This window comes from Megalopta genalis, unplaced genomic scaffold (genome assembly GCF_051020955.1).
Source record: "Megalopta genalis isolate 19385.01 unplaced genomic scaffold, iyMegGena1_principal scaffold0757, whole genome shotgun sequence".
Taxonomy (NCBI): domain Eukaryota; kingdom Metazoa; phylum Arthropoda; class Insecta; order Hymenoptera; family Halictidae; genus Megalopta; species Megalopta genalis.
This window is the reverse complement of record NW_027476826.1, coordinates 61,073-133,161: the sequence shown is the minus strand read 5'-3', so window position 1 is coordinate 133,161 and position 72,089 is coordinate 61,073. Positions and strand designations below refer to the sequence as shown.

The 72,089-nt window shown below is 39.9% G+C and overlaps 2 protein-coding genes across 2 annotated transcripts; both read left to right on the top strand.

The window, feature by feature from the left end:
* Nucleotides 1-15,803: 15,803 nt before the first annotated feature.
* Nucleotides 15,804-22,984, top strand: LOC143263569 (uncharacterized). The gene is made up of 3 exons (XM_076528438.1): nucleotides 15,804-15,951; nucleotides 16,878-17,164; nucleotides 18,224-22,984. Exons 1-3 carry the CDS (start codon nucleotides 15,804-15,806, stop codon nucleotides 22,775-22,777), a joined length of 4,989 nt encoding a protein of 1,662 aa, XP_076384553.1. The 3' UTR covers nucleotides 22,778-22,984.
* A 9,335-nt stretch (nucleotides 22,985-32,319) lies between these two features.
* LOC143263568 (uncharacterized) lies at nucleotides 32,320-39,500 on the top strand. Its single transcript, XM_076528437.1, has 3 exons — nucleotides 32,320-32,467; nucleotides 33,394-33,680; nucleotides 34,740-39,500. The coding sequence occupies exons 1-3, from the start codon at nucleotides 32,320-32,322 to the stop codon at nucleotides 39,291-39,293; spliced, it is 4,989 nt and encodes a 1,662-aa protein (XP_076384552.1). The 3' UTR covers nucleotides 39,294-39,500.
* The last annotated feature ends 32,589 nt before the right edge of the window (nucleotides 39,501-72,089 follow it).

The window sequence follows — 72,089 nt, the reverse complement described above, 5'->3', positions numbered from 1 at the left end:
TTTTGCTTCAAATTCATGCGAAATGAACAATTTAGCTTCAGAATCATGCGAAATGAACGAATTAACTTCAAATTCATGCGAATTACACGATTTTAGCTTTAAATCCGCTAGAAACAAACGATTTAACTTCAAATTCATGCGAAACACACGATTTCGACTCAAATTCGTGCGAAATAGCGATTTTCAAACAAACGATTTAGCTTCAAATTCATGGGAAATGAAGAATTTAGCTTCAGATACTTGCGAAATACACGGATTAGATTTAAATTCACGCGAAAGAAACGATTTAACTTCATTATCATGCGAAACACACGATTTGGATTCAAATTCTTGCAAAATAGCGATTTTAAAACAAGCGATTCTGCTTCAAATTCATGCGAAATGAACAATTTAGCTTCAGATTCATGCGAAATGAACGAATTAACTTCAAATTCATGCGAATTACACGATTTAGCTTTAAATCCACTAGAAACAAACGATTTAACTTCAAATTCATGCGAAACACACGATTTCGACTCAAATTCGTGCGAAATAGCGATTTCAAACAAACGATTTAGCTTCAAATTCATGGGAAATGAAGAATTTAGCTTCAGATACTTGCGAAATACACGGATTAGCTTTAAATTCACTCGAAACGCACGACTTTAACTTCAATATCATGCGAAAACACACGATTTGGAGTCAAATTCTTGCAAAATAGCGATTTTAAACAAACGATTTTGCTTCAAATTCATGCGAAATGAAAAATTTAGGTTCAGATTCATGCGAAATGAACGAATTAACTTCAAATTCATGCGAATTACACGATTTAGCTTTAAATCCCACTAGAAACAAACGATTTAACTTCAAATTCATGCGAAACACACGATTTCGAACTCAAATTCGTGCGAAATAGCGATTTCAAACAAACGATTTAGCTTCAAATTCATGGGAAATGAAGAATTTAGCTTCAGATACTTGCGAAATACACGGATTTAGCTTTAAATTCACGCGAAAGAAAACGATTTAACTTCATTATCATGCGAAACAGACGATTTGGATTCAAATTCTTGCAAAATAGCGCGATTTTAAACAAACGATTTGCTTCAAATTCATGCGAAATGAACAATTTAGCTTCAGAATCATGCGAAATGAACGAATTAACTTCAAATTCATGCGAATTACACGATTTAGCTTTAAATCCGCTAGAAACAAACGATTTAACTTCAAATTCTTGCGAAACACACGATTTCGACTCAAATTCGTGCGAAATAGCGATTTCAAACAAACGATTTAGCTTCAAATTCATGGGAAATGAAGAATTTATCTTCAGATACTTGCGAAATACACGGATTAGCTTTAAATTCACGCGAAACGCACGATTTAACTTCAATATTCATGCGAAACACACGATTTGGGAGTCAAATTCTTGCAAAATAGCGATTTTAAACAAACGATTTTGCTTCAAATTCATGCGAAATGAAAAATTTAGCTTCAGATTCATGCGAAATGAACGAATTAACTTCAAATTCATGCGAATTACACGATTTAGCTTTAAATCCACTAGAAACAAACGATTTAACTTCAAATTCATGCGAAACACACGATTTCGACTCAAATTCGTGCGAAATAGCGATTTCAAACAAACGATTTAGCTTCAAATTCATGGGAAATGAAGAATTTAGCTTCAGATACTTGCGAAATACACGGATTAGCTTTAAATTCACGCGAAACGCACGATTTAACTTCAATATCATGCGAAACACACGATTTGGATTCAAATTCTTGCAAAATAGCGATTTTAAAACAAACGATTTTGCTTCAAATTCATGCGAAATGAACAATTTAGCTTCAGATTCATGCGAAAAGAACGAATTAACTTCAAATTCATGCGAATTACACGATTTAGCTTTAAATCCACTAGAAACAAACGATTTAACTTCAAATTCACGCGAAACACACGATTTTCGACTCAAATTCGTGCGAAATAGCGATTTCAAACAAACGATTTAGCTTCAAATTCATGGGAAATGAAGAATTTAGCTTCAGATACTTGCGAAATACACGGATTAGCTTTAAATTCACGCGAAACGCACGATTTAACTTCAATATCATGCGAAACACACGATTTGGATTCAAATTCTTGCAAAATAGCGATTTTAAACAAACGATTTTGCTTCAAATTCATGCGAAATGAACAATTTAGCTTCAGATACATGCGAAATGAACGAATTAACTTCAAATTCATGCGAATTACACGATTTAGCTTTAAATCCGCTAGAAACAAACGATTTAACTTCAAATTCATGCGAAACTACACGATTTCGACTCAAATTCGTGCGAAATAGCGATTCTCAAACAAACGATTTAGCTTCAAATTCATGGGAAATGAAGAATTTAGCTTCAGATACTTGCGAAATACACGGATTAGCTTTAAATTCACGCGAAAGAAACGATTTAACTTCAATATCATGCGAAACACACCATTTGGATTCAAATTCTTGCAAAATAGCGATTTTAAACAAACGATTTTGCTTCAAATTCATGCGAAATGAACAATTTAGCTTCAGATTCATGCGAAATGAACGAATTAACTTCAAATTCATGCGAATTACACGATCTAGCTTTAAATCAGCTAGAAACAAACGATTTAACTTCAAATTCATGCGAAACACACGATTTCGACTCAAAATTCGTGCGAAATAGGCGATTTCAAACAAACGATTTAGCTTCAAATTCATGGGAAATGAAGAATTTAGCTTCAGATACTTGCGAATTACACGATTTAGCTTTAAATCCACTAGAAACAAACGATTTAACTTCAAATTCATGCGAAACACACGATTTCGACTCAAATTCGTGCGAAATAGCGATTTCAAACAAACAATATGGCTTCAAATTCATGCGAAATGAACAATTTAGCTTCAAATTCTTGCGAAATGAACGAATTAACTTCAAATTCATGCGAATTACACCGATTTAGCTTTAAAATCCACTAGAAACAAACGATTTAACTTCAAATTCATGCGAAACACACGATTTCGACTCAAATTCGTGCGAAATAGCGATTTTAAACAAACGATTTTGCTTCAAATCCATGCGAAATGAACAATTTAGCTTCAAGTTCATGCGAAATACACGAATTAGCTTTAAATTCACGCGAAACGCACGATTTAACTTCAATATCATGCGAAAACACACGACTTGGGTTCAAATTCTTGCAAAATAGCGATTTTAAACAAACGATTTTTGCTTCAAATTCATGCGAAATGAACAATTTAGCTTCAGATTCATGCGAAATGAACGAATTAACTTCAAATTCATGCGAATTACACGATTTAGCTTTAAATCCGCTAGAAACAAACGATTTAACTTCAAATTCATGCGAAACACACGATTTCGACTCCCAAATTCGTGCGAAATAGCGATTTCAAACAAACGATTTAGCTTCAAATTCATGGGAAATGAAGAATTTAGCTTCAGATACTTGCGAAATACACGGATTAGCTTTAAATTCACGCGAAAGAAACGATTTAAACTTCATTATCATGCGAAACAGACGATTTGGATTCAAATTCTTGCAAAATAGCGATTTTAAACAAACGATTTTGCTTCAAATTCATGCGAAATGAACAATTTAGCTTCAGAATCATGCGAAATGAACGAATTAACTTCAAATTCATGCGAATTACACGATTTAGCTTTAAATCCGCTAGAAACAAAACGATTTAACTTCAAATTCATGCGAAACACACGATTTCGACTCAAATTCGTGCGAAATAGCGATTTCAAACAAACGATTTAGCTTCAAATTCATGGGAAATGAAGAATTTAGCTTCAGATACTTGCGAAATACACGGATTAGATTTAAATTCACGCGAAAGAAACGATTTAACTTCATTATCATGCGAAACACACGATTTGGATTCAAATTCTTGCAAAATAGCGATTTTAAACAAGCGATTCTGCTTCAAATTCATGCGAAATGAACAATTTAGCTTCAGATTCATGCGAAAATGAACGAATTAACTTCAAATTCATGCGAATTACACGATTTAGCTTTAAATCCACTAGAAACAAACGATTTAACTTCAAATTCATGCGAAACACACGATTTCGACTCAAATTCGTGCGAAATAGCGATTTCAAACAAACGATTTAGCTTCAAATTCATGGGAAATGAAGAATTTAGCTTCAGATACTTGCGAAATACACGGATTAGCTTTAAATTCACGCGAAACGCACGATTTAACTTCAATATCATGCGAAAACACACGATTTGGATTCAAATTCTTGCAAAATAGCGATTTTAAAACAAACGATTTTGCTTCAAATTCATGCGAAATGAACAATTTAGCTTCAGATTCATGCGAAATGAACGAATTAACTTCAAATTCATGCGAATTACACGATTTAGCTTTAAATCCACTAGAAACAAACGATTTAACTTCAAATTCATGCGAAACACACGATTTCGACTCAAATTCGTGCGAAATAGCGATTTCAAACAAACAATATGGCTTCAAATTCATGCGAAATGAACAATTTAGCTTCAAATTCTTGCGAAATGAACGAATTAACTTCAAATTCATGCGAATTACACGATTTAGCTTTAAATCCACTAGAAACAAACGATTTAACTTCAAAATTCATGCGAAACACACGATTTCGACTCAAATTCGTGCGAAATAGCGATTTTAAACAAACGATTTTGCTTCAAAATCCATGCGAAATGAACAATTTAGCTTCAAGTTCATGCGAAATGAACGAAATTAACTTCAAATTCATGCGAATTACACGATTTAGCTTTACATCCACGCAAAACAAACGATTTAACTTCAATATAACGCGAAACACACGATCTGAATTCAAATTCGTGCGAAATAGCGATTTTAAACAAACGATTTAGCTTCAAATTCATGGGAAATGAAGAATTTAGCTTCAGATACTTGCGAAATACACGGATTAGCTTTAAATTCCCGCGAGAAGAAACGATTTAATTTCACTATCATGCGAAACACACGATTTGGATTCAAATTCTTGCAAAATAGCGATTTTAAACAAACGATTTTGCTTCAAATTCATGCGAAATGAACAATTTAGCTTCAGATTCATGCGAAATGAACGAATTAACTTCAAATTCATGCGAATTACACGATTTAGCTTTAAATCCACTAGAAACAAACGATTTAACTTCAATATAACGCGAAACACACGATCTGAATTCAAATTCGTGCGAAATAGCGATTTTAAACAAACGATTTAGCTTCAAATTCATGGGAAATGAAGAATTTAGCTTCAGATACTTGCGAAATACACGGATTAGCTTTAAATTCACGCGAAAGAAACGATTTAACTTCATTATCATGCGAAACAGACGATTTGGATTCAAATTCTTGCAAAATAGCGATTTTAAACAAACGATTTTGCTTCAAATTCATGCGAAATGAACAATTTAGCTTCAGATTCATGCGAAATGAACGAATTAACTTCAAATTCATGCGAATTACACGATTTAGCTTTAAATCCGCTAGAAACAAACGATTTAACTTCAAATTCATGCGAAACACACGATTTCGACTCAAATTCGTGCGAAATAGCGATTTCAAACAAACGATTTAGCTTCAAATTCATGGGAAATGAAGAATTTAGCTTCAGATACTTGCGAAATACACGGATTAGCTTTAAATTCACGCGAAAGAAAACGATTTTAACTTCATTATCATGCGAAACAGACGATTTGGATTCAAATTCTTGCAAAATAGCGATTTTAAACAAACGATTTTGCTTCAAATTCATGCGAAATGAACAATTTAGCTTCAGAATCATGCGAAATGAACGAATTAACTTCAAATTCATGCGAATTACACGATTTAGCTTTAAATCCGCTAGAAACAAACGATTTAACTTCAAATTCATGCGAAAACACACGATTTCGACTCAAATTCGTGCGAAATAGCGATTTCAAACAAACGATTTAGCTTCAAATTCATGGGAAATGAAGAATTTAGCTTCAGATACTTGCGAAATACACGGATTAGATTTAAATTCACGCGAAAGAAACGATTTAACTTCATTATCATGCGAAACACACGATTTGGATTCAAATTCTTGCAAAATAGCGATTTTAAACAAGCGATTCTGCTTCAAATTCATGCGAAATGAACAATTTAGCTTCAGATTCATGCGAAATGAACGAATTAACTTCAAATTCATGCGAATTACACGATTTAGCTTTAAATCCACTAGAAACAAACGATTTAACTTCAAATTCATGCGAAACACACGATTTCGACTCAAATTCGTGCGAAATAGCGATTTCAAACAAACGATTTAGCTTCAAATTCATGGGAAATGAAGAATTTAGCTTCAGATACTTGCGAAATACACGGATTAGCTTTAAATTCACGCGAAACGCACGATTTAACTTCAATATCATGCGAAACACACGATTTGGATTCAAATTCTTGCAAAATAGCGATTTTAAACAAACGATTTTGCTTCAAATTCATGCGAAATGAACAATTTAGCTTCAGATTCATGCGAAATGAACGAATTAACTTCAAATTCATGCGAATTACACGATTTAGCTTTAAATCCACTAGAAACAAACGATTTAACTTCAAATTCACGCGAAACACACGATTTCGACTCAAATTCGTGCGAAATAGCGATTTCAAACGAACGATTTAGCTTCAAATTCATGGGAAATGAAGAATTTAGCTTCAAATTCTTGCGAAATGAACGAATTAACTTCAAATTCATGCGAATTACACGATTTAGCTTTAAATCCACTAGAAACAAACGATTTAACTTCAAATTCATGCGAAACACACGATTTCGACTCAAATTCGTGCGAAATAGCGATTTTAAACAAACGATTTTGCTTCAAATCCATGCGAAATGAACAATTTAGCTTCAAGTTCATGCGAAATGAACGAATTAACTTCAAATTCATGCGAATTACACGATTTAGCTTTACATCCACGCAAAACAAACGATTTAACTTCAATATAACGCGAAACACACGATCTGAATTCAAATTCGTGCGAAATAGCGATTTTAAACAAACGATTTAGCTTCAAATTCATGGGAAATGAAGAATTTAGCTTCAGATACTTGCGAAATACACGGATTAGCTTTAAATTCCCGCGAAAGAAACGATTTAATTTCACTATCATGCGAAACACACGATTTGGATTCAAATTCTTGCAAAATAGCGATTTTAAACAAACGATTTTGCTTCAAATTCATGCGAAATGAACAATTTAGCTTCAGATTCATGCGAAATGAACGAATTAACTTCAAATTCATGCGAATTACACGATTTAGCTTTAAATCCACTAGAAACAAACGATTTAACTTCAAATTCATGCGAAACGCACGATTTCGACTCAAATTCGTGCGAAATAGCGATTTCAAACAAACGATTTAGCTTCAAATTCATGGGAAATGAAGAATTTAGCTTCAGATACTTGCGAAATACACGGATTAGCTTTAAATTCACGCGAAAGAAACGATTTAACTTCATTATCATGCGAAACAGACGATTTGGATTCAAATTCTTGCAAAATAGCGATTTTAAACAAACGATTTTGCTTCAAATTCATGCGAAATGAACAATTTAGCTTCAGAATCATGCGAAATGAACGAATTAACTTCAAATTCATGCGAATTACACGATTTAGCTTTAAATCCGCTAGAAACAAACGATTTAACTTCAAATTCTTGCGAAACACACGATTTCGACTCAAATTCGTGCGAAATAGCGATTTCAAACAAACGATTTAGCTTCAAATTCATGGGAAATGAAGAATTTATCTTCAGATACTTGCGAAATACACGGATTAGCTTTAAATTCACGCGAAACGCACGATTTAACTTCAATATCATGCGAAACACACGATTTGGAGTCAAATTCTTGCAAAATAGCGATTTTAAACAAACGATTTTGCTTCAAATTCATGCGAAATGAAAAATTTAGCTTCAGATTCATGCGAAATGAACGAATTAACTTCAAATTCATGCGAATTACACGATTTAGCTTTAAATCCACTAGAAACAAACGATTTAACTTCAAATTCATGCGAAACACACGATTTCGACTCAAATTCGTGCGAAATAGCGATTTCAAACAAACGATTTAGCTTCAAATTCATGGGAAATGAAGAATTTAGCTTCAGATACTTGCGAAATACACGGATTAGCTTTAAATTCACGCGAAACGCACGATTTAACTTCAATATCATGCGAAACACACGATTTGGATTCAAATTCTTGCAAAATAGCGATTTTAAACAAACGATTTTGCTTCAAATTCATGCGAAATGAACAATTTAGCTTCAGATTCATGCGAAAAGAACGAATTAACTTCAAATTCATGCGAATTACACGATTTAGCTTTAAATCCACTAGAAACAAACGATTTAACTTCAAATTCACGCGAAACACACGATTTCGACTCAAATTCGTGCGAAATAGCGATTTCAAACGAACGATTTAGCTTCAAATTCATGGGAAATGAAGAATTTAGCTTCAGATACTTGCGAAATACACGGATTAGCTTTAAATTCACGCGAAACGCACGATTTAACTTCAATATCATGCGAAACACACGATTTGGATTCAAATTCTTGCAAAATAGCGATTTTAAACAAACGATTTTGCTTCAAATTCATGCGAAATGAACAATTTAGCTTCAGATACATGCGAAATGAACGAATTAACTTCAAATTCATGCGAATTACACGATTTAGCTTTAAATCCGCTAGAAACAAACGATTTAACTTCAAATTCATGCGAAACACACGATTTCGACTCAAATTCGTGCGAAATAGCGATTTCAAACAAACGATTTAGCTTCAAATTCATGGGAAATGAAGAATTTAGCTTCAGATACTTGCGAAATACACGGATTAGCTTTAAATTCACGCGAAAGAAACGATTTAACTTCAATATCATGCGAAACACACCATTTGGATTCAAATTCTTGCAAAATAGCGATTTTAAACAAACGATTTTGCTTCAAATTCATGCGAAATGAACAATTTAGCTTCAGATTCATGCGAAATGAACGAATTAACTTCAAATTCATGCGAATTACACGATCTAGCTTTAAATCAGTTAGAAACAAACGATTTAACTTCAAATTCATGCGAAACACACGATTTCGACTCAAATTCGTGCGAAATAGCGATTTCAAACAAACGATTTAGCTTCAAATTCATGGGAAATGAAGAATTTAGCTTCAGATACTTGCGAAATACACGGATTAGATTTAAATTCACGCGAAAGAAACGATTTAACTTCATTATCATGCGAAACACACGATTTGGATTCAAATTCTTGCAAAATAGCGATTTTAAACAAGCGATTCTGCTTCAAATTCATGCGAAATGAACAATTTAGCTTCAGATTCATGCGAAATGAACGAATTAACTTCAAATTCATGCGAATTACACGATTTAGCTTTAAATCCACTAGAAACAAACGATTTAACTTCAAATTCATGCGAAACACACGATTTCGACTCAAATTCGTGCGAAATAGCGATTTCAAACAAACAATATGGCTTCAAATTCATGCGAAATGAACAATTTAGCTTCAAATTCTTGCGAAATGAACGAATTAACTTCAAATTCATGCGAATTACACGATTTAGCTTTAAATCCACTAGAAACAAACGATTTAACTTCAAATTCATGCGAAACACACGATTTCGACTCAAATTCGTGCGAAATAGCGATTTTAAACAAACGATTTTGCTTCAAATCCATGCGAAATGAACAATTTAGCTTCAAGTTCATGCGAAATGAACGAATTAACTTCAAATTCATGCGAATTACACGATTTAGCTTTACATCCACGCAAAACAAACGATTTAACTTCAATATAACGCGAAACACACGATCTGAATTCAAATTCGTGCGAAATAGGGATTTTAAACAAACGATTTAGCTTCAAATTCATGGGAAATGAAGAATTTAGCTTCAGATACTTGCGAAATACACGGATTAGCTTTAAATTCCCGCGAAAGAAACGATTTAATTTCACTATCATGCGAAACACACGATTTGGATTCAAATTCTTGCAAAATAGCGATTTTAAACAAACGATTTTGCTTCAAATTCATGCGAAATGAACAATTTAGCTTCAGATTCATGCGAAATGAACGAATTAACTTCAAATTCATGCGAATTACACGATTTAGCTTTAAATCCACTAGAAACAAACGATTTAACTTCAAATTCATGCGAAACGCACGATTTCGACTCAAATTCGTGCGAAATAGCGATTTCAAACAAACGATTTAGCTTCAAATTCATGGGAAATGAAGAATTTAGCTTCAGATACTTGCGAAATACACGGATTAGCTTTAAATTCACGCGAAAGAAACGATTTAACTTCATTATCATGCGAAACAGACGATTTGGATTCAAATTCTTGCAAAATAGCGATTTTAAACAAACGATTTTGCTTCAAATTCATGCGAAATGAACAATTTAGCTTCAGAATCATGCGAAATGAACGAATTAACTTCAAATTCATGCGAATTACACGATTTAGCTTTAAATCCGCTAGAAACAAACGATTTAACTTCAAATTCTTGCGAAACACACGATTTCGACTCAAATTCGTGCGAAATAGCGATTTCAAACAAACGATTTAGCTTCAAATTCATGGGAAATGAAGAATTTATCTTCAGATACTTGCGAAATACACGGATTAGCTTTAAATTCACGCGAAACGCACGATTTAACTTCAATATCATGCGAAACACACGATTTGGAGTCAAATTCTTGCAAAATAGCGATTTTAAACAAACGATTTTGCTTCAAATTCATGCGAAATGAAAAATTTAGCTTCAGATTCATGCGAAATGAACGAATTAACTTCAAATTCATGCGAATTACACGATTTAGCTTTAAATCCACTAGAAACAAACGATTTAACTTCAAATTCACGCGAAACACACGATTTCGACTCAAATTCGTGCGAAATAGCGATTTCAAACGAACGATTTAGCTTCAAATTCATGGGAAATGAAGAATTTAGCTTCAGATACTTGCGAAATACACGGATTAGCTTTAAATTCACGCGAAACGCACGATTTAACTTCAATATCATGCGAAACACACGATTTGGATTCAAATTCTTGCAAAATAGCGATTTTAAACAAACGATTTTGCTTCAAATTCATGCGAAATGAACAATTTAGCTTCAGATACATGCGAAATGAACGAATTAACTTCAAATTCATGCGAATTACACGATTTAGCTTTAAATCCGCTAGAAACAAACGATTTAACTTCAAATTCATGCGAAACACACGATTTCGACTCAAATTCGTGCGAAATAGCGATTTCAAACAAACGATTTAGCTTCAAATTCATGGGAAATGAAGAATTTAGCTTCAGATACTTGCGAAATACACGGATTAGCTTTAAATTCACGCGAAAGAAACGATTTAACTTCAATATCATGCGAAACACACCATTTGGATTCAAATTCTTGCAAAATAGCGATTTTAAACAAACGATTTTGCTTCAAATTCATGCGAAATGAACAATTTAGCTTCAGATTCATGCGAAATGAACGAATTAACTTCAAATTCATGCGAATTACACGATCTAGCTTTAAATCAGCTAGAAACAAACAATTTAACTTCAAATTCATGCGAAACACACGATTTCGACTCAAATTCGTGCGAAATAGCGATTTCAAACAAACGATTTAGCTTCAAATTCATGGGAAATGAAGAATTTAGCTTCAGATACTTGCGAAATACACGGATTAGATTTAAATTCACGCGAAAGAAACGATTTAACTTCATTATCATGCGAAACACACGATTTGGATTCAAATTCTTGCAAAATAGCGATTTTAAACAAGCGATTCTGCTTCAAATTCATGCGAAATGAACAATTTAGCTTCAGATTCATGCGAAATGAACGAATTAACTTCAAATTCATGCGAATTACACGATTTAGCTTTAAATCCACTAGAAACAAACGATTTAACTTCAAATTCATGCGAAACACACGATTTCGACTCAAATTCGTGCGAAATAGCGATTTCAAACAAACAATATGGCTTCAAATTCATGCGAAATGAACAATTTAGCTTCAAATTCTTGCGAAATGAACGAATTAACTTCAAATTCATGCGAATTACACGATTTAGCTTTAAATCCACTAGAAACAAACGATTTAACTTCAAATTCATGCGAAACACACGATTTCGACTCAAATTCGTGCGAAATAGCGATTTTAAACAAACGATTTTGCTTCAAATCCATGCGAAATGAACAATTTAGCTTCAAGTTCATGCGAAATGAACGAATTAACTTCAAATTCATGCGAATTACACGATTTAGCTTTACATCCACGCAAAACAAACGATTTAACTTCAATATAACGCGAAACACACGATCTGAATTCAAATTCGTGCGAAATAGGGATTTTAAACAAACGATTTAGCTTCAAATTCATGGGAAATGAAGAATTTAGCTTCAGATACTTGCGAAATACACGGATTAGCTTTAAATTCCCGCGAAAGAAACGATTTAATTTCACTATCATGCGAAACACACGATTTGGATTCAAATTCTTGCAAAATAGCGATTTTAAACAAACGATTTTGCTTCAAATTCATGCGAAATGAACAATTTAGCTTCAGATTCATGCGAAATGAACGAATTAACTTCAAATTCATGCGAATTACACGATTTAGCTTTAAATCCACTAGAAACAAACGATTTAACTTCAAATTCATGCGAAACACACGATTTCGACTCAAATTCGTGCGAAATAGCGATTTCAAACAAACGATTTAGCTTCAAATTCATGGGAAATGAAGAATTTAGCTTCAGATACTTGCGAAATACACGGATTAGCTTTAAATTCACGCGAAACGCACGATTTAACTTCAATATCATGCGAAACACACGATTTGGAGTCAAATTCTTGCAAAATAGCGATTTTAAACAAACGATTTTGCTTCAAATTCATGCGAAATGAAAAATTTAGGTTCAGATTCATGCGAAATGAACGAATTAACTTCAAATTCATGCGAATTACACGATTTAGCTTTAAATCCACTAGAAACAAACGATTTAACTTCAAATTCATGCGAAACACACGATTTCGACTCAAATTCGTGCGAAATAGCGATTTCAAACAAACGATTTAGCTTCAAATTCATGGGAAATGAAGAATTTAGCTTCAGATACTTGCGAAATACACGGATTAGCTTTAAATTCACGCGAAAGAAACGATTTAACTTCATTATCATGCGAAACAGACGATTTGGATTCAAATTCTTGCAAAATAGCGATTTTAAACAAACGATTTTGCTTCAAATTCATGCGAAATGAACAATTTAGCTTCAGAATCATGCGAAATGAACGAATTAACTTCAAATTCATGCGAATTACACGATTTAGCTTTAAATCCGCTAGAAACAAACGATTTAACTTCAAATTCTTGCGAAACACACGATTTCGACTCAAATTCGTGCGAAATAGCGATTTCAAACAAACGATTTAGCTTCAAATTCATGGGAAATGAAGAATTTATCTTCAGATACTTGCGAAATACACGGATTAGCTTTAAATTCACGCGAAACGCACGATTTAACTTCAATATCATGCGAAACACACGATTTGGAGTCAAATTCTTGCAAAATAGCGATTTTAAACAAACGATTTTGCTTCAAATTCATGCGAAATGAAAAATTTAGGTTCAGATTCATGCGAAATGAACGAATTAACTTCAAATTCATGCGAATTACACGATTTAGCTTTAAATCCACTAGAAACAAACGATTTAACTTCAAAATCATGCGAAACACACGATTTCGACTCAAATTCGTGCGAAATAGCGATTTCATGTTACGTCGGTCGACTCCCGACGTATTGCGTAGGCTAAGTTACTACATAAGTATTGCGTAGGCTAAGTTACTACATAATCACGTAGAATAAGGAAACCCTATATCTATAACACATTCATACACTTAATTAATCTATACACACTTAAACACACTATATATGTTACCGACAGCCGCTTTGTCGCCGATATGTTACCGACAGCCACTCTGTCGCCGATATGTTACCGACAGTCGCCCTGTCACCGATATGTTACCGACAGTCGCCCTGTCACCGATATGTTACCGACAGTCGCCCTGTCACCGATATGTTACCGACAGCCGCCCTGTCACCGATATGTTACCGACAGCCGCTTTGTCGCCGATATGTTACCGACAGCCACTCTGTCGCCGATATGTTACCGACAGTCGCCCTGTCACCGATATGTTACCGACAGCCGCTCTGTCGCCGATACGTTACCGACAGCCGCAACGTTACCAACGTTATCCACACACTTCATCACACCACTAACATGTTCACCAAACCACCGCGTGCGCTGCGGAGCACACTGCGCCCCACTCCAGCGCACCCCCACTTCTCGCAGCATCCACAGTCGCCGAAGGAGCCTCAGAGCGCTCCTCGACTTCTCACTCGCGTTCCAGCACTTGACTTTACCAGACGTCCTTTGCTAACTCGGCTCGTCTCTCTCCTTACAAATTCATTGTTACTATTTCGCCGAGTTCCGTTTTAATTCTAGTTCCATTAAGTCAAGCGAGTCACCTTCTAGATCTATATAAGTAATATTAAACCCGCGTTAGTTTAATTAGTTATTGTGTTCAAGAAGTTTAAAGAATATATACATATATTTTAATTAACAGTATTCTCGAGTCAAAGCTTTATTAAACCTAAAGTCAGTGAATAAAAGCAACGAGCAGCCGCTTCCTGACGATCAAAGCAACGGAGCAGCAAATTCCTGACGACCGTAGCAGCAGAACAGCCAGTTCCTGCCAATCCGCCCGAATCGAGCAGCCCAGTTCCTGCCGATCATCGCCGTGCAGTCGCAGCAGCAGCCACTGTATCGAACATTGTACCAACCAAGCCAATTCTCTCCGAACGGTGAGTCCTTTCACATGTTGCACGCCTATTCAAATTGTACGCGAGTTCCCGATCAGACGCGGACGCAGGCAACGCGTGGATCAAAACTTGACAAAAGAGTCTAGTCCTTTTCGCGGGTCGACACTTCGTGTTCTTTTCTCGCGTGGGACGTGACAAATTTGGTGGCAGCGGTGGGATACTTGTGTCAAACTCGCGTTTAAAATTTGATAATATGGCCGCGTGCAAGAAAGACGCCGTTCCAACAGTGACTATCGATTCGGAAACCGCGATGTTACAAAAATCCGTTCACGAAATGGAACGTAAACTACGCGCGGAGCGCCGGACTCTAGAAGCCGAACGCGAAGAAGTGAGCCGCCGCCGTTTCGAAGTAGATAGACTCCAAGAGCAAGTATTAACGGAAAAAGAAAGGTTAGAAAATGAATCCGTAAAGCCCCAAGATACGCAAATTCTCCGCGAAGAATTAGCCGCGTTGCGCGATCAAATCGAACGTTCCAGATTAAACGAAATCCCGCACGAGGACGAGTCGGCAATTCCTAGGTTCCCGCTGAACAACGACCGCGACTACGAAAGTCCGTCGTTGTCAATAAAAACCGCGCTTGAATCCATTCCGTACTTCGACGGGACGAATATTCCGATTTTACAATTTACTCGCGCGTGCGTTAGAGCGCGAGATATGATTCCTGCGCGACAGGAAAGATCGTTCGTGCAATTAATTATTACGCGACTCCGTGGTCGTGCGTTAACCACCGTCGAGGATGAATATTACAACTCCGTGCACGATCTCTGCGACGAGCTAAAGGATACATTCGGCTCGCGTAAATCAATCGATCATTACCGTGGACAGATGGCCAACATATTCATGGGCAGTTCGGAACATATTATTGATTACATCAGTAGAATCAAAGATTTAAAAGCCGCGATTCTTGACGCAGCCGAAGACGTCGCAGATATTCCGGGAATTAACGAATTAACGAAGAGTAGTTTTATTGAGGGTTTGATCCCGGCGATCCGGCCGGAGGTGAAATCCTACAGACAAGAATCGCTAAAAACAATTTTCTCCGAAGCAAAAACCGCTTACAAACGCTTGGAACTCGACAAGGCACGGTACGGACGCCAAGACGTTAAAGTTCGATTCGCTGATTCAATGCAAGTTACATTTCCCACGCGCGAACCTTCCCAGCCACGCGCGGCTCTTACGGAGCGACCACGGTATGCCCCGGGTCAGATAACATCGAGGGGAGATAACGACGCGTATCGCCGAGAAGTCGCGCCAGCGAGTCGCCGCGACGATAATTATTTCCGGGCCGACCGACGCAATCAGGGCCCCCGATATCTGCCGGATCAGGTTACATCAAGGGGAGATAACAACTTCCTGGCCGACCGATACGGCCGAGACTCCCGATATCTCCCGGATCAGGTTACACCGAGGGGAGATAGCGCGCCTCGTCGCCGAGAAATTCCTTTCTCTAACCGTCGCAGCGATAACGGCTTCCTGCCGTCGCGTCACCCGTCCGATCGCGTCATGAATAACGACACGTGTCGACAAATTTCGTCATCTCAACAGACTTTCAATACTACCGGTAGAAATAATGACAAGCACTGCAACTATTGCAAGAACGTAGGCCATGACATACACGAGTGTAGGAAGAGAGAATACAATAATAATATACGCAACCAGGGAAACGGGGCACCCCTCCCGTCCAACCCCAGCCGACGGGAGGCATCACCCTCACCGAAAGTCCGCGCGATCGCGTCGATGGAAGACGAGCACGACTCGGCGTCCACCGAATAAATCTCAATGAAAATACCGAGGTCCCGTATATCGCGACCCTCGCGCCGGAGCTCCGCACGAAATCCGTATTCATGATCGACACCGGCGCTGAATTAAACATAATCAAATTAATCGCGTTGAACGCAGACGCGAGTATCGATACCGCGGAAAGACTAAAAATCACCGGCATCACCGACGGACATGTAGAAACCATCGGGTCTACGCCTATTACTATATTCGGGACTGCCGCCAAGTTTCACGTCGTCCCAGACACATTCTCGATTCCAACCGAAGGAATCATCGGCTCAGCCTTCTTAAGAGAAGGACTAGATATTTGCTACTCGAAAAATTGCATCGCCTGGAACGGTGTTGAATACCCGTTCATCAACCCTGCTCAATGCCTGATCGGAGCTCGCACAGCCACGTGCATTCGCGTAAGGACTACCGGCTCAGACCAGGGATATATTCCCCGTACGGAAATCGCGCCGGGCGTGATAATTCACGATTGCGCAGTCTCTGCGACCGACGGATACACGATCGTACCATGCGTTAACACTAACGAAAGCGACATTTCTCTGGCCACACCTTCTATTAAGATAGAAGAAGTCGAAGAATTCTCACAAACGAATCCCCTTAAGAGTTCTAACCTCGACCACGAACTAAAGTCCAATGAACAACGTCAACCTCTACGCCGCGTAAACGCGTGTTCTCTCGAATCCGTTTCGGAAAAACGGAGGAAAATTTTAGAAGAAATCTCGACCGAACATTTAAACATGGAAGAAAGAGAGCATGTACTTGAGTTAATTGCAGAGTATCCAGATCTCTTTCACGTGTCGGGAGAATTTTTGGGCTGTACCACAGCCGTAACACATTCCATTCCCACTTCAGACGATATCCCCGTCCATGTAAAGCAATACCGGTACCCGCCCGTCCACAAAGATGAAATAAACAAACAAATGAAGGAACTATTAGAGAATAAAATCGTATCTCCTTCAAAATCACCCTACAATTCACCACTTTGGATAGTACCCAAAAAGGCCGCCGCGGACGGTAGCAAACGCTGGCGCATGGTAATTGATTTCCGTGCCTTGAACGAAAAATCAACCCCGGACGCGTATCCACTCCCGAGCATTCTCGAAATTCTTGACCAGCTCGGGAGTGCAAAGTACTTTAGCGTGTTCGACTTAGCTAGCGGATTCCATCAAATCGCCATGAACCCAGTCGACGCAGCAAAAACCGCGTTCTCGACGCCTTACGGACATTACCAATTCGATCGAATGCCGTTCGGGCTCCGCAATGCACCGGCCACCTTCCAACGGTTAATGGACTCGATCCTCTCCGGTCTGCAGGGCTCCGAGCTCTTCGTCTATCTTGACGACATCGTGATATATTCTAGGAGCCTCTCCGAACACCGGGCGAAATTCCGAAAATTAGCGGAACGATTACGAGCCGCGAACCTGAAATTACAACCCGCAAAATGCGGATTTTGACATAAAGAGGTGGCCTACCTTGGCCACGTGATAACCAAGGATGGCGTAAAACCATCTCCGGACAAAACGCGGGCGGTAGCCGAATTTCCACGCCCCAAAAACGCGAAAAACGTCCGCGAATTCCTCGGTCTCGCGGGCTACTACCGACGGTTCATTGACAAGTTCTCAAAAATTTCTAAACCGTTAACCTCATTGTTAAAAAGGGATTCTAGATTCGAATGGGGCGCGTCTCAAGATCTCGCATTCACGACCCTAAAGGAAATTTTGACAACCGAACCCCTTTTACAATACCCGGATTTTGACCGGGAATTCAATGTAACAACGGATGCTTCCGGATTCGCGATTGGGGGCGTTTTGAGCCAGGGCGAGCCCGGCAAAGACAAACCGATCGCCTACGCATCGCGACTGCTCCAAGGAGCAGAACTAAATTATTCAACAATCGAAAAGGAGTGTTTGGCCATCGTTTACTGTGTCCAACATTTCCGTCCTTACATCTACGGTCGGCGTTTCAAATTAATTACAGACCACCGTCCTCTCGTCTGGGTCAACTCAGTAAAAGACCCTACCTCCAGACTCCTGCGGTGGCGACTAAAGCTCGCGGAGTACGAGTACCAAATCATTTACAAGACGGGAAAATCGAATTCAAATGCAGACGCGCTCTCACGCAATCCCGTCCCGATCCACCCCCTCTCTTCCGATTCCTCTGATTCCACTTTATTCGATGCCGTACGTCGAACACCCCTGACTGACGTAACAGTCACCAATCAAATCAAAAATCACAGCACGCAACCATCGACCTCGTCCCTCCCCCCTTCAATCGCATCACCACTCTCGCCCAACCAACGCACATCCTTCTCCGACGAAGACGCACGGTTACCTCTAGAAACCACCCATCCTCCAGAAACTACCTCGTCCGACGAAGAAGAGATCATTGACAATCCAAACACCCCCTTTTCGTCGCGACGCCGGACACTTATACATACTAGAGATCGACTGACGATGCGAAACGACAATTTAGTCGGCTTCGTTACGCTCGACGGACAGCCACTCGACATAGGAACCGCAGACCTAAAAGTAGCAGACAAATTACCCACAATAAACGACGGAACGATAGGACGCGGACGAATTTCATATCTAGGTCAGAAACGACTAATCCTACTTCCTCTGAAGCCGACACTCAACCACGCGACAACCAGCGACGACCTAATCGAATGTCTACGCTCACTATACGACATAACGACAGAACTTCAACTCGACACGATTAGCGTTTCAAAGACAGATCTTGACCACGTTCAGTGGAGCGCGGTACAAAGGACCCTTCTAGAACTATTCGGACAATCCCAAACTCAGATCTTCGTTTGTTTGAACGAAATAATAATCCCGGACAACGCTTCGCGACGAGAGTTAATAATAGAAAACCACAGGTCAGCTTTTGCCGGACACAAGGGAGTCACCAAGACGTACCGCCGAATTAGAGAAAAGTATTTTTGGCCCACCTTAAAACGCGAAGTAGAAGAATATGTAAAAAATTGTCTAGAATGTCAGACCAAGAAACTAACACGCGTAAAGACGAGACAGCCAATGACACTGACAGACACACCTGGACAGGCCTTCGACAAGGTATCCCTCGACATCGTCGGTCCCCTTCCTACCACACCCTCCGGTCATACATATATCCTTACCGGACAGGATCTTTTAACAAAGTATTCCGTCGCCGTCCCACTAAAGAACGCCACAGCAATCGATACAGCCAACGCTCTGATTGAACACCTTATTTGCCGTTTCGGGGCCCCTAAGGCCATCCTCACCGACCAAGGTGCCAATTTTATGAGCAAACTAATGAAAGCAGTTGCAAAAAAATTCAAAATATCGCAATTTCGCACGACCGCGTTCCGACCACAGAGCAACGGTTCCTTGGAGAGGTCGCACCACGTGCTAACCGAATATCTGAAACAATTTATTAACAGAAATAATTGGGACGAATGGCTCGCCTGCGCCATGCTCAGCTACAATACGAGCGTCCACGAGGGCACGTTATTCACACCCCACGAGCTAGTCTTCGGTAATCTAGCCAGGCTCCCCTCGGCCGATTCGCGTTTCACGACTTCCGATGAGTCGTATTCAGACTATCTACAGAACCTCCAAGAAAAACTATCGGGCACGATTAATCAGGCGCGCCAGAATCTCGACGGAGCGAAGGCGCGTTCCAAGAAATATTACGACCGCAAGATAAACGCGCAGACATTCGTCACCGGGGATCGAGTTTACATTCTCAAGGAGCCCCGGAAAGGAAAATTCGACTCCGAATACCACGGTCCATACGAGGTGGTCGGGGTGTTATCGGAGACCAATGTTCAACTCAAAATAAAGGGCAAGATAAAAACCGTCCATATAAATAAATTAAAACATGCACCACCGTCAGCTCGTATTGCATTCACATCCGCAATCCCCTCCAACCGACCCCCACCGCGAAAGAGGTTTATATCCGTGGCCGAGGCTAGAAGTCAGTCAAGTTCGGACAACCACAGAGAAATGTACGCTACGCAAGCTTTCGCGTTAGTCACGGTTATACGTGTCGCGTCCGCCATTATCGGCTACGATTGCGGGGGCAGCTCGGCCAATGTAACCACATTCTCCACCGTTGACCCACCAACCTGTGCTATGGAGAGCGTCAACCCGTCCAACGAGGAGGCACATATCCAGCTTCTGCAGCTGGCGGACTTCGACGCGGCGCCCGTCGTTCAGTGCCGGATCGAGATTGATCGAACGGTGTTTTACTGCGGTATGAGTTCTCACGTATCAATAGTTCAGAACGGTCGCCAACAGTATTTGCAATATATATCCCGCGACGCGTGCGAGGCTCTTCTCACCACCGGAATTATGTCGATTCCACCCACAATACAAATTTCCGGCCTTCAGCCAAACTCCACCTCAACTCGCAGCCTGACTCTCGCTGGCACCGTAGGCCCTGATGGTTCGTGCCAAGGCTCCACATATAGCGACCCTTTCGGCACCTGGTCTCAAGTGGTAGTGCAAGCCATAGCTAAAATCACGCTGAAAACCTTTAGTGCACCTGTCAAAATCAACACTCAGGAAATCCTCCTTCCATCTGGCCAAAGGTGTCCTCTAAACAAGGAATTCTGTTTAGACACAGAGGACGGCCACACGTACTGGCGAAGCCTCCCTTCGGATCAGTGCGGAGTAAACCAGTACGACGTCCTTTATGAAGGAAAAGCCACCCGAACCTTTAACCAAGGTTCCTCCCCCGTCATGTACACCGTTGCTACACAAGACATAGCGTTCGCGCTTACTAGCACGGCCAAGACAAATATTTGCGGATACACACTTATCCGTACTGAACATCCGAAATTATTCATTTTAGATACAAATAAGGAAGGAAAATTTAAATCGAAATCTCCCACTCCCACCAACAACTTAGACATCTTCACCTACGTCAACGCGAAATTCGTGTACGTAGAAAAACACCTAAAATCACAAATAGTATCGCTCTATCAGGACATTGTAACGCAACGCTGTAGGCTCGACCAACAGGTCCTTCGAAATGCACTGACGCTCGCGCGAGTCGCGCCAGCCGAAGTGGCTTACGCGATTACGCAAGAAGCCGGCTATATCGCCACCCAGGCCGGAGAAGCCATTCACATCGTGAAGTGCATTCCAGTTTCTGTCAGCCTCCGCAAGACGGAGGATTGCTTTAACGATCTCCCCGTAACATACAATAACCAATCCTACTTCCTATCTCCACGCACGCACGTTTTAATCAAAACTAGTACCCAAAGAGACTGTAGCGAACTCATCCCTGCACTCTTCAAGCTGCAAGGGTCCTGGTACCAAATTAACCCACGACCCACAGAAATCCGCAACATTCCACCACTGAAACCCATTACGCAAGTCACATGGAAGTATGTGAGCCCTTCAAACCTCGCGAACGAGGGAATATATTCCCAGGAGGATCTAAATCAGTTAAAAGAACATATCATGTTCCCAATAGAAAGATCCTCAATCATTGATTCCTTGGCTCAAGGAGCCTCAGGCCGCTCATTTATTCGCGACACAGTCCAAATCAGTAATCTCTTAGACGAGCAAACGCTCGAGAAAATCGCACTTTCAACCAGTAAACGCTTGTGGAGCGGTTTCTTGCAATTTGGTTCAATATCCGCGGGCATCCTCGGAGTATACATCCTGTTTCGTACAATCAAACTCACAATCAATATGGTACTGAACGGCGTCGAGCTGTACGCCGCGTTCGGTTGGAGTTTCCGACTGGTAGCCGCGGCTTGGAATTCAGCCACACGCCTCTGCCTCCACCTCCAGAAGGACGTCAACACCGGCAGGGACAGCCAGGAGTGCATCGAGCAGGGAACACCACTGAAGCAACAAGAAAAGCCCAAGCCCTCCCAAATTACCTCCACCCGAGAGCCAGCCCCGGCCGATATTGGCAGAAATTACGAACATTCAGACGACGATTACGACACCGTTTTAAATACGCGAATAACACCGTCGGTCCCCAATCGCGGACATACCTCGAGATTCTTATAATTGTACCCACATTTAAGTAAAAATAATTTTCCCTACAGGAAAATTATTTTTCCCCGCGGAAGGGAGGTGTTACGTCGGTCGACTCCCGACGTATTGCGTAGGCTAAGTTACTACATAATCACGTAGAATAAGGAAACCCTATATCTATAACACATTCATACACTTAATTAATCTATACACACTTAAACACACTATATATGTTACCGACAGCCGCTTTGTCGCCGATATGTTACCGACAGCCACTCTGTCGCCGATATGTTACCGACAGTCGCCCTGTCACCGATATGTTACCGACAGTCGCCCTGTCACCGATATGTTACCGACAGTCGCCCTGTCACCGATATGTTACCGACAGTCGCCCTGTCACCGATATGTTACCGACAGCCGCTTTGTCGCCGATATGTTACCGACAGACACTCTGTCGCCGATATGTTACCGACAGTCGCCCTGTCACCGATATGTTACCGACAGCCGCTCTGTCGCCGATACGTTACCGACAGCCGCAACGTTACCAACGTTATCCACACACTTCATCACACCACTAACATGTTCACCAAACCACCGCGTGCGCTGCGGAGCACACTGCGCCCACTCCAGCGCACCCCCACTTCTCGCAGCATCCACAGTCGCCGAAGGAGCCTCAGAGCGCTCCTCGACTTCTCACTCGCGTTCCAGCACTTGACTTTACCAGACGTCCTTTGCTAACTCGGCTCGTCTCTCTCCTTACAAATTCATTGTTACTATTTCGCCGAGTTCCGTTTTAATTCTAGTTCCATTAAGTCAAGCGAGTCACCTTCTAGATCTATATAAGTAATATTAAACCCGCGTTAGTTTAATTAGTTATTGTGTTCAAGAAGTTTAAAGAATATATACATATATTTTAATTAACAGTATTCTCGAGTCAAAGCTTTATTAAACCTAAAGTCAGTGAATAAAAGCAACGAGCAGCCGCTTCCTGACGATCAAAGCAACGGAGCAGCAAATTCCTGACGACCGTAGCAGCAGAACAGCCAGTTCCTGCCAATCCGCCCGAATCGAGCAGCCCAGTTCCTGCCGATCATCGCCGTGCAGTCGCAGCAGCAGCCACTGTATCGAACATTGTACCAACCAAGCCAATTCTCTCCGAACGGTGAGTCCTTTCACATGTTGCACGCCTATTCAAATTGTACGCGAGTTCCCGATCAGACGCGGACGCAGGCAACGCGTGGATCAAAACTTGACAAAAGAGTCTAGTCCTTTTCGCGGGTCGACACTTCGTGTTCTTTTCTCGCGTGGGACGTGACACTAAATCGTTTGTTTAAAATCGCTATTTCGCAAGAATTTGAAGCGAAATCGTGTATATCGCATGATATTGAAGCTAAATCGTATGTTCCGCGTTGATTTAAAGCTAATTCGTGTATTTCGCATGAATCTGAAGCTAAATTGTTCATTTCGCATGAATTTGAAGCAAAATCGTTTGTTTAAAATCGCTATTTCGCAAGAATTTGAAGCGAAATCGTGTATATCGCATGATATTTCTGCTAAATCGTATGTTTCGCGTTGATTTAGAGCTAATTCATGTATTTCGCATTAATCTGAAGCTAAATTGTTCATTTCGCATGAATTTGAAGCTAAATCTTTGTTTAAAATCTCTATTTCGCACGAATTTGAAGCGAAATCGTGTGTTTCGCATGATATTGACGATAATTCGTATGTTTCGCATTGATTTAAAGCTAATTCGTGTATTTCGCATGAATCTGAAGCAAAATTGTTCATTTCGCATGAATTTGAAGCTAAATCGTTTGTTTAAAATCGCTATTTCGGAAGAATTTGAAGCGAAATCGTGTATATCGCATGATATTTCTGCTAAATCGTATGTTTCGCGTTGATTTAGAGCTAATTCGTGTATTTCGCATGAATCTGAAGCTAAATTGTTCATTTCGCATGAATTTGAAGCTAAATCTTTGTTTAAAATCTCTATTTCGCACGAATTTGAAGCGAAATCGTGTGTTTCGCATGATATTGACGATAATTCGTATGTTTCGCATTGATTTAAAGCTAATTCGTGTATTTCTCATGAATCTGAAGCAAAATTGTTCATTTCGCATGAATTTGAAGCTAAATCGTTTGTTTAAAATTGCTATTTCGCAAGAATTTGAAGCGAAATCATGTTTATCGCATGATATTTCTGCTAAATCGTATGTTTCGCGTTGATTTAGAGCTAATTCGTGTATTTCGCATTAATCTGAAGCTAAATTGTTCATATCACATGAATTTGAAGCTAAATCGTTTGTTTAAAATCGCTATTTCTCACGAATTTGAAGCGAATTCGTGTATATCGCTTGATATTGAAGTTAAATCGTTTGTTTCGCGTTCATTTAAAGCTAATTCGTGTATTTCGCAAGAATCTGAAGCTAAATTGTTCATTTCGCATGAATTGGAAGCTAAATCGTTTGTTAAAAATCGCTATTTCGCAAGAATTTGAAGCGAAATCGTGTATATCGCATGATATTGAAGCTAAATCGTATGTTTCGCGTTGATTTAAAGCTAATTCGTGTATTTTGCATGAATCTGAAGCTAAATTGTTCATTTCGCATGAATTTGAAGCTAAATCGTTTGTTTAAAATCTCTATTTCGCACGAATTTGAATCGAAATCGTGTGTTTCGCATGATATTGAAGTTACATCGTATGTTTCGCGTTGATTTAAAGCTAATTCGTGTATTTCGCATGAATCTGAAGGTAAATAGTTCATATCACATGAATTTGAAGCTAAATCGTTTGTTTAAAATCGCTATATCGCAAGAATTTGAAGCGAAATCATGTATATCGCATGATATTTCTGCTAAATCGTATGTTTCGCGTTGATTTAGAGCTAATTCGTGTATTTCGCATTAATCTGAAGCTAAATTGTTCATATCACATGAATTTGAAGCTAAATCGTTTGTTTAAAATCGCTATTTCGCACGAATTTGAAGCGAAATCGTGTATATCGCATGATATTTCTGCTAAATCGTATGTTTCGCGTTGATTTAAAGCTATTTCGTGTATTTCGCATGAATCTGAAGCTAAATTGTTCATTTCGCATGAATTTGAAGCTAAATCGTTTGTTTAAAATCGCTATATCGCAAGAATTTGAAGCGAAATCGTGTATATCGTATGATATTTCTGCTAAATCGTATGTTTCGCGTTGATTTAAAGCTAATTCGTGTATTTCGCATTAATATGAAGCTAAATTGTTCATTTCGCATGAATTTGAAGCTAAATCTTTGTTTAAAATCTCTATTTCGCACGAATTTGAAGCGAAATAGTGTGCTTCGCATGATATTGACGATAAATCGTATGTTTCGCATTGATTTAAAGCTAATTCGTGTATTTCGCATGAATCTGAAGCAAAATTGTTCATTTCGCATGAATTTGAAGCTAAATCGTTTGTTTAAAATCGCTATTTCGCAAGAATTTGAAGCGAAATCGTGTATATCGCATGATATTTCTGCTAAATCGTATGTTTCGCGTTGATTTAAAGCTAATTCGTGTATTTCGCATTAATCTGAAGCTAAATTGTTCATATCACATGAATTTGAAGCTAAATCGTTTGTTTAAAATCGCTATTTCGCAAGAATTTGAAGCGAAATCGTGTATATCGCATGATATTTCTGCTAAATCGTATGTTTCGCGTTGATTTAAAGCTAATTCATGTATTTCGCATTAATCTGAAGCTAAATTGTTCATTTCGCATGAATTTGAAGCTAAATCTTTGTTTAAAATCTCTATTTCGCATGAATTTGAAGCGAAATCGTGTGTTTCGCATGATATTGACGATAAATCGTATGTTTCGCATTGATTTAAAGCTAATTCGTGTATTTCGCATGAATCTGAAGCAAAATTGTTCATATCACATGAATTTGAAGCTAAATCGTTTGTTTAAAATCGCTATTTCGCACGAATTTGAAGCGAAATCGTGTATATCGCATGATATTTCTGCTAAATCGTATGTTTCGCGTTGATTTAAAGCTATTTCGTGTATTTCGCATGAATCTGAAGCTAAATTGTTCATTTCGCATGAATTTGAAGCTAAATCGTTTGTTTAAAATCGCTATTTCGCAAGAATTTGAAGCGAAATCGTGTATATCGCATGATATTTCTGCTAAATCGTATGTTTCGCGTTGATATAAAGCTAATTCGTGTATTTCGCATTAATCTGAAGGTAAATTGTTCATTTCGCATGAATTTGAAGCTAAATCGTTTGTTTAAAATCGCTATTTCTCACGAATTTGAAGCGAATTCGTGTATATCGCTTGATATTGAAGTTAAATCGTTTGTTTCGCGTTCATTTAAAGCTTATTCGTGTATTTCGCATTAATCTGAATCTAAATTGTTCATTTGGCATGAATTTGAAGCTAAATCTTTGTTTAAAATCTCTATTTCGCACGAATTTGAAACTAAATCGTGTGTTTCGCATGATATTGACGATAAATCGTATGTTTCGCGTTGATTTAAAGCTAATTCGTGTATTTTGCATGAATCTGAAGCTAAATTGTTCATTTCGCATGAATTTGAAGCTAAATCGTTTGTTTAAAATCTCTATTTCGCACGAATTTGAATCGAAATCGTGTGTTTCGCATGATATTGAAGTTACGTCGTATGTTTCGCGGTGATTTAAAGCTAATTCGTGTATTTCGAATGAATCTGAAGGTAAATAGTTCATATCACATGAATTTGAAGCTAAATCGTTTGTTTAAAATCGCTATTTCGCAAGAATTTGAAGCGAAATCGTGTATATCGCATGATATTTCTGCTAAATCGTATGTTTCGCGTTGATTTAGAGCTAATTCGTGTATTTCGCATTAATCAGAAGCTAAATTGTTCATTTCGCATGAATTTGAAGCTAAATCTTTGTTTAAAATCTCTATTTCGCACGAATTTGAAGCGAAATCGTGTGTTTCGCATGATATTTCTGCTAAATCGTATGTTTCGCGTTGATTTAAAGCTAATTCGTGTATTTCGCATGAATCTGAAGGTAAATAGTTCATATCACATGAATTTGAAGCTAAATCGTTTGTTTAAAATCGCTATTTCGCAAGTATTTGAAGCGAAATCGTGTATATCGCATGATATTTCTGCTAAATCGTATGTTTCGCGTTGATTTAAAGCTAATTCGTGTGTTTCGCATTAATCTGAAGCTAAATTGTTCATATCACATGAATTTGAAGCTAAATCGTTTGTTGAAAATCGCTATTTCGCACGAATTTCAATCGAAATCGTGTGTTTCGCATGATATTGAAGCTAAATCGTATGTTTCGCGTTGATTTAAAGCTAATTCGTGTATTTCGCATTAATCTGAAGCTAAATTGTTCATTTCGCATGAATTTGAAGCTAAATCTTTGTTTAAAATCTCTATTTCGCACGAATTTGAAGCGAAATCGTGTGTTTCGCATGATATTGACGATAAATCGTATGTTTCGCATTGATTTAAAGCTAATTCGTGTATTTCGCATTAATCTGAATCTAAATTGTTCATTTGGCATGAATTTGAAGCTAAATCTTTGTTTAAAATCTCTATTTCGCACGAATTTGAAGCGAAATCGTGTGTTTCGCATGATATTGACGATAAATCGTATGTTTCGCGTTGATTTAAAGCTAATTCGTGTATTTCGCATGAATCTGAAGCTAAATTGTTCATTTCGCATGAATTTGAAGCTAAATCGTTTGTTTAAAATCGCTATTTCTCACGAATTTGAAGCGAATTCGTGTATATCGCTTGATATTGAAGTTAAATCGTTTGTTTCGCGTTCATTTAAAGCTAATTCGTGTATTTCGCATGAATCTGAAGCTAAATTGTTCATTTCGCATGAATTGGAAGCTAAATCGTTTGTTTAAAATCGCTATTTCGCAAGAATTTGAAGCGAAATCGTGTATATCGCATGATATTGAAGCTAAATCGTATGTTCCGCGTTGATTTAAAGCTAATTCGTGTATTTCGCATGAATCTGAAGCTAAATTGTTCATTTCGCATGAATTTGAAGCAAAATCGTTTGTTTAAAATCGCTATTTCGCAAGAATTTGAAGCGAAATCGTGTATATCGCATGATATTTCTGCTAAATCGTATGTTTCGCGTTGATTTAGAGCTAATTCATGTATTTCGCATTAATCTGAAGCTAAATTGTTCATTTCGCATGAATTTGAAGCTAAATCTTTGTTTAAAATCTCTATTTCGCACGAATTTGAAGCGAAATCGTGTGTTTCGCATGATATTGACGATAAATCGTATGTTTCGAATTGATTTAAAGCTAATTCGTGTATTTCGCATGAATCTGAAGCAAAATTGTTCATTTCGCATGAATTTGAAGCTAAATCGTTTGTTTAAAATCGCTATTTCTCACGAATTTGAAGCGAATTCGTGTATATCACTTGATATTGAAGTTAAATCGTTTGTTTCGCGTTCATTTAAAGCTAATTCGTGTATTTCGCATGAATCTGAAGCTAAATTGTTCATTTCGCATGAATTTGAAGCTAAATCGTTTGTTTAAAATCGCTATTTCGCAAGAATTTGAAGCGAAATCGTGTATATCGCATGATATTTCTGCTAAATCGTATGTTTCGCGTTGATTTAGAGCTAATTCGTGTATTTCGCATGAATCTGAAGCTAAATTGTTCATTTCGCATGAATTTGAAGCTAAATCTTTGTTTAAAATCTCTATTTCGCACGAATTTGAAGCGAAATCGTGTGTTTCGCATGATATTGACGATAATTCGTATGTTTCGCATTGATTTAAAGCTAATTCGTGTATTTCGCATGAATCTGAAGCAAAATTGTTCATTTCGCATGAATTTGAAGCTAAATCGTTTGTTTAAAATTGCTATTTCGCAAGAATTTGAAGCGAAATCATGTTTATCGCATGATATTTCTGCTAAATCGTATGTTTCGCGTTGATTTAGAGCTAATTCGTGTATTTCGCATTAATCTGAAGCTAAATTGTTCATATCACATGAATTTGAAGCTAAATCGTTTGTTTAAAATCGCTATTTCTCACGAATTTGAAGCGAATTCGTGTATATCGCTTGATATTGAAGTTAAATCGTTTGTTTCGCGTTCATTTAAAGCTAATTCGTGTATTTCGCAAGAATCTGAAGCTAAATTGTTCATTTCGCATGAATTGGAAGCTAAATCGTTTGTTAAAAATCGCTATTTCGCAAGAATTTGAAGCGAAATCGTGTATATCGCATGATATTGAAGCTAAATCGTATGTTTCGCGTTGATTTATAGCTAATTCGTGTATTTCGCATTGATCTGAAGCTAAATTGTTCATATCACATGAATTTGAAGCTAAATCGTTTGTTGAAAATCGCTATTTCGCACGAATTTCAATCGAAATCGTGTGTTTCGCATGATATTGAAGCTAAATCGTATGTTTCGCGTTGATTTAAAGCTAATTCGTGTATTTCGCATTAATCTGAAGCTAAATTGTTCATTTCGCATGAATTTGAAGCTAAATCGTTTGTTTAAAATCGCTATTTCTCACGAATTTGAAGCGAATTCGTGTATATCGCTTGATATTGAAGTTAAATCGTTTGTTTCGCGTTCATTTAAAGCTAATTCGTGTATTTCGCATGAATCTGAAGCTAAATTGTTCATTTCGCATGAATTGGAAGCTAATGTTACGTCGGTCGACTCCCGACGTATTGCGTAGGCTAAGTTACTACATAATCACGTAGAATAAGGAAACCCTATATCTATAACACATTCATACACTTAATTAATCTATACACACTTAAACACACTATATATGTTACCGACAGCCGCTTTGTCGCCGATATGTTACCGACAGCCACTCTGTCGCCGATATGTTACCGACAGTCGCCCTGTCACCGATATGTTACCGACAGTCGCCCTGTCACCGATATGTTACCGACAGTCGCCCTGTCACCGATATGTTACCGACAGTCGCCCTGTCACCGATATGTTACCGACAGCCGCTTTGTCGCCGATATGTTACCGACAGCCACTCTGTCGCCGATATGTTACCGACAGTCGCCCTGTCACCGATATGTTACCGACAGCCGCTCTGTCGCCGATACGTTACCGACAGCCGCAACGTTACCAACGTTATCCACACACTTCATCACACCACTAACATGTTCACCAAACCACCGCGTGCGCTGCGGAGCACACTGCGCCCCACTCCAGCGCACCCCCACTTCTCGCAGCATCCACAGTCGCCGAAGGAGCCTCAGAGCGCTCCTCGACTTCTCACTCGCGTTCCAGCACTTGACTTTACCAGACGTCCTTTGCTAACTCGGCTCGTCTCTCTCCTTACAAATTCATTGTTACTATTTCGCCGAGTTCCGTTTTAATTCTAGTTCCATTAAGTCAAGCGAGTCACCTTCTAGATCTATATAAGTAATATTAAACCCGCGTTAGTTTAATTAGTTATTGTGTTCAAGAAGTTTAAAGAATATATACATATATTTTAATTAACAGTATTCTCGAGTCAAAGCTTTATTAAACCTAAAGTCAGTGAATAAAAGCAACGAGCAGCCGCTTCCTGACGATCAAAGCAACGGAGCAGCAAATTCCTGACGACCGTAGCAGCAGAACAGCCAGTTCCTGCCAATCCGCCCGAATCGAGCAGCCCAGTTCCTGCCGATCATCGCCGTGCAGTCGCAGCAGCAGCCACTGTATCGAACATTGTACCAACCAAGCCAATTCTCTCCGAACGGTGAGTCCTTTCACATGTTGCACGCCTATTCAAATTGTACGCGAGTTCCCGATCAGACGCGGACGCAGGCAACGCGTGGATCAAAACTTGACAAAAGAGTCTAGTCCTTTTCGCGGGTCGACACTTCGTGTTCTTTTCTCGCGTGGGACGTGACAAATTTGGTGGCAGCGGTGGGATACTTGTGTCAAACTCGCGTTTAAAATTTGATAATATGGCCGCGTGCAAGAAAGACGCCGTTCCAACAGTGACTATCGATTCGGAAACCGCGATGTTACAAAAATCCGTTCACGAAATGGAACGTAAACTACGCGCGGAGCGCCGGACTCTAGAAGCCGAACGCGAAGAAGTGAGCCGCCGCCGTTTCGAAGTAGATAGACTCCAAGAGCAAGTATTAACGGAAAAAGAAAGGTTAGAAAATGAATCCGTAAAGCCCCAAGATACGCAAATTCTCCGCGAAGAATTAGCCGCGTTGCGCGATCAAATCGAACGTTCCAGATTAAACGAAATCCCGCACGAGGACGAGTCGGCAATTCCTAGGTTCCCGCTGAACAACGACCGCGACTACGAAAGTCCGTCGTTGTCAATAAAAACCGCGCTTGAATCCATTCCGTACTTCGACGGGACGAATATTCCGATTTTACAATTTACTCGCGCGTGCGTTAGAGCGCGAGATATGATTCCTGCGCGACAGGAAAGATCGTTCGTGCAATTAATTATTACGCGACTCCGTGGTCGTGCGTTAACCACCGTCGAGGATGAATATTACAACTCCGTGCACGATCTCTGCGACGAGCTAAAGGATACATTCGGCTCGCGTAAATCAATCGATCATTACCGTGGACAGATGGCCATCATATTCATGGGCAGTTCGGAACATATTATTGATTACATCAGTAGAATCAAAGATTTAAAAGCCGCGATTCTTGACGCAGCCGAAGACGTCGCAGATATTCCGGGAATTAACGAATTAACGAAGAGTAGTTTTATTGAGGGTTTGATCCCGGCGATCCGGCCGGAGGTGAAATCCTACAGACAAGAATCGCTAAAAACAATTTTCTCCGAAGCAAAAACCGCTTACAAACGCTTGGAACTCGACAAGGCACGGTACGGACGCCAAGACGTTAAAGTTCGATTCGCTGATTCAATGCAAGTTACATTTCCCACGCGCGAACCTTCCCAGCCACGCGCGGCTCTTACGGAGCGACCACGGTATGCCCCGGGTCAGATAACATCGAGGGGAGATAACGACGCGTATCGCCGAGAAGTCGCGCCAGCGAGTCGCCGCGACGATAATTATTTCCGGGCCGACCGACGCAATCAGGGCCCCCGATATCTGCCGGATCAGGTTACATCAAGGGGAGATAACAACTTCCTGGCCGACCGATACGGCCGAGACTCCCGATATCTCCCGGATCAGGTTACACCGAGGGGAGATAGCGCGCCTCGTCGCCGAGAAATTCCTTTCTCTAACCGTCGCAGCGATAACGGCTTCCTGCCGTCGCGTCACCCGTCCGATCGCGTCATGAATAACGACACGTGTCGACAAATTTCGTCATCTCAACAGACTTTCAATACTACCGGTAGAAATAATGACAAGCACTGCAACTATTGCAAGAACGTAGGCCATGACATACACGAGTGTAGGAAGAGAGAATACAATAATAATATACGCAACCAGGGAAACGGGGCACCCCTCCCGTCCAACCCCAGCCGACGGGAGGCATCACCCTCACCGAAAGTCCGCGCGATCGCGTCGATGGAAGACGAGCACGACTCGGCGTCCACCGAATAAATCTCAATGAAAATACCGAGGTCCCGTATATCGCGACCCTCGCGCCGGAGCTCCGCACGAAATCCGTATTCATGATCGACACCGGCGCTGAATTAAACATAATCAAATTAATCGCGTTGAACGCAGACGCGAGTATCGATACCGCGGAAAGACTAAAAATCACCGGCATCACCGACGGACATGTAGAAACCATCGGGTCTACGCCTATTACTATATTCGGGACTGCCGCCAAGTTTCACGTCGTCCCAGACACATTCTCGATTCCAACCGAAGGAATCATCGGCTCAGCCTTCTTAAGAGAAGGACTAGATATTTGCTACTCGAAAAATTGCATCGCCTGGAACGGTGTTGAATACCCGTTCATCAACCCTGCTCAATGCCTGATCGGAGCTCGCACAGCCACGTGCATTCGCGTAAGGACTACCGGCTCAGACCAGGGATATATTCCCCGTACGGAAATCGCGCCGGGCGTGATAATTCACGATTGCGCAGTCTCTGCGACCGACGGATACACGATCGTACCATGCGTTAACACTAACGAAAGCGACATTTCTCTGGCCACACCTTCTATTAAGATAGAAGAAGTCGAAGAATTCTCACAAACGAATCCCCTTAAGAGTTCTAACCTCGACCACGAACTAAAGTCCAATGAACAACGTCAACCTCTACGCCGCGTAAACGCGTGTTCTCTCGAATCCGTTTCGGAAAAACGGAGGAAAATTTTAGAAGAAATCTCGACCGAACATTTAAACATGGAAGAAAGAGAGCATGTACTTGAGTTAATTGCAGAGTATCCAGATCTCTTTCACGTGTCGGGAGAATTTTTGGGCTGTACCACAGCCGTAACACATTCCATTCCCACTTCAGACGATATCCCCGTCCATGTAAAGCAATACCGGTACCCGCCCGTCCACAAAGATGAAATAAACAAACAAATGAAGGAACTATTAGAGAATAAAATCGTATCTCCTTCAAAATCACCCTACAATTCACCACTTTGGATAGTACCCAAAAAGGCCGCCGCGGACGGTAGCAAACGCTGGCGCATGGTAATTGATTTCCGTGCCTTGAACGAAAAATCAACCCCGGACGCGTATCCACTCCCGAGCATTCTCGAAATTCTTGACCAGCTCGGGAGTGCAAAGTACTTTAGCGTGTTCGACTTAGCTAGCGGATTCCATCAAATCGCCATGAACCCAGTCGACGCAGCAAAAACCGCGTTCTCGACGCCTTACGGACATTACCAATTCGATCGAATGCCGTTCGGGCTCCGCAATGCACCGGCCACCTTCCAACGGTTAATGGACTCGATCCTCTCCGGTCTGCAGGGCTCCGAGCTCTTCGTCTATCTTGACGACATCGTGATATATTCTAGGAGCCTCTCCGAACACCGGGCGAAATTCCGAAAATTAGCGGAACGATTACGAGCCGCGAACCTGAAATTACAACCCGCAAAATGCGGATTTTGACATAAAGAGGTGGCCTACCTTGGCCACGTGATAACCAAGGATGGCGTAAAACCATCTCCGGACAAAACGCGGGCGGTAGCCGAATTTCCACGCCCCAAAAACGCGAAAAACGTCCGCGAATTCCTCGGTCTCGCGGGCTACTACCGACGGTTCATTGACAAGTTCTCAAAAATTTCTAAACCGTTAACCTCATTGTTAAAAAGGGATTCTAGATTCGAATGGGGCGCGTCTCAAGATCTCGCATTCACGACCCTAAAGGAAATTTTGACAACCGAACCCCTTTTACAATACCCGGATTTTGACCGGGAATTCAATGTAACAACGGATGCTTCCGGATTCGCGATTGGGGGCGTTTTGAGCCAGGGCGAGCCCGGCAAAGACAAACCGATCGCCTACGCATCGCGACTGCTCCAAGGAGCAGAACTAAATTATTCAACAATCGAAAAGGAGTGTTTGGCCATCGTTTACTGTGTCCAACATTTCCGTCCTTACATCTACGGTCGGCGTTTCAAATTAATTACAGACCACCGTCCTCTCGTCTGGGTCAACTCAGTAAAAGACCCTACCTCCAGACTCCTGCGGTGGCGACTAAAGCTCGCGGAGTACGAGTACCAAATCATTTACAAGACGGGAAAATCGAATTCAAATGCAGACGCGCTCTCACGCAATCCCGTCCCGATCCACCCCCTCTCTTCCGATTCCTCTGATTCCACTTTATTCGATGCCGTACGTCGAACACCCCTGACTGACGTAACAGTCACCAATCAAATCAAAAATCACAGCACGCAACCATCGACCTCGTCCCTCCCCCCTTCAATCGCATCACCACTCTCGCCCAACCAACGCACATCCTTCTCCGACGAAGACGCACGGTTACCTCTAGAAACCACCCATCCTCCAGAAACTACCTCGTCCGACGAAGAAGAGATCATTGACAATCCAAACACCCCCTTTTCGTCGCGACGCCGGACACTTATACATACTAGAGATCGACTGACGATGCGAAACGACAATTTAGTCGGCTTCGTTACGCTCGACGGACAGCCACTCGACATAGGAACCGCAGACCTAAAAGTAGCAGACAAATTACCCACAATAAACGACGGAACGATAGGACGCGGACGAATTTCATATCTAGGTCAGAAACGACTAATCCTACTTCCTCTGAAGCCGACACTCAACCACGCGACAACCAGCGACGACCTAATCGAATGTCTACGCTCACTATACGACATAACGACAGAACTTCAACTCGACACGATTAGCGTTTCAAAGACAGATCTTGACCACGTTCAGTGGAGCGCGGTACAAAGGACCCTTCTAGAACTATTCGGACAATCCCAAACTCAGATCTTCGTTTGTTTGAACGAAATAATAATCCCGGACAACGCTTCGCGACGAGAGTTAATAATAGAAAACCACAGGTCAGCTTTTGCCGGACACAAGGGAGTCACCAAGACGTACCGCCGAATTAGAGAAAAGTATTTTTGGCCCACCTTAAAACGCGAAGTAGAAGAATATGTAAAAAATTGTCTAGAATGTCAGACCAAGAAACTAACACGCGTAAAGACGAGACAGCCAATGACACTGACAGACACACCTGGACAGGCCTTCGACAAGGTATCCCTCGACATCGTCGGTCCCCTTCCTACCACACCCTCCGGTCATACATATATCCTTACCGGACAGGATCTTTTAACAAAGTATTCCGTCGCCGTCCCACTAAAGAACGCCACAGCAATCGATACAGCCAACGCTCTGATTGAACACCTTATTTGCCGTTTCGGGGCCCCTAAGGCCATCCTCACCGACCAAGGTGCCAATTTTATGAGCAAACTAATGAAAGCAGTTGCAAAAAAATTCAAAATATCGCAATTTCGCACGACCGCGTTCCGACCACAGAGCAACGGTTCCTTGGAGAGGTCGCACCACGTGCTAACCGAATATCTGAAACAATTTATTAACAGAAATAATTGGGACGAATGGCTCGCCTGCGCCATGCTCAGCTACAATACGAGCGTCCACGAGGGCACGTTATTCACACCCCACGAGCTAGTCTTCGGTAATCTAGCCAGGCTCCCCTCGGCCGATTCGCGTTTCACGACTTCCGATGAGTCGTATTCAGACTATCTACAGAACCTCCAAGAAAAACTATCGGGCACGATTAATCAGGCGCGCCAGAATCTCGACGGAGCGAAGGCGCGTTCCAAGAAATATTACGACCGCAAGATAAACGCGCAGACATTCGTCACCGGGGATCGAGTTTACATTCTCAAGGAGCCCCGGAAAGGAAAATTCGACTCCGAATACCACGGTCCATACGAGGTGGTCGGGGTGTTATCGGAGACCAATGTTCAACTCAAAATAAAGGGCAAGATAAAAACCGTCCATATAAATAAATTAAAACATGCACCACCGTCAGCTCGTATTGCATTCACATCCGCAATCCCCTCCAACCGACCCCCACCGCGAAAGAGGTTTATATCCGTGGCCGAGGCTAGAAGTCAGTCAAGTTCGGACAACCACAGAGAAATGTACGCTACGCAAGCTTTCGCGTTAGTCACGGTTATACGTGTCGCGTCCGCCATTATCGGCTACGATTGCGGGGGCAGCTCGGCCAATGTAACCACATTCTCCACCGTTGACCCACCAACCTGTGCTATGGAGAGCGTCAACCCGTCCAACGAGGAGGCACATATCCAGCTTCTGCAGCTGGCGGACTTCGACGCGGCGCCCGTCGTTCAGTGCCGGATCGAGATTGATCGAACGGTGTTTTACTGCGGTATGAGTTCTCACGTATCAATAGTTCAGAACGGTCGCCAACAGTATTTGCAATATATATCCCGCGACGCGTGCGAGGCTCTTCTCACCACCGGAATTATGTCGATTCCACCCACAATACAAATTTCCGGCCTTCAGCCAAACTCCACCTCAACTCGCAGCCTGACTCTCGCTGGCACCGTAGGCCCTGATGGTTCGTGCCAAGGCTCCACATATAGCGACCCTTTCGGCACCTGGTCTCAAGTGGTAGTGCAAGCCATAGCTAAAATCACGCTGAAAACCTTTAGTGCACCTGTCAAAATCAACACTCAGGAAATCCTCCTTCCATCTGGCCAAAGGTGTCCTCTAAACAAGGAATTCTGTTTAGACACAGAGGACGGCCACACGTACTGGCGAAGCCTCCCTTCGGATCAGTGCGGAGTAAACCAGTACGACGTCCTTTATGAAGGAAAAGCCACCCGAACCTTTAACCAAGGTTCCTCCCCCGTCATGTACACCGTTGCTACACAAGACATAGCGTTCGCGCTTACTAGCACGGCCAAGACAAATATTTGCGGATACACACTTATCCGTACTGAACATCCGAAATTATTCATTTTAGATACAAATAAGGAAGGAAAATTTAAATCGAAATCTCCCACTCCCACCAACAACTTAGACATCTTCACCTACGTCAACGCGAAATTCGTGTACGTAGAAAAACACCTAAAATCACAAATAGTATCGCTCTATCAGGACATTGTAACGCAACGCTGTAGGCTCGACCAACAGGTCCTTCGAAATGCACTGACGCTCGCGCGAGTCGCGCCAGCCGAAGTGGCTTACGCGATTACGCAAGAAGCCGGCTATATCGCCACCCAGGCCGGAGAAGCCATTCACATCGTGAAGTGCATTCCAGTTTCTGTCAGCCTCCGCAAGACGGAGGATTGCTTTAACGATCTCCCCGTAACATACAATAACCAATCCTACTTCCTATCTCCACGCACGCACGTTTTAATCAAAACTAGTACCCAAAGAGACTGTAGCGAACTCATCCCTGCACTCTTCAAGCTGCAAGGGTCCTGGTACCAAATTAACCCACGACCCACAGAAATCCGCAACATTCCACCACTGAAACCCATTACGCAAGTCACATGGAAGTATGTGAGCCCTTCAAACCTCGCGAACGAGGGAATATATTCCCAGGAGGATCTAAATCAGTTAAAAGAACATATCATGTTCCCAATAGAAAGATCCTCAATCATTGATTCCTTGGCTCAAGGAGCCTCAGGCCGCTCATTTATTCGCGACACAGTCCAAATCAGTAATCTCTTAGACGAGCAAACGCTCGAGAAAATCGCACTTTCAACCAGTAAACGCTTGTGGAGCGGTTTCTTGCAATTTGGTTCAATATCCGCGGGCATCCTCGGAGTATACATCCTGTTTCGTACAATCAAACTCACAATCAATATGGTACTGAACGGCGTCGAGCTGTACGCCGCGTTCGGTTGGAGTTTCCGACTGGTAGCCGCGGCTTGGAATTCAGCCACACGCCTCTGCCTCCACCTCCAGAAGGACGTCAACACCGGCAGGGACAGCCAGGAGTGCATCGAGCAGGGAACACCACTGAAGCAACAAGAAAAGCCCAAGCCCTCCCAAATTACCTCCACCCGAGAGCCAGCCCCGGCCGATATTGGCAGAAATTACGAACATTCAGACGACGATTACGACACCGTTTTAAATACGCGAATAACACCGTCGGTCCCCAATCGCGGACATACCTCGAGATTCTTATAATTGTACCCACATTTAAGTAAAAATAATTTTCCCTACAGGAAAATTATTTTTCCCCGCGGAAGGGAGGTGTTACGTCGGTCGACTCCCGACGTATTGCGTAGGCTAAGTTACTACATAATCACGTAGAATAAGGAAACCCTATATCTATAACACATTCATACACTTAATTAATCTATACACACTTAAACACACTATATATGTTACCGACAGCCGCTTTGTCGCCGATATGTTACCGACAGCCACTCTGTCGCCGATATGTTACCGACAGTCGCCCTGTCACCGATATGTTACCGACAGTCGCCCTGTCACCGATATGTTACCGACAGTCGCCCTGTCACCGATATGTTACCGACAGTCGCCCTGTCACCGATATGTTACCGACAGCCGCTTTGTCGCCGATATGTTACCGACAGACACTCTGTCGCCGATATGTTACCGACAGTCGCCCTGTCACCGATATGTTACCGACAGCCGCTCTGTCGCCGATACGTTACCGACAGCCGCAACGTTACCAACGTTATCCACACACTTCATCACACCACTAACATGTTCACCAAACCACCGCGTGCGCTGCGGAGCACACTGCGCCCCACTCCAGCGCACCCCCACTTCTCGCAGCATCCACAGTCGCCGAAGGAGCCTCAGAGCGCTCCTCGACTTCTCACTCGCGTTCCAGCACTTGACTTTACCAGACGTCCTTTGCTAACTCGGCTCGTCTCTCTCCTTACAAATTCATTGTTACTATTTCGCCGAGTTCCGTTTTAATTCTAGTTCCATTAAGTCAAGCGAGTCACCTTCTAGATCTATATAAGTAATATTAAACCCGCGTTAGTTTAATTAGTTATTGTGTTCAAGAAGTTTAAAGAATATATACATATATTTTAATTAACAGTATTCTCGAGTCAAAGCTTTATTAAACCTAAAGTCAGTGAATAAAAGCAACGAGCAGCCGCTTCCTGACGATCAAAGCAACGGAGCAGCAAATTCCTGACGACCGTAGCAGCAGAACAGCCAGTTCCTGCCAATCCGCCCGAATCGAGCAGCCCAGTTCCTGCCGATCATCGCCGTGCAGTCGCAGCAGCAGCCACTGTATCGAACATTGTACCAACCAAGCCAATTCTCTCCGAACGGTGAGTCCTTTCACATGTTGCACGCCTATTCAAATTGTACGCGAGTTCCCGATCAGACGCGGACGCAGGCAACGCGTGGATCAAAACTTGACAAAAGAGTCTAGTCCTTTTCGCGGGTCGACACTTCGTGTTCTTTTCTCGCGTGGGACGTGACACTAAATCGTTTGTTTAAAATCGCTATTTCGCAAGAATTTGAAGCGAAATCGTGTATATCGCATGATATTGAAGCTAAATCGTATGTTCCGCGTTGATTTAAAGCTAATTCGTGTATTTCGCATGAATCTGAAGCTAAATTGTTCATTTCGCATGAATTTGAAGCAAAATCGTTTGTTTAAAATCGCTATTTCGCAAGAATTTGAAGCGAAATCGTGTATATCGCATGATATTTCTGCTAAATCGTATGTTTCGCGTTGATTTAGAGCTAATTCATGTATTTCGCATTAATCTGAAGCTAAATTGTTCATTTCGCATGAATTTGAAGCTAAATCTTTGTTTAAAATCTCTATTTCGCACGAATTTGAAGCGAAATCGTGTGTTTCGCATGATATTGACGATAATTCGTATGTTTCGCATTGATTTAAAGCTAATTCGTGTATTTCGCATGAATCTGAAGCAAAATTGTTCATTTCGCATGAATTTGAAGCTAAATCGTTTGTTTAAAATCGCTATTTCGCAAGAATTTGAAGCGAAATCGTGTATATCGCATGATATTTCTGCTAAATCGTATGTTTCGCGTTGATTTAGAGCTAATTCGTGTATTTCGCATGAATCTGAAGCTAAATTGTTCATTTCGCATGAATTTGAAGCTAAATCTTTGTTTAAAATCTCTATTTCGCACGAATTTGAAGCGAAATCGTGTGTTTCGCATGATATTGACGATAATTCGTATGTTTCGCATTGATTTAAAGCTAATTCGTGTATTTCGCATGAATCTGAAGCAAAATTGTTCATTTCGCATGAATTTGAAGCTAAATCGTTTGTTTAAAATTGCTATTTCGCAAGAATTTGAAGCGAAATCATGTTTATCGCATGATATTTCTGCTAAATCGTATGTTTCGCGTTGATTTAGAGCTAATTCGTGTATTTCGCATTAATCTGAAGCTAAATTGTTCATATCACATGAATTTGAAGCTAAATCGTTTGTTTAAAATCGCTATTTCTCACGAATTTGAAGCGAATTCGTGTATATCGCTTGATATTGAAGTCAAATCGTTTGTTTCGCGTTCATTTAAAGCTAATTCGTGTATTTCGCAAGAATCTGAAGCTAAATTGTTCATTTCGCATGAATTGGAAGCTAAATCGTTTGTTAAAAATCGCTATTTCGCAAGAATTTGAAGCGAAATCGTGTATATCGCATGATATTGAAGCTAAATCGTATGTTTCGCGTTGATTTAAAGCTAATTCGTGTATTTTGCATGAATCTGAAGCTAAATTGTTCATTTCGCATGAATTTGAAGCTAAATCGTTTGTTTAAAATCTCTATTTCGCACGAATTTGAATCGAAATCGTGTGTTTCGCATGATATTGAAGTTACATCGTATGTTTCGCGTTGATTTAAAGCTAATTCGTGTATTTCGCATGAATCTGAAGGTAAATAGTTCATATCACATGAATTTGAAGCTAAATCGTTTGTTTAAAATCGCTATATCGCAAGAATTTGAAGCGAAATCATGTATATCGCATGATATTTCTGCTAAATCGTATGTTTCGCGTTGATTTAGAGCTAATTCGTGTATTTCGCATTAATCTGAAGCTAAATTGTTCATATCACATGAATTTGAAGCTAAATCGTTTGTTTAAAATCGCTATTTCGCACGAATTTGAAGCGAAGTCGTGTATATCGCATGATATTTCTGCTAAATCGTATGTTTCGCGTTGATTTAAAGCTATTTCGTGTATTTCGCATGAATCTGAAGCTAAATTGTTCATTTCGCATGAATTTGAAGCTAAATCGTTTGTTTAAAATCGCTATATCGCAAGAATTTGAAGCGAAATCGTGTATATCGTATGATATTTCTGCTAAATCGTATGTTTCGCGTTGATTTAAAGCTAATTCGTGTATTTCGCATTAATATGAAGCTAAATTGTTCATTTCGCATGAATTTGAAGCTAAATCTTTGTTTAAAATCTCTATTTCGCACGAATTTGAAGCGAAATAGTGTGCTTCGCATGATATTGACGATAAATCGTATGTTTCGCATTGATTTAAAGCTAATTCGTGTATTTCGCATGAATCTGAAGCAAAATTGTTCATTTCGCATGAATTTGAAGCTAAATCGTTTGTTTAAAATCGCTATTTCGCAAGAATTTGAAGCGAAATCGTGTATATCGCATGATATTTCTGCTAAATCGTATGTTTCGCGTTGATTTAAAGCTAATTCGTGTATTTCGCATTAATCTGAAGCTAAATTGTTCATATCACATGAATTTGAAGCTAAATCGTTTGTTTAAAATCGCTATTTCGCAAGAATTTGAAGCGAAATCGTGTATATCGCATGATATTTCTGCTAAATCGTATGTTTCGCGTTGATTTAAAGCTAATTCATGTATTTCGCATTAATCTGAAGCTAAATTGTTCATTTCGCATGAATTTGAAGCTAAATCTTTGTTTAAAATCTCTATTTCGCATGAATTTGAAGCGAAATCGTGTGTTTCGCATGATATTGACGATAAATCGTATGTTTCGCATTGATTTAAAGCTAATTCGTGTATTTCGCATGAATCTGAAGCAAAATTGTTCATTTCGCATGAATTTGAAGCTAAATCGTTTGTTTAAAATCGCTATTTCGCACGAATTTGAAGCGAAATCGTGTATATCGCATGATATTGAAGCTAAATCGTATGTTTCGCGTTAATTTAAAGCTAATTCGTGTATATCGCATGAATCTGAAGCTAAATTGTTCATTTCGCATGAATTTGAAGCTAAATCGTTTGTTTAAAATCGCTATTTCTCACGAATTTGAATCGAATTCGTGTATATCGCTTGATATTGAAGTTAAATCGTTTGTTTCGCGTTCATTTAAAGCTAATTCGTGTATTTCGCATGAATCTGAAGCAAAATTGTTCATTTCGCATGAATTGGAAACTAAATCGTTTGTTTAAAATCGCTATTTCGCACGAATTTGAAGCGAAATCGTGTGTTTCGCATGATATTGAAGCTAAATCGTGTGTTTCGCGTTGATTTAAAGCTAATTCGTGTATTTCGCATTAATCTGAATCTAAATTGTTCATTTCGCATGAATTTGAAGCTAAATCTTTGTTTAAAATCTCTATTTCGCACGAATTTGAAGCGAAATCGTGTGTTTCGCATGATATTGACGATAAATCGTATGTTTCGCGTTGATTTAAAGCTAATTCGTGTATTTCGCATGAATCTGAAGCTAAATTGTTCATTTCGCATGAATTTGAAGCTAAATCGTTTGTTTAAAATCGCTATTTCGCACGAATTTGAAGCGAAATCGTGTATATCGCATGATATTGAAGCTAAATCGTATGTTTCGCGTTAATTTAAAGCTAATTCGTGTATTTCGCATTAATCAGAAGCTAAATTGTTCATATCACATGAATTTGAAGCTAAATCGTTTGTTTAAAATCGCTATTTCGCACGAATTTGAAGCGAAATCGTGTATATCGCATGATATTGAAGCTAAATCGTATGTTTCGCGTTGATTTAAAGCTAATTCGTGTATTTCGCATTAATCTGAAGCTAAATTGTTCATTTCGCATGAATTTGAAGCTAAATCGTTTGTTGAAAATCGCTATTTCGCACGAATTTCAATCGAAATCGTGTGTTTCGCATGATATTGAAGCTAAATCGTATGTTTCGCGTTGATTTAAAGCTAATTCGTGTATTTCGCATTAATCTGTAGCTAAATTGTTCATTTCGCATGAATTTGAAGCTAAATCTTTGTTTAAAATCTCTATTTCGCACGAATTTGAAGCGAAATCGTGTGTTTCGCATGATATTGACGATAAATCGTATGTTTCGCGTTGATTTAAAGCTAATTCGTGTATTTCGCATTAATCTGAAGGTAAATTGTTCATTTCGCATGAATTTGAAGCTAAATCGTTTGTTTAAAATCGCTATTTCGCACGAATTTGAAGCGAAATCGTGTATATCGCATGATATTGAAGCTAAATCGTATGTTTCGCGTTGATTTAAAGCTAATTCGTGTATTTCGAATGAATCTGAAGCTAAATTGTTCATTTCGCATGAATTTGAAGCTAAATCGTTTGTTTAAAATCGCTATTTCGCAAGAATTTGAAGCGAAATAGAGTATATCGCATGATATTGAAGCTAAATCGTATGTTTCGCGATGATTTAAAGCTAATTCGTGTATTTTGCATGAATCTGAAGCTAAATTGTTCATTTCGCATGAATTTGAAGCTAAATCGTTTGTTTAAAATCGCTATTTCGCACGAATTTGAATCGAAATCGTGTGTTTCGCATGATATTGAAGTTACATCGTATGTTTCGCGTTGATTTAAAGCTAATTCGTGTATTTCGCATGAATCTGAAGGTTAATAGTTCATATCACATGAATTTGAAGCTAAATCGTTTGTTTAAAATCGCTATTTCGCAAGAATTTGAAGCGAAATCGTGTATATCGCATGATATTTCTGCTAAATCGTATGTTTCGCGTTGATTTAGAGCTAATTCGTGTATTTCGCATTAATCTGAAGCTAAATTGTTCATATCACATGAATTTGAAGCTAAATCGTTTGTTTAAAATCGCTATTTCGCACGAATTTGAAGCGAAATCGTGTATATCGCATGATATTTCTGCTAAATCGTATGTTTCGCGTTGATTTAAAGCTATTTCGTGTATTTCGCATGAATCTGAAGCTAAATTGTTCATTTCGCATGAATTTGAAGCTAAATCGTTTGTTTAAAATCGCTATATCGCATGAATTTGAAGCGAAATCGTGTGTTTCGCATGATATTGACGATAAATCGTATGTTTCGCATTGATTTAAAGCTAATTCGTGTATTTCGCATGAATCTGAAGCAAAATTGTTCATTTCTCATGAATTTGAAGCTAAATCGTTTGTTTAAAATCGCTATTTCTCACGAATTTGAAGCGAATTCGTGTATATCGCTTGATATTGAAGTTAAATCGTTTGTTTCGCGTTCATTTAAAGCTAATTCGTGTATTTCGCATGAATCTGAAGCAAAATTGTTCATTTCGCATGAATTTGAAGCTAAATCGTTTGTTTGAAATCGCTATTTCGCAAGAATTTGAAGCGAAATCGTGTATGTCGCATGATATTTCTGCTAAATCGTATGTTTCGCGTTGATTTAAAGCTAATTCGTGTATTTCGCAATAATCTGAAGCTAAATTGTTCATATCACATGAATTTGAAGCTAAATCGTTTGTTTAAAATCGCTATATCGCATAAATTGAAGCGAAATCGTGTATATCGCATGATATTTCTGCTAAATCGTATGTTTCGCGTTGATTTAAAGCTAATTCGTGTATTTCGCATGAATCTGAAGCTAAATTGTTCATTTCGCATGAATTTGAAGCGAAATCGTGTATATCGCATGATATTGAAGCTGAATCGTATGTTTCGCGTTGATTTAAAGCTAATTCGTGTATTTCGAATGAATCTGAAGCTAAATTGTTCATTTCGCATGAATTTGAAGCTAAATCGTTTGTTTAAAATCGCTATTTCTCACGAATTTGAAGCGAATTCGTGTATATCGCTTGATATTGAAGTTAAATCGTTTGTTTCGCGTTGATTTAAAGCTAATTCGTGTATTTCGTATGAATCTGAAGCTAAATTGTTCATTTCGCATGAATTTGAAGCTAAATCGTTTATTTAAAATCGCTATTTCTCACGAATTTGAAGCAAATTCGTGTATATCGCTTGATATTGAAGTTAAATCGTTTGTTTCGCGTTCATTTAAAGCTAATTCGTTATTTCGCATGAATCTGAAGCTAAATTGTTCATTTCGCATGAATTGGAAGCTAAATCGTTTGTTTAAAATCGCTATATCGCAAGAATTTGAAGCGAAATCGTGTATATCGCATGATATTGAAGCTAAATCGTATGTTTCGCGTAGATTTAAAGCTAATTCGTGTATTTTGCATGATTCTGAAGCTAAATTGTTCATTTCGCATGAATTTGAAGCTAAATCGTTTGTTAAAAATCGCTATTTCGCACGAATTTGAATCGAAATCGTGTGTTTCGCATGATATTGAAGTTACATCGTATGTTTCGCATTGATTTAAAGCTAATTCGTGTATTTCGCATGAATCTGAAGCAAAATTGTTCATTTCGCATGAATTTGAAGCTAAATCGTTTGTTTAAAATCGCTATTTCGCAAGAATTTGAGGCGAAATCGTGTATATCGCATGATATTTCTGCTAAATCGTATGTTTCGCGTTGATTTAAAGCTAATTCGTGTATTTCGCATTAATCTGAAGCTAAATTGTTCATATCACATGAATTTGAAGCTAAATCGTTTGTTTAAAATCGCTATTTCGCAAGAATTTGAAGCGAAATGGTGTATATCGCATGATATTTCTGCTAAAACGTATGTTTCGCGTTGATTTAAAGCTAATTCGTGTATTTCGCATGAATCTGAAGCTAAATTGTTCATTTCGCATGAATTTGAAGCTAAATCGTTTGTTTAAAATCGCTATTTCGCACGAATTTGAAGCGAAATCGTGTATATCGCATGATATTGAAGCTAAATCGTATGTTTCGCGTTGATTTAAAGCTAATTCGTGTATTTCGAATGAATCTGAAGCTAAATTGTTCATTTCGCATGAATTTGAAGCTAAATCGTTTGTTTAAAATCGCTATTTCTCACGAATTTGAAGCGAATTCGTGTATATCGCTTGATATTGAAGTTAAATCGTTTGTTTCGCGTTCATTTAAAGCTAATTCGTGTATTTCGCATGAATCTGAAGCTAAATTGTTCATTTCGCATGAATTTGAAGCGAAATCGTGTATATCTCATGATATTGAAGCTAAATCGTATGTTTCGCGTTGATTTAAAGCTAATTCGTGTATTTCGAATGAATCTGAAGCTAAATTGTTCATTTCGCATGAATTTGAAGCTAAATCGTTTGTTAAAAATCGCTATTTCGCAAGAATTTGAAGCGAAATCGTGTATATCGCATGATATTGAAGCTAAATCGTATGTTTCGCGTTGATTTAAAGCTAATTCGTGTATTTCGCATTAATCTGAAGCTAAATTGTTCATATCACATGAATTTGAAGCTAAATCGTTTGTTGAAAATCGCTATTTCGCACGAATTTCAATCGAAATCGTGTGTTTCGCATGATATTGAAGCTAAATCGTATGTTTCGCGTTGATTTAAAGCTAATTCGTGTATTTCGCATTAATCTGAAGCTAAATTGTTCATTTCGCATGAATTTGAAGCTAAATCTTTGTTTAAAATCTCTATTTCGCACGAATTTGAAGCGAAATCGTGTGTTTCGCATGATATTGACGATAAATCGTATGTTTCGCATTGATTTAAAGCTAATTCGTGTATTTCGCATTAATCTGAATCTAAATTGTTCATTTGGCATGAATTTGAAGCTAAATCTTTGTTTAAAATCTCTATTTCGCACGAATTTGAAGCGAAATCGTGTGTTTCGCATGATATTGACGATAAATCGTATGTTTCGCGTTGATTTAAAGCTAATTCGTGTATTTCGCATGAATCTGAAGCTAAATTGTTCATTTCGCATGAATTTGAAGCTAAATCGTTTGTTTAAAATCGCTATTTCTCACGAATTTGAAGCGAATTCGTGTATATCGCTTGATATTGAAGTTAAATCGTTTGTTTCGCGTTCATTTAAAGCTAATTCGTGTATTTCGCATGAATCTGAAGCTAAATTGTTCATTTCGCATGAATTGGAAGCTAAATCGTTTGTTTAAAATCGCTATTTCGCAAGAATTTGAAGCGAAATCGTGTATATCGCATGATATTGAAGCTAAATCGTATGTTCCGCGTTGATTTAAAGCTAATTCGTGTATTTCGCATGAATCTGAAGCTAAATTGTTCATTTCGCATGAATTTGAAGCAAAATCGTTTGTTTAAAATCGCTATTTCGCAAGAATTTGAAGCGAAATCGTGTATATCGCATGATATTTCTGCTAAATCGTATGTTTCGCGTTGATTTAGAGCTAATTCATGTATTTCGCATTAATCTGAAGCTAAATTGTTCATTTCGCATGAATTTGAAGCTAAATCTTTGTTTAAAATCTCTATTTCGCACGAATTTGAAGCGAAATCGTGTGTTTCGCATGATATTGACGATAATTCGTATGTTTCGCATTGATTTAAAGCTAATTCGTGTATTTCGCATGAATCTGAAGCAAAATTGTTCATTTCGCATGAATTTGAAGCAAAATCGTTTGTTTAAAATCGCTATTTCGCAAGAATTTGAAGCGAAATCGTGTATATCGCATGTTATTTCTGCTAAATCGTATGTTTCGCGTTGATTTAAAGCTAATTCGTGTATTTCGCATTAATCTGAAGCTAAATTGTTCATATCACATGAATTTGAAGCTAAATCGTTTGTTTAAAATCGCTATTTCGCAAGAATTTGAAGCGAAATCGTGTATATCGCATGATATTTCTGCTAAATCGTATGTTTCGCGTTGATTTAAAGCTAATTCATGTATTTCGCATTAATCTGAAGCTAAATTGTTCATTTCGCATGAATTTGAAGCTAAATCTTTGTTTAAAATCTCTATTTCGCATGAATTTGAAGCGAAATCGTGTGTTTCGCATGATATTGACGATAAATCGTATGTTTCGCATTGATTTAAAGCTAATTCGTGTATTTCGCATGAATCTGAAGCAAAATTGTTCATTTCGCATGAATTTGAAGCTAAATCGTTTGTTTAAAATCTCTATTTCGCACGAATTTGAATCGAAATCGTGTGTTTCGCATGATATTGAAGTTACGTCGTATGTTTCGCGGTGATTTAAAGCTAATTCGTGTATTTCGCATGAATCTGAAGGTAAATAGTTCATATCACATGAATTTGAAGCTAAATCGTTTGTTTAAAATCGCTATTTCGCAAGAATTTGAAGCGAAATCGTGTATATCGCATGATATTTCTGCTAAATCGTATGTTTCGCGTTGATTTAGAGCTAATTCGTGTATTTCGCATTAATCAGAAGCTAAATTGTTCATTTCGCATGAATTTGAAGCTAAATCTTTGTTTAAAATCTCTATTTCGCACGAATTTGAAGCGAAATCGTGTGTTTCGCATGATATTTCTGCTAAATCGTATGTTTCGCGTTGATTTAAAGCTAATTCGTGTATTTCGCATGAATCTGAAGGTAAATAGTTCATATCACATGAATTTGAAGCTAAATCGTTTGTTTAAAATCGCTATTTCGCAAGTATTTGAAGCGAAATCGTGTATATCGCATGATATTTCTGCTAAATCGTATGTTTCGCGTTGATTTAAAGCTAATTCGTGTGTTTCGCATTAATCTGAAGCTAAATTGTTCATATCACATGAATTTGAAGCTAAATCGTTTGTTGAAAATCGCTATTTCGCACGAATTTCAATCGAAATCGTGTGTTTCGCATGATATTGAAGCTAAATCGTATGTTTCGCGTTGATTTAAAGCTAATTCGTGTATTTCGCATTAATCTGAAGCTAAATTGTTCATTTCGCATGAATTTGAAGCTAAATCTTTGTTTAAAATCTCTATTTCGCACGAATTTGAAGCGAAATCGTGTGTTTCGCATGATATTGACGATAAATCGTATGTTTCGCATTGATTTAAAGCTAATTCGTGTATTTCGCATTAATCTGAATCTAAATTGTTCATTTGGCATGAATTTGAAGCTAAATCTTTGTTTAAAATCTCTATTTCGCACGAATTTGAAGCGAAATCGTGTGTTTCGCATGATATTGACGATAAATCGTATGTTTCGCGTTGATTTAAAGCTAATTCGTGTATTTCGCATGAATCTGAAGCTAAATTGTTCATTTCGCATGAATTTGAAGCTAAATCGTTTGTTTAAAATCGCTATTTCTCACGAATTTGAAGCGAATTCGTGTATATCGCTTGATATTGAAGTTAAATCGTTTGTTTCGCGTTCATTTAAAGCTAATTCGTGTATTTCGCATGAATCTGAAGCTAAATTGTTCATTTCGCATGAATTGGAAGCTAAATCGTTTGTTTAAAATCGCTATTTCGCAAGAATTTGAAGCGAAATCGTGTATATCGCATGATATTGAAGCTAAATCGTATGTTCCGCGTTGATTTAAAGCTAATTCGTGTATTTCGCATGAATCTGAAGCTAAATTGTTCATTTCGCATGAATTTGAAGCAAAATCGTTTGTTTAAAATCGCTATTTCGCAAGAATTTGAAGCGAAATCGTGTATATCGCATGATATTTCTGCTAAATCGTATGTTTCGCGTTGATTTAGAGCTAATTCATGTATTTCGCATTAATCTGAAGCTAAATTGTTCATTTCGCATGAATTTGAAGCTAAATCTTTGTTTAAAATCTCTATTTCGCACGAATTTGAAGCGAAATCGTGTGTTTCGCATGATATTGACGATAATTCGTATGTTTCGCATTGATTTAAAGCTAATTCGTGTATTTCGCATGAATCTGAAGCAAAATTGTTCATTTCGCATGAATTTGAAGCTAAATCGTTTGTTTAAAATCGCTATTTCGCAAGAATTTGAAGCGAAATCGTGTATATCGCATGATATTTCTGCTAAATCGTATGTTTCGCGTTGATTTAGAGCTAATTCGTGTATTTCGCATGAATCTGAAGCTAAATTGTTCATTTCGCATGAATTTGAAGCTAAATCTTTGTTTAAAATCTCTATTTCGCACGAATTTGAAGCGAAATCGTGTGTTTCGCATGATATTGACGATAATTCGTATGTTTCGCATTGATTTAAAGCTAATTCGTGTATTTCGCATGAATCTGAAGCAAAATTGTTCATTTCGCATGAATTTGAAGCTAAATCGTTGTTTAAAATTGCTATTTCGCAAGAATTTGAAGCGAAATCATGTTTATCGCATGATATTTCTGCTAAATCGTATGTTTCGCGTTGATTTAGAGCTAATTCGTGTATTTCGCATTAATCTGAAGCTAAATTGTTCATATCACATGAATTTGAAGCTAAATCGTTTGTTTAAAATCGCTATTTCTCACGAATTTGAAGCGAATTCGTGTATATCGCTTGATATTGAAGTTAAATCGTTTGTTTCGCGTTCATTTAAAGCTAATTCGTGTATTTCGCAAGAATCTGAAGCTAAATTGTTCATTTCGCATGAATTGGAAGCTAAATCGTTTGTTAAAAATCGCTATTTCGCAAGAATTTGAAGCGAAATCGTGTATATCGCATGATATTGAAGCTAAATCGTATGTTTCGCGTTGATTTAAAGCTAATTCGTGTATTTCGCATTGATCTGAAGCTAAATTGTTCATATCACATGAATTTGAAGCAAAATCGTTTGTTGAAAATCGCTATTTCGCACGAATTTCAATCGAAATCGTGTGTTTCGCATGATATTGAAGCTAAATCGTATGTTTCGCGTTGATTTAAAGCTAATTCGTGTATTTCGCATTAATCTGAAGCTAAATTGTTCATTTCGCATGAATTTGAAGCTAAATCGTTTGTTTAAAATCGCTATTTCTCACGAATTTGAAGCGAATTCGTGTATATCGCTTGATATTGAAGTTAAATCGTTTGTTTCGCGTTCATTTAAAGCTAATTCGTGTATTTCGCATGAATCTGAAGCTAAATTGTTCATTTCGCATGAATTGGAAGCTAATGTTACGTCGGTCGACTCCCGACGTATTGCGTAGGCTAAGTTACTACATAATCACGTAGAATAAGGAAACCCTATATCTATAACACATTCATACACTTAATTAATCTATACACACTTAAACACACTATATATGTTACCGACAGCCGCTTTGTCGCCGATATGTTACCGACAGCCACTCTGTCGCCGATATGTTACCGACAGTCGCCCTGTCACCGATATGTTACCGACAGTCGCCCTGTCACCGATATGTTACCGACAGTCGCCCTGTCACCGATATGTTACCGACAGTCGCCCTGTCACCGATATGTTACCGACAGCCGCTTTGTCGCCGATATGTTACCGACAGCCACTCTGTCGCCGATATGTTACCGACAGTCGCCCTGTCACCGATATGTTACCGACAGCCGCTCTGTCGCCGATACGTTACCGACAGCCGCAACGTTACCAACGTTATCCACACACTTCATCACACCACTAACATGTTCACCAAACCACCGCGTGCGCTGCGGAGCACACTGCGCCCCACTCCAGCGCACCCCCACTTCTCGCAGCATCCACAGTCGCCGAAGGAGCCTCAGAGCGCTCCTCGACTTCTCACTCGCGTTCCAGCACTTGACTTTACCAGACGTCCTTTGCTAACTCGGCTCGTCTCTCTCCTTACAAATTCATTGTTACTATTTCGCCGAGTTCCGTTTTAATTCTAGTTCCATTAAGTCAAGCGAGTCACCTTCTAGATCTATATAAGTAATATTAAACCCGCGTTAGTTTAATTAGTTATTGTGTTCAAGAAGTTTAAAGAATATATACATATATTTTAATTAACAGTATTCTCGAGTCAAAGCTTTATTAAACCTAAAGTCAGTGAATAAAAGCAACGAGCAGCCGCTTCCTGACGATCAAAGCAACGGAGCAGCAAATTCCTGACGACCGTAGCAGCAGAACAGCCAGTTCCTGCCAATCCGCCCGAATCGAGCAGCCCAGTTCCTGCCGATCATCGCCGTGCAGTCGCAGCAGCAGCCACTGTATCGAACATTGTACCAACCAAGCCAATTCTCTCCGAACGGTGAGTCCTTTCACATGTTGCACGCCTATTCAAATTGTACGCGAGTTCCCGATCAGACGCGGACGCAGGCAACGCGTGGATCAAAACTTGACAAAAGAGTCTAGTCCTTTTCGCGGGTCGACACTTCGTGTTCTTTTCTCGCGTGGGACGTGACAAATTTGGTGGCAGCGGTGGGATACTTGTGTCAAACTCGCGTTTAAAATTTGATAATATGGCCGCGTGCAAGAAAGACGCCGTTCCAACAGTGACTATCGATTCGGAAACCGCGATGTTACAAAAATCCGTTCACGAAATGGAACGTAAACTACGCGCGGAGCGCCGGACTCTAGAAGCCGAACGCGAAGAAGTGAGCCGCCGCCGTTTCGAAGTAGATAGACTCCAAGAGCAAGTATTAACGGAAAAAGAAAGGTTAGAAAATGAATCCGTAAAGCCCCAAGATACGCAAATTCTCCGCGAAGAATTAGCCGCGTTGCGCGATCAAATCGAACGTTCCAGATTAAACGAAATCCCGCACGAGGACGAGTCGGCAATTCCTAGGTTCCCGCTGAACAACGACCGCGACTACGAAAGTCCGTCGTTGTCAATAAAAACCGCGCTTGAATCCATTCCGTACTTCGACGGGACGAATATTCCGATTTTACAATTTACTCGCGCGTGCGTTAGAGCGCGAGATATGATTCCTGCGCGACAGGAAAGATCGTTCGTGCAATTAATTATTACGCGACTCCGTGGTCGTGCGTTAACCACCGTCGAGGATGAATATTACAACTCCGTGCACGATCTCTGCGACGAGCTAAAGGATACATTCGGCTCGCGTAAATCAATCGATCATTACCGTGGACAGATGGCCATCATATTCATGGGCAGTTCGGAACATATTATTGATTACATCAGTAGAATCAAAGATTTAAAAGCCGCGATTCTTGACGCAGCCGAAGACGTCGCAGATATTCCGGGAATTAACGAATTAACGAAGAGTAGTTTTATTGAGGGTTTGATCCCGGCGATCCGGCCGGAGGTGAAATCCTACAGACAAGAATCGCTAAAAACAATTTTCTCCGAAGCAAAAACCGCTTACAAACGCTTGGAACTCGACAAGGCACGGTACGGACGCCAAGACGTTAAAGTTCGATTCGCTGATTCAATGCAAGTTACATTTCCCACGCGCGAACCTTCCCAGCCACGCGCGGCTCTTACGGAGCGACCACGGTATGCCCCGGGTCAGATAACATCGAGGGGAGATAACGACGCGTATCGCCGAGAAGTCGCGCCAGCGAGTCGCCGCGACGATAATTATTTCCGGGCCGACCGACGCAATCAGGGCCCCCGATATCTGCCGGATCAGGTTACATCAAGGGGAGATAACAACTTCCTGGCCGACCGATACGGCCGAGACTCCCGATATCTCCCGGATCAGGTTACACCGAGGGGAGATAGCGCGCCTCGTCGCCGAGAAATTCCTTTCTCTAACCGTCGCAGCGATAACGGCTTCCTGCCGTCGCGTCACCCGTCCGATCGCGTCATGAATAACGACACGTGTCGACAAATTTCGTCATCTCAACAGACTTTCAATACTACCGGTAGAAATAATGACAAGCACTGCAACTATTGCAAGAACGTAGGCCATGACATACACGAGTGTAGGAAGAGAGAATACAATAATAATATACGCAACCAGGGAAACGGGGCACCCCTCCCGTCCAACCCCAGCCGACGGGAGGCATCACCCTCACCGAAAGTCCGCGCGATCGCGTCGATGGAAGACGAGCACGACTCGGCGTCCACCGAATAAATCTCAATGAAAATACCGAGGTCCCGTATATCGCGACCCTCGCGCCGGAGCTCCGCACGAAATCCGTATTCATGATCGACACCGGCGCTGAATTAAACATAATCAAATTAATCGCGTTGAACGCAGACGCGAGTATCGATACCGCGGAAAGACTAAAAATCACCGGCATCACCGACGGACATGTAGAAACCATCGGGTCTACGCCTATTACTATATTCGGGACTGCCGCCAAGTTTCACGTCGTCCCAGACACATTCTCGATTCCAACCGAAGGAATCATCGGCTCAGCCTTCTTAAGAGAAGGACTAGATATTTGCTACTCGAAAAATTGCATCGCCTGGAACGGTGTTGAATACCCGTTCATCAACCCTGCTCAATGCCTGATCGGAGCTCGCACAGCCACGTGCATTCGCGTAAGGACTACCGGCTCAGACCAGGGATATATTCCCCGTACGGAAATCGCGCCGGGCGTGATAATTCACGATTGCGCAGTCTCTGCGACCGACGGATACACGATCGTACCATGCGTTAACACTAACGAAAGCGACATTTCTCTGGCCACACCTTCTATTAAGATAGAAGAAGTCGAAGAATTCTCACAAACGAATCCCCTTAAGAGTTCTAACCTCGCCCACGGACTAAAGTCCAATGAACAACGTCAACCTCTACGCCGCGTAAACGCGTGTTCTCTCGAATCCGTTTCGGAAAAACGGAGGAAAATTTTAGAAGAAATCTCGACCGAACATTTAAACATGGAAGAAAGAGAGCATGTACTTGAGTTAATTGCAGAGTATCCAGATCTCTTTCACGTGTCGGGAGAATTTTTGGGCTGTACCACAGCCGTAACACATTCCATTCCCACTTCAGACGATATCCCCGTCCATGTAAAGCAATACCGGTACCCGCCCGTTCACAAAGATGAAATAAACAAACAAATGAAGGAACTATTAGAGAATAAAATTGTATCTCCTTCAAAATCACCCTACAATTCACCACTTTGGATAGTACCCAAAAAGGCCGCCGCGGACGGTAGCAAACGCTGGCGCATGGTAATTGATTTCCGTGCCTTGAACGAAAAATCAACCCCGGACGCGTATCCACTCCCGAGCATCCTCGAAATTCTTGACCAGCTCGGGAGTGCAAAATACTTTAGCGTGTTCGACTTAGCTAGCGGATTCCATCAAATCGCCATGAATCCAGTCGACGCAGCAAAAACCGCGTTCTCGACGCCTTACGGACATTACCAATTCGATCGAATGCCGTTCGGGCTCCGCAATGCACCGGCCACCTTCCAACGGTTAATGGACTCGATCCTCTCCGGTCTGCAGGGCTCCGAGCTCTTCGTCTATCTTGACGACATCGTGATATATTCTAGGAGCCTCTCCGAACACCGGGCGAAATTCCGAAAATTAGCGGAACGATTACGAGCCGCGAACCTGAAATTACAACCCGCAAAATGCGGATTTTTACATAAAGAAGTGGCCTACCTTGGCCACGTGATAACCAAGGATGGCGTAAAACCATCTCCGGACAAAACGCGGGCGGTAGCCGAATTTCCACGCCCCAAAAACGCGAAAAACGTCCGCGAATTCCTCGGTCTCGCGGGCTACTACCGACGGTTCATTGACAAGTTCTCAAAAATTTCTAAACCGTTAACCTCATTGTTAAAAAGGGATTCTAGATTCGAATGGGGCGCGTCTCAAGATCTCGCATTCACGACCCTAAAGGAAATTTTGACAACCGAACCCCTTTTACAATACCCGGATTTTGACCGGGAATTCAATGTAACAACGGATGCTTCCGGATTCGCGATTGGGGGCGTTTTGAGCCAGGGCGAGCCCGGCAAAGACAAACCGATCGCCTACGCATCGCGACTGCTCCAAGGAGCAGAACTAAATTATTCAACAATCGAAAAGGAGTGTTTGGCCATCGTTTACTGTGTCCAACATTTCCGTCCTTACATCTACGGTCGGCGTTTCAAATTAATTACAGACCACCGTCCTCTCGTCTGGGTCAACTCAGTAAAAGACCCTACCTCCAGACTCCTGCGGTGGCGACTAAAGCTCGCGGAGTACGAGTACCAAATCATTTACAAGACGGGAAAATCGAATTCAAACGCAGACGCGCTCTCACGCAATCCCGTCCCGATCCACCCCCTCTCTTCCGATTCCTCTGATTCCACTTTATTCGATGCCGTACGTCGAACACCCCTGACTGACGTAACAGTCACCAATCAAATCAAAAATCACAGCACGCAACCATCGACCTCGTCCCTCCCCCCTTCAATCGCATCACCACTCTCGCCCAACCAACGCACATCCTTCTCCGACGAAGACGCACGGTTACCTCTAGAAACCACCCATCCTCCAGAAACTACCTCGTCCGACGAAGAAGAGATCATTGACAATCCAAACACCCCCTTTTCGTCGCGACGCCGGACACTTATACATACTAGAGATCGACTGACGATGCGAAACGACAATTTAGTCGGCTTCGTTACGCTCGACGGACAGCCACTCGACATAGGAACCGCAGACCTAAAAGTAGCAGACAAATTACCCACAATAAACGACGGAACGATAGGACGCGGACGAATTTCATATCTAGGTCAGAAACGACTAATCCTACTTCCTCTGAAGCCGACACTCAACCACGCGACAACCAGCGACGACCTAATCGAATGTCTACGCTCACTATACGACATAACGACAGAACTTCAACTCGACACGATTAGCGTTTCAAAGACAGATCTTGACCACGTTCAGTGGAGCGCGGTACAAAGGACCCTTCTAGAACTATTCGGACAATCCCAAACTCAGATCTTCGTTTGTTTGAACGAAATAATAATCCCGGACAACGCTTCGCGACGAGAGTTAATAATAGAAAACCACAGGTCAGCTTTTGCCGGACACAAGGGAGTCACCAAGACGTACCGCCGAATTAGAGAAAAGTATTTTTGGCCCACCTTAAAACGCGAAGTAGAAGAATATGTAAAAAATTGTCTAGAATGTCAGACCAAGAAACTAACACGCGTAAAGACGAGACAGCCAATGACACTGACAGACACACCTGGACAGGCCTTCGACAAGGTATCCCTCGACATCGTCGGTCCCCTTCCTACCACACCCTCCGGTCATACATATATCCTTACCGGACAGGATCTTTTAACAAAGTATTCCGTCGCCGTCCCACTAAAGAACGCCACAGCAATCGATACAGCCAACGCTCTGATTGAACACCTTATTTGCCGTTTCGGGGCCCCTAAGGCCATCCTCACCGACCAAGGTGCCAATTTTATGAGCAAACTAATGAAAGCAGTTGCAAAAAAATTCAAAATATCGCAATTTCGCACGACCGCGTTCCGACCACAGAGCAACGGTTCCTTGGAGAGGTCGCACCACGTGCTAACCGAATATCTGAAACAATTTATTAACAGAAATAATTGGGACGAATGGCTCGCCTGCGCCATGCTCAGCTACAATACGAGCGTCCACGAGGGCACGTTATTCACACCCCACGAGCTAGTCTTCGGTAATCTAGCCAGGCTCCCCTCGGCCGATTCGCGTTTCACGACTTCCGATGAGTCGTATTCAGACTATCTACAGAACCTCCAAGAAAAACTATCGGGCACGATTAATCAGGCGCGCCAGAATCTCGACGGAGCGAAGGCGCGTTCCAAGAAATATTACGACCGCAAGATAAACGCGCAGACATTCGTCACCGGGGATCGAGTTTACATTCTCAAGGAGCCCCGGAAAGGAAAATTCGACTCCGAATACCACGGTCCATACGAGGTGGTCGGGGTGTTATCGGAGACCAATGTTCAACTCAAAATAAAGGGCAAGATAAAAACCGTCCATATAAATAAATTAAAACATGCACCACCGTCAGCTCGTATTGCATTCACATCCGCAATCCCCTCCAACCGACCCCCACCGCGAAAGAGGTTTATATCCGTGGCCGAGGCTAGAAGTCAGTCAAGTTCGGACAACCACAGAGAAATGTACGCTACGCAAGCTTTCGCGTTAGTCACGGTTATACGTGTCGCGTCCGCCATTATCGGCTACGATTGCGGGGGCAGCTCGGCCAATGTAACCACATTCTCCACCGTCGACCCACCAACCTGTGCTATGGAGAGAGTCAACCCGTCCAACGAGGAGGCACATATCCAGCTTCTGCAGCTGGCGGACTTCGACGCGGCGCCCGTCGTTCAGTGCCGGATCGAGATTGATCGAACGGTGTTTTACTGCGGTATGAGTTCTCACGTATCAATAGTTCAGAACGGTCGCCAACAGTATTTGCAATATATATCCCGCGACGCGTGCGAGGCTCTTCTCACCACCGGAATTATGTCGATTCCACCCACAATACAAATTTCCGGCCTCCAGCCAAACTCCACCTCAACTCGCAGCCTGACTCTCGCTGGCACCGTGGGCCCGGATGGTTCGTGCCAAGGCTCCACATATAGCGACCCTTTCGGCACCTGGTCTCAAGTGGTAGTGCAAGCCATAGCTAAAATCACGCTGAAAACCTTTAGTGCACCTGTCAAAATCAACACTCAGGAAATCCTCCTTCCATCTGGCCAAAGGTGTCCTCTAAACAAGGAATTCTGTTTAGACACAGAGGACGGCCACACGTACTGGCGAAGCCTCCCTTCGGATCAGTGCGGAGTAAACCAGTACGACGTCCTTTATGAAGGAAAAGCCACCCGAACCTTTAACCAAGGTTCCTCCCCCGTCATGTACACCGTTGCTACACAAGACATAGCGTTCGCGCTTACTAGCACGGCCAAGACAAATATTTGCGGATACACACTTATCCGTACTGAACATCCGAAATTATTCATTTTAGATACAAATAAGGAAGGAAAATTTAAATCGAAATCTCCCACTCCCACCAACAACTTAGACATCTTCACCTACGTCAACGCGAAATTCGTGTACGTAGAAAAACACCTAAAATCACAAATAGTATCGCTCTATCAGGACATTGTAACGCAACGCTGTAGGCTCGACCAACAGGTCCTTCGAAATGCACTGACGCTCGCGCGAGTCGCGCCAGCCGAAGTGGCTTACGCGATTACGCAAGAAGCCGGCTATATCGCCACCCAGGCCGGAGAAGCCATTCACATCGTGAAGTGCATTCCAGTTTCTGTCAGCCTCCGCAAGACGGAGGATTGCTTTAACGATCTCCCCGTAACATACAATAACCAATCCTACTTCCTATCTCCACGCACGCACGTTTTAATCAAAACTAGTACCCAAAGAGACTGTAGCGAACTCATCCCTGCACTCTTCAAGCTGCAAGGGTCCTGGTACCAAATAAACCCACGACCCACAGAAATCCGCAACATTCCACCACTGAAACACATTACGCAAGTCACATGGAAGTATGTGAGCCCTTCAAACCTCGCGAACGAGGGAATATATTCCCAGGAGGATCTAAATCAGTTAAAAGAACATATCATGTTCCCAATAGAAAGATCCTCAATCATTGATTCCTTGGCTCAAGGAGCCTCAGGCCGCTCATTTATTCGCGACACAGTCCAAATCAGTAATCTCTTAGACGAGCAAACGCTCGAGAAAATCGCACTTTCAACCAGTAAACGCTTGTGGAGCGGTTTCTTGCAATTTGGTTCAATATCCGCGGGCATCCTCGGAGTATACATCCTGTTTCGTACAATCAAACTCACAATCAATATGGTACTGAACGGCGTCGAGCTGTACGCCGCGTTCGGTTGGAGTTTCCGACTGGTAGCCGCGGCTTGGAATTCAGCCACACGCCTCTGCCTCCACCTCCAGAAGGACGTCAACACCGGCAGGGACAGCCAGGAGTGCATCGAGCAGGGAACACCACTGAAGCAACAAGAAAAGCCCAAGCCCTCCCAAATTACCTCCACCCGAGAGCCAGCCCCGGCCGATATTGGCAGAAATTACGAACATTCAGACGACGATTACGACACCGTTTTAAATACGCGAATAACACCGTCGGTCCCCAATCGCGGACATACCTCGAGATTCTTATAATTGTACCCACATTTAAGTAAAAATAATTTTCCCTACAGGAAAATTATTTTTCCCCGCGGAAGGGAGGTGTTACGTCGGTCGACTCCCGACGTATTGCGTAGGCTAAGTTACTACATAATCACGTAGAATAAGGAAACCCTATATCTATAACACATTCATACACTTAATTAATCTATACACACTTAAACACACTATATATGTTACCGACAGCCGCTTTGTCGCCGATATGTTACCGACAGCCACTCTGTCGCCGATATGTTACCGACAGTCGCCCTGTCACCGATATGTTACCGACAGTCGCCCTGTCACCGATATGTTACCGACAGTCGCCCTGTCACCGATATGTTACCGACAGTCGCCCTGTCACCGATATGTTACCGACAGCCGCTTTGTCGCCGATATGTTACCGACAGCCACTCTGTCGCCGATATGTTACCGACAGTCGCCCTGTCACCGATATGTTACCGACAGCCGCTCTGTCGCCGATACGTTACCGACAGCCGCAACGTTACCAACGTTATCCACACACTTCATCACACCACTAACATGTTCACCAAACCACCGCGTGCGCTGCGGAGCACACTGCGCCCCACTCCAGCGCACCCCCACTTCTCGCAGCATCCACAGTCGCCGAAGGAGCCTCAGAGCGCTCCTCGACTTCTCACTCGCGTTCCAGCACTTGACTTTACCAGACGTCCTTTGCTAACTCGGCTCGTCTCTCTCCTTACAAATTCATTGTTACTATTTCGCCGAGTTCCGTTTTAATTCTAGTTCCATTAAGTCAAGCGAGTCACCTTCTAGATCTATATAAGTAATATTAAACCCGCGTTAGTTTAATTAGTTATTGTGTTCAAGAAGTTTAAAGAATATATACATATATTTTAATTAACAGTATTCTCGAGTCAAAGCTTTATTAAACCTAAAGTCAGTGAATAAAAGCAACGAGCAGCCGCTTCCTGACGATCAAAGCAACGGAGCAGCAAATTCCTGACGACCGTAGCAGCAGAACAGCCAGTTCCTGCCAATCCGCCCGAATCGAGCAGCCCAGTTCCTGCCGATCATCGCCGTGCAGTCGCAGCAGCAGCCACTGTATCGAACATTGTACCAACCAAGCCAATTCTCTCCGAACGGTGAGTCCTTTCACATTTTGCACGCCTATTCAAATTGTACGCGAGTTCCCGATCAGACGCGGACGCAGGCAACGCGTGGATCAAAACTTGACAAAAGAGTCTAGTCCTTTTCGCGGGTCGACACTTCGTGTTCTTTTCTCGCGTGGGACGTGACATGTTTAAAATCGCTATTTCTCACGAATTTGAAGCGAATTCGTGTATATCGCTTGATATTGAAGTTAAATCGTTTGTTTCGCGTTCATTTAAAGCTAATTCGTGTATTTTGCATGAATCTGAAGCTAAATTGTTCATTTCGCATGAATTTGAAGCTAAATCGTTTGTTTAAAATCGCTATTTCGCACGAATTTGAAGCGAAATCGTGTATATCGCATGATATTTCTGCTAAATCGTATGTTTCGCGTTGATTGAAAGCTATTTCGTGTATTTCGCATGAATCTGAAGCTAAATTGTTCATTTCGCATGAATTTGAAGCTAAATCGTTTGTTTAAAATCGCTATTTCTCACGAATTTGAAGCGAAATCGTGTATATCGCTTGATATTGAAGTTAAATCGTATGTTTCGCGTTGATTTAAAGCTAATTCGTGTATTTCGCATGAATCTGAAGTTAAATAGTTCATATCACATGAATTTGAAGCTAAATCGTTTGTTTAAAATCGCTATTTCGCAAGAATTTGAAGCGAAATCGTGTATATCGGTATCATATTTCTGCTAAATCGTATGTTTCGCGTTGATTTAAAGCTAATTCGTGTATTTCGCATGAATCTGAAGCTAAATTGTTCATTTCGCATGAATTTGAAGCTAAACCGTTTGTTTGAAATCGCTATTTCTCACGAATTTGAAGCGAAATCGTGTATATCGCTTGATATTGAAGTTAAATCGTATGTTTCGCGTTGATTTAAAGCTAATTCGTGTATTTCGCATGAATCTGAAGTTAAATAGTTCATATGACATGAATTTGAAGCTAAATCGTTTGTTTAAAATCGCTATTTCTCACGAGTTTGAAGCGAAATCGTGTATATCGCATGATATTTCTGCTAAATCGTATGTTTTGCGTTGATTTAAAGCTAATTCGTGTATTTCGCATTAATCTGAAGCTACATTGTTCATTTTGCATGAATTTGAAGCTCAATCTTTGTTTAAAATCTCTATTTCGCACGAATTTGAAGCGAAATCGTGTGTTTCGCATGATATTGAGGATAAATCGTATGTTTCGCATTGATTTAAAGCTAATTCGTGTATTTCGCATGAATCTGAAGCAAAGTTGTTCATTTCGCATAAATTTTAAGCTAAATAGTTTGTTTAAAATCGCTATTTCGCAAGAATTTGAAGCGAAATCGTGTATATCGCATGATATTTCTGCTAAATCGTATGTTTCGCGTTGATTTCAAGCTAATTCGTTTATTTCGCATTAATCTGAAGCTAAATTGTTCATATCACATGAATTTGAAGCTAAATCGTTTGTTTAAAATCGCTATTTCTCACGAATTTGAAGCGAATTCGTGTATATCGCTTGATATTGAAGTTAAATCGTTTGTTTCGCTTTCATTTAAAGCTAATTCGTGTATTTCGCATGAATCTGAAGCTAAATTGTTCATTTTGCAAGATTTTGAAACTAAATCGTTTGTTTAAAATCGCTATTTCTCACGAATTTGAAGCGAATTCGTGTATATCGCTTGATATTGAAGTTAAATCGTTTGTTTCGCGTTCATTTAAAGCTAATTCGTGTATTTCGCATGAATCTGAAGCTAAATTGTTCATTTCGCATGAATTGGAAGCTAAATCGTTTGTTTAAAATCGCTATTTCGCAAGAATTTGAAGCGAAATCGTGTGTTTCACATGATATTGAAGCTAAATCGTATGTTTCGCGTTGATTTAAAGCTAATTCGTGTATTTCGCATGAATCTGAAGCTAAATTTTTCATTTCGCATGAATTTGAAGCTAAATCGTTTGTTTAAAATCGCTATTTCGCAAGAATTTGAAGCGAAATCGTGTATATCCCATGATATTTCTGCTAAATCGTATGTTTCGCGTTGATTTAAAGCTAATTCGTGTATTTCGCATTAATCTGAAACTAAATTGTTCATATCACATGAATTTGAAGCTAAATCGTTTGTTTAAAATCGCTATTTCGCACGAATTTGAAGCGCAATCGTGTATATCGCATGATATTGAAGCTAAATCGTATGTTTCGCGTTGATTTAAAGCTAATTCGTGTATTTCGCATTAATCTGAAGCTAAATTGTTCATTTCGCATGAATTTGAAGCTAAATCGTTTGTAGAAAATCGCTATTTCGCACGAATTTCAATCGAAATCGTGTGTTTCGCATGATATTGAAGCTAAATCGTATGTTTCGCGTTGATTTAAAGCTAATTCGTGTATTTCGCATTAATCTGAAGCTAAATTGTTCATTTCGCATGAATTTGAAGCTAAATCTTTGTTTAAAATCTCTATTTCGCACGAATTTGAAGCGAAATCGTGTGTTTCGCATGATATTGACGATAAATCGTATGTTTCGCATTGATTTAAAGCTAATTCGTGTATTTCGCATTAATCTGAATCTAAATTGTTCATTTCGCATGAATTTGAAGCTAAATCTTTGTTTAAAATCTCTATTTCGCACGAATTTGAAGCGAAAACGTGTATATCGCATGATATTTCTGCTAAATCGTATGTTTCGCGTTGATTTCAAGCTAATTCGTGTATTTCGCATTAATCTGAAGCTAAATTGTTCATATCACATGAATTAAAAGCTAAATCGTTTGTTTAAAATCGCTATTTCGCACGAATTTGAAGCGAAATCGTGTATATCGCATGATATTGAAGCTAAATCGTATGTTTCGCGTTGGTTTAAAGCTAATTCGTGTATTTCGCATGAATCTGAAGCTAAATTGTTCATTTCGCATGAATTGGAAACTAAATCGTTTGTTTAAAATCGCTATTTCGCACGAATTTGTCGCGAAATCGTGTGTTTCGCATGATGTTGAAGCTAAATCGTATGTTTCGCGTTCATTTAAAGATAATTCGTGTATTTCGCATTAATCTGAAGCTAAATTGTTCATTTCGCATGAATTTGAAGCTAAATCGTTTGTTGGAAATCGCTATTTCGCACGAATTTCAATCGAAATCGTGTGTTTCGCATGATATTGAAACTAAATCGTATGTTTCGCGTTGATTTAAAGCTAATTCGTGTATTTCGCATTAATCTGAAGCTAAATTGTTCATTTCGCATGAATTTGAAGCTAAATCGTTTGTTTAAAATCGCTATTTCTCACGAATTTGAAGCGAATTCGTGTATATCGCTTGATATTGAATTTAAATCATTTGTTTCGCGTTCATTTAAAGCTAATTCGTGTATTTCGCATGAATCTGAAGACAAATTGTTCATTTCGCAAGAATTTGAAACTAAATCGTTTGTTTAAAATCGCTATTTCTCACGAATTTGAAGCGAATTCGTGTATATCGCTTGATATTGAAGTTAAATCGTTTGTTTCGCGTTCATTTAAAGCTAATTCGTGTATTTTGCATGAATCTGAAGCTAAATTGTTCATTTCGCATGAATTTGAAGCTAAATCGTTTGTTTAAAATCGCTATTTCGCACGAATTTGAAGCGAAATCGTGTATATCGCATGATATTTCTGCTAAATCGTATGTTTCGCGTTGATTTAAAGCTATTTCGTGTATTTCGCATGAATCTGAAGCTAAATTGTTCATTTCGCATGAATTTGAAGCTAAATCGTTTGTTTAAACTCGCTATTTCTCACGAATTTGAAGCGAAATCGTGTATATCGCTTGATATTGAAGTTAAATCGTATGTTTCGCGTTGATTTAAAGCTAATTCGTGTATTTCGCATGAATCTGAAGTTAAATAGTTCATATCACATGAATTTGAAGCTAAATCGTTTGTTTAAAATCGCTATTTCGCAAGAATTTGAAGCGAAATCGTGTATATCGGTATCATATTTCTGCTAAATCGTATGTTTCGCGTTGATTTAAAGCTAATTCGTGTATTTCGCATGAATCTGAAGCTAAATTGTTCATTTCGCATGAATTTGAAGCTAAACCGTTTGTTTGAAATCGCTATTTCTCACGAATTTGAAGCGAAATCGTGTATATCGCTTGATATTGAAGTTAAATCGTATGTTTCGCGTTGATTTAAAGCTAATTCGTGTATTTCGCATGAATCTGAAGTTAAATAGTTCATATGACATGAATTTGAAGCTAAATCGTTTGTTTAAAATCGCTATTTCTCACGAGTTTGAAGCGAAATCGTGTATATCGCATGATATTTCTGCTAAATCGTATGTTTTGCGTTGATTTAAAGCTAATTCGTGTATTTCGCATTAATCTGAAGCTAAATTGTTCATTTTGCATGAATTTGAAGCTCAATCTTTGTTTAAAATCTCTATTTCGCACGAATTTGAAGCGAAATCGTGTGTTTCGCATGATATTGACGATAAATCGTATGTTTCGCATTGATTTAAAGCTAATTCGTGTATTTCGCATGAATCTGAAGCAAAGTTGTTCATTTCGCATAAATTTTAAGCTAAATTGTTTGTTTAAAATCGCTATTTCTCACGAATTTGAAGCGAATTCGTGTATATCGCTTGATATTGAAGTTAAATCGTTTGTTTCGCGTTCATTTAAAGCTAATTCGTGTATTTCGCATGAATCAGAAGCAAAATTGTTCATTTCGCATGAATTGGAAACTAAATCGTTTGTTTAAAATCGCTATTTCGCACGAATTTGAAGCGAAATCGTGTGTTTCGCATGATATTGAAGCTAAATCGTGTGTTTCGCGTTGATTTAAAGCTAATTCGTGTATTTCGCATTAATCTGAATCTAAATTGTTCATTTCGCATGAATTTGAAGCTAAATCTTTGTTTAAAATCTCTATTTCGCACGAATTTGAAGCGAAATCGTGTGTTTCGCATGATATTGACGATAAATCGTATGTTTCGCGTTGATTTAAAGCTAATTCGTGTATTTCGCATGAATCTGAAGCTAAATTGTTCATTTCGCATGAATTTGAAGCTAAATCGTTTGTTTAAAATCGCTATTTCTCACGAATTTGAAGCGAATTCGTGTATATCGCTTGATATTGAAGTTAAATCGTTTGTTTCGCTTTCATTTAAAGCTAATTCGTGTATTTCGCATGAATCTGAAGCTAAATTGTTCATTTTGCAAGATTTTGAAACTAAATCGTTTGTTTAAAATCGCTATTTCTCACGAATTTGAAGCGAATTCGTGTATATCGCTTGATATTGAAGTTAAATCGTTTGTTTCGCGTTGATTTAAAGCTAATTCGTGTATTTCGCATGAATCTGAAGCTAAATTGTTCATTTCGCATGAATTGGAAGCTAAATCGTTTGTTTAAAATCGCTATTTCGCAAGAATTTGAAGCGAAATCGTGTGTTTCACATGATATTGAAGCTAAATCGTATGTTTCGCGTTGATTTAAAGCTAATTCGTGTATTTCGCATGAATCTGAAGCTAAATTTTTCATTTCGCATGAATTTGAAGCTAAATCGTTTGTTTAAAATCGCTATTTCGCAAGAATTTGAAGCGAAATCGTGTATATCCCATGATATTTCTGCTAAATCGTATGTTTCGCGTTGATTTAAAGCTAATTCGTGTATTTCGCATTAATCTGAAACTAAATTGTTCATATCACATGAATTTGAAGCTAAATCGTTTGTTTAAAATCGCTATTTCGCACGAATTTGAAGCGCAATCGTGTATATCCCATGATATTTCTGCTAAATCGTATGTTTCGCGTTGATTTAAAGCTAATTCGTGTATTTCGCATTAATCTGAAGCTAAATTGTTCATTTCGCATGAATTTGAAGCTAAATCGTTTGTAGAAAATCGCTATTTCGCACGAATTTCAATCGAAATCGTGTGTTTCGCATGATATTGAAGCTAAATCGTATGTTTCGCGTTGATTTAAAGCTAATTCGTGTATTTCGCATTAATCTGAAGCTAAATTGTTCATTTCGCATGAATTTGAAGCTAAATCTTTGTTTAAAATCTCTATTTCGCACGAATTTGAAGCGAAATCGTGTGTTTCTCATGATATTGAAGCTAAATCGTATGTTTCGCGTTGATATAAAGCTAATTCGTGTATTTCGCATTAATCTGAAGGTAAATTGTTCATTTCGCATGAATTTGAAGCTAAATCGTTTGTTTAAAATCGCTATTTCTCACGAATTTGAAGCGAATTCGTGTATATCGCTTGATATTGAAGTTAAATCGTTTGTTTCGCGTTCATTTAAAGCTAATTCGTGTATTTTGCATGAATCTGAAGCTAAATTGTTCATTTCGCATGAATTTGAAGCTAAATCGTTTGTTTAAAATCGCTATTTCGCAAGAATTTGAAGCGAAATCGTGTATATCGCATGATATTTCTGCTAAATCGTATGTTTCGCGTTGATTTAGAGCTAATTCGTGTATTTCGCATTAATCTGAAGCTAAATTGTTCATATCACATGAATTTGAAGCTAAATCGTTTGTTTAAAATCGCTATTTCGCACGAATTTGAAGCGAAATCGTGTATATCGCATGATATTTCTGCTAAATCGTATGTTTCGCGTTGATTTAAAGCTATTTCGTGTATTTCGCATGAATCTGAAGCTAAATTGTTCATTTCGCATGAATTTGAATCTAAATCGTTTGTTTAAAATCGCTATATCGCAAGAATTTGATGCGAAATCGTGTATATCGCATGATATTTCTGCTAAATCGTATGTTTCGCGTCGATTTAAAGCTAATTCGTGTATTTCGCATTAATATGAAGCTAAATTGTTCATTTCGCATGAATTTGAAGCTAAATCTTTGTTTAAAATCTCTATTTCGCACGAATTTGAAGCGAAATCGTGTGTTTCGCATGATATTGACGATAAATCGTATGTTTCGCATTGATTTAAAGCTAATTCGTGTATTTCGCATGAATCTGAAGCAAAATTGTTCATTTCGCATGAATTTGAAGCTAAATCGTTTGTTTAAAATCGCTATTTCTCACGAATTTGAAGCGAATTCGTGTATATCGCTTGATATTGAAGTTAAATCGTTTGTTTCGCGTTCATTTAAAGCTAATTCGTGTATTTCGCATGAATCTGAAGCTAAATTGTTCATTTCGCATGAATTGGAAGCTAAATCGTTTGTTTAAAATCGCTATTTCGCAAGAATTTGAAGCGAAATCGTGTATATCGCATGATATTGAAGCTAAATCGTATGTTTCGCGTTGATTTAAAGCTAATTCGTGTATTTCGCATGAATCTGAAGCAAAATTGTTCATCTCGCATGAATTTGAAGCTAAATCGTTTGTTTAAATCGCTATTTCGCAAGAATTTGAAGCGAAATCGTGTATATCGCATGATATTTCTGCTAAATCGTATGTTTCGCGTTGATTTAAAGCTAATTCGTGTATTTCGAATTAATCTGAAGCTAAATTGTTCATATCACATGAATTTGAAGCTAAATCGTTTGTTTAAATTCGCTATTTCGCACGAATTTGAAGCGAAATCGTGTATATCGCATGATATTGAAGCTAAATCGTATGTTTCGCGTTGATTTAAAGCTAATTCGTGTATTTCGCATGAATCTGAAGCTAAATTGTTCATTTCGCATGAATTTGAAGCTAAATCGTTTGTTTAAAATCGCTATTTCTCACGAATTTGAAGCGAAATCGTGTATATCGCTTGATATTGAAGTTAAATCGTATGTTTCGCGTTGATTTAAAGTTAATTCGTGTATTTCGCATGAATCTGAAGTTAAATAGTTCATATCACATGAATTTGAAGCTAAATCGTTTGTTTAAAATCGCTATTTCGCAAGAATTTGAAGCGATATCGTGTATATCGCATGATATTTCTGCTAAATCGTATGTTTCGCGTTGATTTAGAGCTAATTCGTGTATTTCGCATTAATCTGAAGCTAAATTGTTCATTTCGCATGAATTTGAAGCTAAATCTTTGTTTAAAATCTCTATTTCGCACGAATTTGAAGCGAAATCGTGTGTTTCGCATGATATTGACGATAATTCGTATGTTTCGCATTGATTTAAAGCTAATTCGTGTATTTCGCATGAATCTGAAGCAAAATTGTTCATTTCGCATGAATTTGAAGCTAAATCGTTTGTTTAAAATCGCTATTTCGCAAGAATTTGAAGCGAAATCGTGTATATCGCATGATATTTCTGCTAAATCGTATGTTTCGCGTTGATTTAAAGCTAATTCGTGTATTTCGCATTAATCTGAAGCTAAATTGTTCATATCACATGAATTTGAAGCTAAATCGTTTGTTTAAAATCGCTATTTCGCACGAATTTGAAGCGAAATCGTTTATATCGCATGATATTGAAGCTAAATCGTATGTTTCGCGTTGATTTAAAGCTAATTCGTGTATTTCGCATTAATCTGAAGCTAAATTGTTCATTTCGCATGAATTTGAAGCTAAATCGTTTGTTGAAAATCGCTATTTCGCACGAATTTCAATCGAAATCGTGTGTTTCGCATGATATTGAAGCTAAATCGTATGTTTCGCGGTGATTTAAAGCTAATTCGTGTATTTCGCATTAATCTGAAGCTAAATTGTTCATTTCGCATGAATTTGAAGCTAAATCTTTGTTTAAAATCTCTATTTCGCACGAATTTGAAGCGAAATCGTGTGTTTCGCATGATATTGACGATAAATCGTATGTTTCGCGTTGATTTAAAGCTAATTCGTGTATTTCGCATGAATCTGAAGCTAAATTGTTCATTTCGCATGAATTTGAAGCTAAATCGTTTGTTTAAAATCGCTATTTCGCAAGAATTTGAAGCGAAATCGTGTATATCGCATGATATTTCTGCTAAATCGTATGTTTCGCGTTGATTTAAAGCTAATTCGTGTATTTCGCATTAATCTGAAGCTAAATTGTTCATATCACATGAATTTGAAGCTAAATCGTTTGTTTAAAATCGCTATTTCGCACGAATTTGAAGCGAAATCGTTTATATCGCATGATATTGAAGCTGAATCGTATGTTTCGCGTTGATTTAAAGCTAATTCGTGTATTTCGCATTAATCTGAAGCTAAATTGTTCATTTCGCATGAATTTGAAGCTAAATCGTTTGTTGAAAATCGCTATTTCGCACGAATTTCAATCGAAATCGTGTGTTTCGCATGATATTGAAGCTAAATCGTATGTTTCGCGTTGATTTAAAGCTAATTCGTGTATTTCGCATTAATCTGAAGCTAAATTGTTCATTTCGCATGAATTTGAAGCTAAATCTTTGTTTAAAATCTCTATTTCGCACGAATTTCAATCGAAATCGTGTGTTTCGCATGATATTGAAGCTAAATCGTATGTTTCGCGTTGATTTAAAGCTAATTCGTGTATTTCGCATTAATCTGAAGCTAAATTGTTCATTTCGCATGAATTTGAAGCTAAATCTTTGTTTAAAATCTCTATTTCGCACGAATTTGAAGCGAAATCGTGTGTTTCTCATGATATTGAAGCTAAATCGTATGTTTCGCGTTGATATAAAGCTAATTCGTGTATTTCGCATTAATCTGAAGGTAAATTGTTCATTTCGCATGAATTTGAAGCTAAATCGTTTGTTTAAAATCGCTATTTCTCACGAATTTGAAGCGAATTCGTGTATATCGCTTGATATTGAAGTTAAATCGTTTGTTTCGCGTTCATTTAAAGCTAATTCGTGTATTTCGCATTAATCTGAAGCTAAATTGTTCATATTACATGAATTTGAAGCTAAATCGTTTGTTTAAAATCGCTATTTCGCACGAATTTGAAGCGAAATCGTGTATATCGCATGATATTGAAGCTAAATCGTATGTTTCGCGTTGATTTAGAGCTAATTCGT

Coding starts and splice junctions, on each gene's coding strand:
- LOC143263569 (XM_076528438.1), top strand. CDS start 15,804: ATGGCCAACATATTCATGGGCAGTTCGGAACATATTATTGATTACATC. Junction 15,952..16,877: donor GAAGAGTAGTTTTATTGAGG/GTTTGATCCCGG, acceptor CGTTGAACGCAG/ACGCGAGTATCGATACCGCG. Junction 17,165..18,223: donor GCACAGCCACGTGCATTCGC/GTAAGGACTACC, acceptor GGATTTTGACAT/AAAGAGGTGGCCTACCTTGG.
- LOC143263568 (XM_076528437.1), top strand. CDS start 32,320: ATGGCCATCATATTCATGGGCAGTTCGGAACATATTATTGATTACATC. Junction 32,468..33,393: donor GAAGAGTAGTTTTATTGAGG/GTTTGATCCCGG, acceptor CGTTGAACGCAG/ACGCGAGTATCGATACCGCG. Junction 33,681..34,739: donor GCACAGCCACGTGCATTCGC/GTAAGGACTACC, acceptor GGATTTTGACAT/AAAGAGGTGGCCTACCTTGG.